The sequence below is a fragment of the Chrysemys picta genome, chromosome 11, assembly GCF_011386835.1.
Source record: "Chrysemys picta bellii isolate R12L10 chromosome 11, ASM1138683v2, whole genome shotgun sequence".
Taxonomy (NCBI): domain Eukaryota; kingdom Metazoa; phylum Chordata; order Testudines; family Emydidae; genus Chrysemys; species Chrysemys picta.
Window position 1 is genome coordinate 14,565,178 of NC_088801.1, and position 72,089 is coordinate 14,637,266.

Consider the following 72,089-nt stretch of genomic DNA (forward strand, 5'->3'; position numbering starts at 1 on the left):
ATAAATTATGAAAATTTCCTGTGTCTTGTGGTGAATGAAGCTGCTCTTTGTGCTAGTGAGATCCTGCAAACAGACATTTGAGGACTCAGATTTGCAGAGCAAACAACAATAGGGCTCCTCTATATGGTAGGGTTGTGGGGGCCGGCCTGCGGGCCACATATTGTCCATTGAGTCTGAAAACGCAATTAGCAGACACACAGATTTCCCCTTAGATACCTCAGTTCAGGAAGGCATCTCTAGTAATTATTCAGGAAAGCACATGCTTAACCTTACTCATGTGCTTAAATGTTTTCTTGATTAGGGATGGACTTAAGTATTTGCTTAAATGCTTTCCTGAATTGGGGCCTAGAAGGTCAGGCTTGTGTCTGCTGTTTTTCCTCAAATACTTGCCTATGGAAGGGTGACAGCTTCCCTCCTATGGAGTGGTCATTAGGGTCTACTCAAAAAAATCATCTCTTGTCGCTGGCATGATCATGATCATTACTAATGATCATGTTATCCCTATCCTCCTCTTTTAGGGTTCTAAAGACTGTTGCCTTGCTATAGTGCGACAGACTGTGCTAGTCCCATTGACTGATGATTTTCTGGTTCTTTTAGACTGGTCAGCAGCTTTTGATACTATTGGCCTGGGATTTTCTCAACCTGTCTATAGGTCCTGGGTGGAAAGGATTTGCACTTGAATGGTCCCATTTTTAATTCCTGGGAAGGTCCCCTGGTTTGTGCTGTGTATGAACTCATCTTGCCTGTGGGCTCTAATGTGGATTTTTGAGGACAATGTCAATAGGTCCCATTGTTTCATTCCCATGCCTCTTTCCAAATTCCCCCTGCCCCATGGTTGATCAAATTAGTGATATCATGCACAGTCCCTAATGGAAACTATCCAGTGCCTGCCTGCCTCACATGAGGGTTACTCAAATCAGGTTCACTATGTATTATACTCTCCCATAATGCAAACAACTTATCATTGAACCAAAGAAGTTAGAGATGGAAAAGGCCAATTGGGTTATCTAGACCATACCCTTCTAAATTTTAATCACAAAAAGAGGCTTTCCCTAAAGAGACTAATTTCAGCCTAAACACCCCTAGCTATCATCATTATCTACTAAAGTTATCCTTAAATTTATTTCAACGGTTAAAGCTAATCCAATATTTGATCAAATAGTTTTAATGTTCCCAAGCCTGAAATTATATTCGGTACTTTGTCATTTATTGTAGCTATAGAGCTGTGAATTCTTTCAGAACTCCCTTCATTGTGTGTAAGAAGGGCTAACAATTATGTGGAACTTAAAAATTCATACCAGTAAGGGATGACAAATGTATACAGTTCTATTATTCACTTAGGCCCAAAACCTCAACAATATTTAGGTGCTTAACTCCCATTGAAATCAAAATGAGTTCGGCACCTCAAACCTTTGAGAATCTGGGTGTTTCTTGATACATGTTGTAGAGATTTAAGGGCTTGTTTTCACTGGACTGCTAAAATCGGCACTGCTGACTGATGCAGCAGCATTGATTTAGCGGATCTGGTGAAGACATGATAAGTCGATGGGAGAGCGCTCTCCCGTCGACTTCAGTATTCCACCTCCCTGAGGTGGAAGCTAAATCGGCAGGAGAGCATCTCCTGCCAACATAGCATGGTGTAGACACTGTGTTAATGACATAGCTTACATCAACCTCACGGAGTGATTTTTTTTTCACATCCCTGAGCAATGCAACTTACATCGACTTAAGCAGCAGTATAGACCAGGCCATAAACATACATTCCTACCTTCACTTTGTTGGCCCCAAGATGCCCTAAGAGATGAGAGAAAAAAGTGCCAATGTCACTTTTGAAAATGGATCTAAAGCTCCCAAGTCAAATAGGTGCTTTTGAGAATTTTATTCAGAATATTTATTTATACGTATGTAAAGCAGGAAGGCCTTTAGTCACTTATTTTATAAGATAAGCTATTTCTAATGGCCTAAATAAAAAAGACTCGAAGTGATCAAGATGGCAACATTTATCCATAGGAATAACAAGTCTTGTTTAGAACTCTCATAGGTGTAGCTCCAACACGTGGACTATTTTAAATATCTGTAAGTGGACTTTCAAAAAAGTCAAACACACATAGGATTCATACTTTACTGGTAAAAATTAGATTGTCCATAGACTTTTAAGCAACAGACTTATTTCATATAAGCCTAAGTGCATCTCTATGATCAATATATTAATTTTCCTTTAGATATACAGTTTTAATAGCAAGCCATGCATGAAATCTGTTAAACCTTTTGAATTGTCTAACAGTTCAGGGGGGTTATAGATTTTAACCCATATGGATATCTAGTTTAACCACATAATGAAAAATCATTTTTTAAAAGTACTGAATATTAGTAATCAAATATGCATTTGTGATTCACAATGACATTTTGGATACGCCAGGAAAATTTCCAGATTCAGCCAACCAAATGAAGCTGTTATCTTACAAATCCAAGTTGTTATATTTATTCTATATTATACATCCATACCAACTCTTTGCACTTCCGCAGTGTATTATATCACATTAGGTGATCTGTAAACCCCTTGCTAGCATTAAGTTAGACCACTACTGTACAATGTTGTCTCTACCATATTCTGTAAACAAATGTATTTTCAATTGGATTTTCATCAAACTGCCACAGTAGCTGAGTATTTAAAACACATTGCTATAAAGAGGTGTTAGAACACCACCCTCCACTGATGTAAGTTGAGTTTGCACCACAACGGAGTGACACTGGTTTACACCAGCTGAGGAACTAGCCCTATGTCTGTTAATTTACTAATAGATTGCCCTTCCATTGCTTCTTTCATTAGAGCTCTCAAAGCATGTTCCAACCAGCAATTAGGCCTTGTGACACCACTTGTGAGGAATGTTATTGTACTTACTGTTTCCTTTTCATTGGCTGAAAAATGGAGGCACAGTAGGGTTAATGAGTCAGTGACAGAAGGGTGAATTGAATGATGAGTAAACATGTGTATTGCTAACACATTTTATATTTAGTTTTAATTATTACCACCACCTAGCTCTTTTCATCGGTAGATCTCAAAGTCCTTTATGAAGGATGTCGGTATCATTATCCCCATTTTACAGATAGTGAAACTGAAACACAGGGAGGGAAGTGACCTGCCCAAGGTCGGCCAGCAGGCCAGTGGCAGAATTAGGAATGGAACTCCTGAGTCTCAGTCCCAGGCTCTACCTACTAGACCACACTGCTTCCCCTCCTTGCAAAGGAACTGGAACCAGAGGAGCGCAGAACCCAAAGAGTGCAGAAGGGCAGGTGTCACATGTGCTAATAGCTTCAAATTACCAAATAGATGGCTAGATCTAGCCCCAAGGAAATTTTCTATACCCTGAAGAGGACTACTGCCAATCTATTTTATCTGGAAGGTACCCAGGTACAGTGGTGGGCAGCAGCAGAAAAATGTTCAGTAGTTTAAAACAGAGCAAATGCACAACTTAATCAGACAGCTGGTTACACCTGACAAGAAGAAAGGAAATGGATTTACCTAGTGGAGGATAGGCTAGATGGACCTGTGGTTCTGTCTTCCCACAGAACTGCTACATATCTGTGAGCTTTCTTTTAAAAATCAGCAGCCTAACTAAGTGTGCAATCAGACACGTAACTATAGGGATGGATCCTGAAAGTGCTCTGCCCATGGAACTCCCATGAGAGTCCAGGGGAGTTGCCAGTGCACTAGGCTTGCAGAACCAGGCATGTTTCACTAATCTACTGCTTGGCTGTAACCACCTTGGGAAATGAAGCAGAAAGATTTTCCACCCATGCCAATATACATGTACAATAGAGAGAGGAAAGACAGGCTTGTGGTGGAGCCTCAGGAATAGGAGTCAGGAGTTCTTGTTTTATTTTGCCCCTGCTACAGAATTCCTGTGTGACCTTGAGCGAGTTATTTAATCTCGCTGGGCTTGGTCCTGCAAGGTGCTGTGCATTCTGCCCTTGATCCAGCACATGTGTAGTCCCATTGAAGTTAAGCTGAGTCTGTGCTAAAGTGCTTTGTAGGCTCTGGGCCACAGCTTGCTGGAGGAATCTAGATTTCTTTCACTGCAAAACTGGGATAATATTGCTTACTTTACAGGTGTAACCCCTTTGGAGGGGCTGCTCCTGAAATACCACATTGAGCTTCTGGGGACTTGCCTCTGGACTACAGCATCAGTGAGCTTTGAACACAGGCTCGGGACTCAGAGAGGGGCTTAAGTGGTCCATTGAGCCTTGTTTGAGCCTACCACATGGAAACGAATTTCACTTCACTGTGTATAGAATGCCTAGATTCTCTTGAATGGAAGATGCTATTGAAAGGCAAAGTAGTAGTATTATTACTCATAATGCCTGGATCAAGTTAGTGGATCCCATACATTTGGTCCTGCTAGTGAAGGCAGGGGGCTGGACTCGATGACCTTTCGGGGTCCCTTCCAGTTCTATGAGATAGGTATAGGTAAATGTAGGACATAGCCTTGGATCCACTGGAGTCAGTGGGAGTTCTGCCATTGACTTCAGAGGAACAGGATTTGGTCCTTAGTGTCCAACCCCATAGAAAGAAGGAAGCGATGAACAAAGTGAAAGAAGGAATTACGTCCCTAAAATTCTGTAAGGGTTTCAGACAAAACAATTAAAAACCAAATTAATGTATTCCTTTTTAATCACTCGATGAGCACAATTAGCAACCAGTGAATAAGAAAAGCAAATAATTGTTCTCTTTTTCACCTTAAGTTTAATGACTATTTTCCCAAAGTCTAAAGTGACATTGTATTTACCAGTGGTACTTACTTTAATATTGACAGACAAAACACTTTTTAGGTAACAAAATTCTAAACTACAGCACATAATGGTCCTAGCGTGGAAAAGATTTTGAGCCATTTTCCTATGACTACAAAGGCTTCTCAAGAGCATTCTGTATGACAGGATCTCATTAAGAAAATTTCACGTAGGGAAATTTTGTTGTTCACTTCATCTTCCCAATATGATGGCTAATCAGTGGCCCTCATTTATTATGTGTCTTTCCTTTATGAGCCCCATTATACACATAAAAGTCCCAGAACAACAATCTTGAAAAACTTAATAATAGTGCTATATGCAAAACAAAAGTTTTAATATACAACTTCAGAATCCAGGTGGTTTATCTGGTAGCACTGAAGGATATGAACTTTTCAGTTGGGTTTCAAGGTTGTGAATCATTATCTAGTTCACTCTATATAAACACAGACATCACATGAAAACTGGAAAATAAATAGTTTTGCTGATTTCACCAAACAAGTGTCAAATCCAGCTTTTTTAAATAGTAAATAGCATGATGCAAAAGGTCTGATCGAGTGAAACAGTTTTCATTCTACATCTTCACCACTGTCACTGACTGCAATGGCACCTGTTGCTCTCTACTGCCAACCAAACAAGTTCCAACTGATTTGTAAAAGATAATAAGAACAGGAGTAAATCAAACCAAAGGCCCAGTCCTGCAAGTCCTCCATATGCTGAACTCCCATTGATGTCACCTGACTTAAAAAACATGGAGGATTGGTAATGACTTGCTCCAGATTCAATGGATATAGTGGATAGTAGTGACATTTCAATTTTCCTAGCCCATCACTTTGACCATGTCATCCCTCTCGCTGTCTGCCTCTACTGGCTTCCCTTTCTCTATCGCATCAGAGATAAGCTATTTATTCTCACTTGCAAGGCCATGTAGGGCCTATCTCCTCTTAGGGCTTGTCTACACTTACGCGCTGGTTCGGCGGCAGGCAATCGAACTTCTGGGTTCGATTTATCGCGTCTTGTCTGGACGCGATAAATCGAACTCAGAAGTGCTCCCCGTCAACTCCGGTAATCCTGCTCGCCGCGAGAAGTACGCGGAGTCGACGGGGGAGCCTGCCTGCCGGGTCTGGACCGCGGTAAGTTCGAACTAAGGTACGTCGACTTCAGCTACGTTATTCACATAGCTGAAGTTGCGTACCTTAGTTCGATTTGGGGGTTTAGTGTAGACCAAGCCTTATTCACTATTGAGATGTGGACTTCCCCCTCCAACAGGCCCACAATCTCAGACTCCGTCACCTACTTGTTAAATTTTCTAACGAGCACCTTTGTACACTTTCTCCTAGGCTACTGCCCACACTAGAGAAAAACCTCCCCATAAACATCTGCAATACTAACTTGTTATTCCCCTTTAGATCCACCTTTTAAAACTTTCTGATTCGCTGAGACTACTGCCTATCATGCTGACCAATATTAGCTCATTGTTTCCTTGTACTTCCCTGTCTGTATCCATCCGATATTGTCACCTCTCCAGGGCAAGGACTGCCTTTTGGTTCTGTGTTTGTATCGCACCTAGCACAGTGGGGTCCAGGTACGTGACCAGGGCTCCTCGGCACTACAATAATGAATCTGTGGTGGAAATTATTGCCCTCTCTTCCACCAAAGTTCTTTGTGTCTCACATTGTTGGTTGTGACTAGCCAGCTGGGAAATACAAAACCCACCAGAGTTATGTTATATAGTTATTACAATAGGACCCATCCTATCCTTACCGCTGGTCATCATGAGAGATTGGCCATTGACTTTAATAAGAGGTGCACCCTAATTGTTACTTAGACTTCTGAGTTCACTGTATGTGGATGAAATATACTCTAGATAACACAGCACATAACACCAGGTAGTAGTAATAATAATGGCAGAATACTTGATAATTTACATTTCTATAGCACCTTTTATCTCAAGTGATCCCCAAGAGCTTGACTAACTAGACACATACAGCACCACTGACATGCACCTATCTGTGGTGCAGAGTGGAGAATCCATTTGCTTATGATTGGTAGTTTACAGATGGGAGAAGTGTTGGCCAGTTGCATCAGGACATATCCTACTCTTTCAGAAATGTGCATGGGATTTTTTATGTTCAAGCAGAGCAAGGAGGACCTTAATCATGGAGGTCTCATCCCAAAGAGCACGTGATAAATTGAATACCATGTAGTTTATCTACCTCAGAAGGATAAATTAGTGGATCATGTACATTTGCATGTACATAAAAATGAGTGGTACTGAGACTATTTGAACCTGTGGCTCCAGGAAGTTCAGGTGTTTCAAATCTGAAGTATAGGCCACTTAAAGATGAAAACGAGTAGTGAGAACCAGTCAGAATCTGATTTTTTTTTTTAAAAGCTCTTTCATGAGATGTCAGGTGAGGTGAGAAATGGTGATGAGAACAGACATGAGCGACTGGCAAGTCTCTGTTATAAAGCAAGATTCTGAATGCTAGACACAAACTTTGAACAGATTAGAAGCTGATCACTTTTTGGTATGTGTGTAATGAGTATTATGGAAAGCTGGGTGAAGTTTTTCACAAAGCCTTTTTACGGACAAAAAATGCCAATTCAGGTCAACCAAAACAATTTGTGAACTCAGTTCAAATTCACTAACTAGTTTTGGTCAAAGGAAAAAAAAATAAAAAAAAAAGTTGAAAATAAAATGCAACATTTCAATATTTTGATTCAAGAGGACTTTTAATTTTGAATTTTACTCAAATTTTATGATGTTTAACAAAAAAAGTTTGATTTTTTTTTTAATTTCACTTCAGTTACCAAACTGAAAAAAATCAGTTATTTGCACAGTTCTGGTATTATTGATTTCTGATTGTTGCTATTTTCATTGGATTGAGTTGATCAAACTCTTATAATGAACAAATAATCTTGACGATCCTACTATATCTAACAAGAGATCATGAAGAAGCCAGTTTAATCTCAGAGGATAAGTAACCTCTCCATCTCAAAGGAGCACAATCCTTCAACAGCAAGGTCTTACACCCACAAATAGTCCTTCATAAGTAATGCAAACATCTCAGATTCATGATGATAAAGCTGTTATATCACATTGTACCATCAAGCATTCCTCATATATAAGAATGGGAATGTTTAAATAGGCTTTTGGACCAAAAAACCCCACCTCATTTATAGCATCTAGGCCAAATTCTTCCCTTGACTATTGAATATGCATATACATCCAACTCCCACTGAAATGTTATGCACAAACTCAATTTTTTCCTCTGAATAAATATCTCTTATGTACAAAGGGAAGGGCAATTATGAAATTATGGGGCAATGGAGGAGAATCCCAGCCATACACAAATATCTATTAATATTATAAAATGTTATATAATATGTTGGCACTTGTTCAAAACACTGAAGCATTAATATTATTTTAATCGGTTTTCCATTGAAGTAAAAATGCTGCATGTATAATTAAACACTTGTATTGTACTGTACAAATAACCATGTAATGACAGTTAGAAATTCTTGGTTTTTCATGGTAACACCACATATAATTACCATGTAATCTGCAGAAAGCAAACAAGGCTGTAATTGTTCTGTAATCCAATTTAATTACAGGGTAACAGATTTGTTGTTTGTTCCCTGTAAAATATACAGCCTGTGGAAAGAAGTTGGTAGAGAAAAGATAATTTACCTTTGGAGAAACTTATTTTAAAAAGTTGGTTCAACATTAATATGTTGAAGGACACAAATGAACCAAACGCCAAACATCCATGGGTCAGAGTGTTAATTAGCTTAGCCCATTTAAACAGGTGTAACTCCACTGAAGTCAATGGAACTGAGGATTTAGCCCTCCAAAGTAAGGCTGACATTCTTTCTGTATATTATCTACATCTGTTTGGGTTGTTTGCCTTTTACTTTTCTCGAGTGCTGGAGAAAGGTACTGAGTTAGCAGCACAGGAAAGAGTAATCTCGTAAGTATTCACAGAACAGGCACTGCCTATGTAACAGCACTGCAATCGTTCTCACACCACCTACACTTGTTCCTCAGGGAACTCTTGAAGATAAGCAGTTATGCCTATTAGTCCTTAACCTCTTCACTGAGGCTGAAAACAGGCCAGGACAGTAATTTTGCCCACTTGAAGTTGGGCGGAGACCACTAATTGCTTTTTTTTGCATAGCACCACCTTAAAGACATTGGGCGAGGATCATTTTTGTTTACCACTAACCTGGGTCAAAGTTGAACAGATGACATCTACCCAAGTAATTGGTCAAGGGCCAAGGTTCTTTCCTAAATGGAATGAGGGTTACAAAAAGTTTCACTTACACCCTCCCCCCACATTTTAGCACTAATTTCAGTCAAAACAAATCCTTCACCCAACTGTGGAGAAAGCCAAGAAAATCTGAAAGTGACTCAGTCAAGGAGAAGAGGGCACATCAGCAGCACAATGGAGAGGAGTAGAAAGTAGTGGCTCCCAACGACTCATACTTCAGGCTTCAGTAACTATCCCAAGGGGACAATTTTCAAAAGTGGCTTGTAATTTTGGGTGCCCAATTTGGATCTCCTGAAAGGGGTGTGTTTTTCAATGGCGGATCAGCCCTTTCTGAAAATCAGGCCCCTCTGAAGTGTTTCACATTGAGTATTCAAAATCACTAGTCATTTCTGAAAGTCAATGATGAAAACTGATGCAGTCTGCTGGAGAGATCCAAATCCTGCTCTTATTACTTCCATTACAAGTTCTGAAGAGCAATGACGGCTTCTTTGTTATAGTAAGTGCTATGTCTTGCACAAGTAGGCTTTGATCCCCAATTGTAGCCTGTAGGCCTTATCACAATACAAAGAGTAAATAATAATTACACCCCATAGGAACAATGTTTAATGAATGTTACAATTGCAAAATCAAGCACTCAAAAATTAAGAAATGTCAGAGTTAAGGCAGCCCGTATGCAGACTTTATGATAATGTATTTAATTATATGATCACATTATTTTTTCATGCGACCCCACCTTATTCAGATTCAGTTTGTCTTTTTGTCCTCCTTATTCAATATGTGGCTATAATATGTTGGCCACCACCTGTGCACCTCTCATGACCAAAGGTCACTGTGCACATCCTGCCTCTTTTCCTCTTCTTCACCGGGCACTAGAGATCCACTCACTCTCCTCTTGCCTCGGGGGCCGAGCGAAGTGCCCACATTCTCCATCATATGTTAAGCTTCTCTCCCGTTTAACAAGTGCTCGCTGCCGTGCCCAGTCTCCTTCACGTAGGTTTATTTGTTTAGACAAATAAGCACATAGACAAAACCTCTAGGACAAAGGGTGAGCTGAGCAAGAGTATCATGGCCTCCCCACCCAGGGGTCTCTAGCAATCCTGCTGCTTACAGCTTCCCAATCGCAACCAGATTCTCTTCTCACAGCCAGCTCTCTTTCTCCTTCTCGCACATGTGACCCAGGGCTACTTCCCAGAGCACTTGGCCCCTTATTCTAGGGACCCACCAATGGAGTTAGTGCCACTTCTCTGTGGTTCCTTTCCCCAGGAACAACCTGCCTTGATCATTCCTCCTCATTTCCCCCCTCTGACAAGCCTTTATGGCTCCAGGGGTATCTCTGCCCCCTTTAATTAGCTCAACTGGGCCCACCTGCTCTGACACAGGGGCATTGGGCCTGGTCTACTCACCGGACCAGCTAACTTTGGACAGTGGCCCCACCCATCCGAACCCTGCATTGAATACACAATTATTAATTTCTTCCTGGGAGTTTCTATAGTGCAGTCACTATAGTATCTGAGTGTGTCACAAATGTCAATTAACTGATCTTCACAACACTCCAGAAAACAGAGGTAATATTATCCCCATTTTACAGTTCAGGAACGGAGGCACAGAGATATTAAGGTCAAAATTTAAATAGGTGTCCACTAATTTGGGGAGCCTAGCTTGATTCACCATGGGCCTGATTTTTCATAATACTTAGCATTTTTATAGTATTTTACATGGTCAAAGTACAACTTCAACTGATTTCAGATGTAGTTGGGAATGTTCAGCATTTCTGCAAATCTGCCCCAGCTGTCTCATCTTGGGCCTTGTAAACATGCATCCTTACTTCTAGGGTGCCCCTTCATGCCCAGATGTGGCATTGCCTGGGACTTTGCCTCACACTCCATCCAGTGGCCACTTTCTCAGCTGCAATGCCCAGTCTCAGCTGGTTTCTTCTCCAGACTCTTTCACTGGGTCTTCTGTGAATCAGCCCTCTGGCCAAATCACACAACAATTCAACCCCCTTCCAGGGCTGACCTGAAAACTAAAAGGTCCTTTGTCCAACGTGGGGCTCAGCTTTGACACTTCCCCCTTGTCAGGTTTCCACCCATCATGAGCTTCAACTTTATTCCCTGATTCTCACAGCTCCTAGCTCAAGGCTTCTCTCCCCTGTAAGGCCCCATCCAGAGGGGAAGTGTCTTGCCCTGTATTATCTTATTCCTGTAGCTCTGCTTCCTAGCATCACCCAGACCCAAACTATTAGTCCTTCCTCCCTAGCTCCTCTCCCAAGTCTTTCTCCTCAACTGATCACTCTCCATCCCTTATAAGGCCTAGCACTACCTCCTCTGGCCAGCAGGCAATCCGTTAATTGTCTCCCAGGTGTGGAGCATACTTAATTAGATTCTCTTCTCCTGCCTTACAGATGATGGGGATTAAACCCCATCACATGCACTCATGAGGAACACACAGTTAGTGACTAACTGAACAGTTTGGTTTAAAGTCTAGCATCACATAGGAACTACATTACAGAAGCACTTACAGAATCCAACTTCCTTAAACACAAGTCTATAACTTCTCTGCTTGCAGCCCCCTGCCTCATTCATCGTACACATTCCGAGTTCATTTACAAATGAGGCAGGAATCCATGTAGACAATAGCCTCATTCACTACACAGCCCCATTTCACCACCAGAGGACTATCCATCCTATTCACAGAATGAAGGAGGGGTCCTGTGGAAAATAGTATGTGATCATGTCATTAAAGACTGTATCATAATGCATACACACAAGGGGTCGGAATTAAGGTTGCACAGACAATCTTGAACCTAGCATTTCCTAACTTCTGAGTCCTTGACTTTGCAACCTTAATGTTCTTTTAAAATAGTGTGTTGGATGGAATTTCCCAATTAAAAAAACCCTGTAAAAACAGAAATTCCATCATATTTGTGACGCAAACCCACAGCCAGACCAGGGCTGCTCACTCAGCTTCAATGACTCAACCCTCCAGCAGAGTCTGCAGTGGCTCATCTCTCCAGCATGACGCAGCAGCCTATCCCTGAGCAGGGCCTGGGTCAGATGACCCCAAGGTACAAGTGTTTCACTTTCACTGCCAGAGCAGCAAGCTAGTCCAGGCAACAGCGCCACCTGGCTAGGAACTCTTCCGCTGCCTCGCAGTGTTACAGACTCCCTAGACTTCCAGTCTGCTCTTGCTCCTGCCCCAGCCTTGTTCTAGCCTGCTTCAGTCTTGTCTGTTTCCTATTCTGACCCTGCTCTAGCCATGCACCCACTTCTTGACCCCCAGATGCTTTGATTGACTCCAACCTGGCTTTGACCTTTGGCCTGTTACCAGACCCTGACTATGATTCTGATTTGGCTTACTTACAGACTCTGACCTTGTTCTGACCCACAGTCTTACCCCAGACCCTAATTTCAGCGCTGCTTTCAACTCAGTCAGGCTTTGACCGCTGCTCCAACCACCAGGCTTGTCTGCCTAGAATCATAGAATATTAGGGTTGGAAGAGACCTCAGGAACCATTCAAGTGCAATACTGACCCCAGCTTGGGTCATCAACAGGGTTCAGACTTTCAGTAATTTGTTGTCCCTCTTAAGTTGTTGACAACTGGAGACTTTAAAAATTCCCTAAAACCTATCCAACTTGGACAACCAAGGCATCTTACATCACTATATAACAGACCAAACACTGATCTCTGTGGAAAGAGTCAGACATGAAGGGTTAGATGTTCATTCTCTTACTAATGGTGAATAGTGCCTTTCTCTGGACACAGTTCAAAACCTATGATTAACGCCCATTGAAATCAACATAGAGTGACCAGATGTCCCGATTTTATAGGGACAGTCCCAATATTTGGGGCTTTGTTTTATATAGGCTCCTATTACCTCCCACCCCCGTCCCGATTTTTCACACTTGCTGTCTGGTCACCCTAAATCAACAGGACGAAGCATGTGTTTCAATGCTTTGATGAATGGGAGCCTCTGCAAGTAGCATTCAGGGGTACTATTCATCATGAGTAAGAGTCAGAATCTGGCCCAAAGGTTTGACTTTTTCTGAACCTCTTGTCTCCTAGGTGTAGCCATTTGTTTCCTTAATAAAAACCAACAGATTGTTGAGGGCCTGACTGGAGCCCTCAAGACCAATAATATTTTGAGTGAAGGTGTTAACTCCACCAGTTGTGTGTAGAGATCACGGGGGTCTGAAATCCGTGTGCATTCTCTTATGTATGCTACACTTTTTGAAGCACAGGCATGGGAGTGTGTACACATGCACACTGGTGTGGGAGAAAAGTGGAGAAATGGATTCAATTATCTTGAATTTCTGATTGTTCCAATTAATATTTTTAAAAATTGGAATTATTTGTATGTAGCATTTGCTGCAGGTCCTTACAGGAGGGGTGAGAAAAGAAAGAATCAGAAGTCAATGGAAGGCTGTAAACCAACTCTTAAAACTTGTGAATCATTGCTGTGATGGGCTGTAACTGTCTCCTTCAGAGCCGTTCTAATCTATTGTGCCAATGCATACTATTAAAGAGCCTTAATTGATGGATTGTTGGTATCATAGGCTGTATTGGCTCATTTGGATTGTTACAGTCAGTGGCGTTAGTGCCCAGGGCTCCCCAGAGGATTCAGGGGGCCTGGGGCAAAGCAATTTCGGGGGCCCCTTCCATAAAAAAAAGTTGCAATACTATAGAATACAATATTCTTGGGGGGCCCCTAAGGAGCCTGGGGCAAATTGCCCCACTTGCCCCCTCCCCCCAGGTGGCCCTGTTAGTGCCTGTTTAGGGAGCTTTAATCTGCCGATTATTGACATGACAGAATGTAATGGCTCCTTGCAAGCCATTATGGTGCATTGTGTCAATGCAGGGCAGTGTGCATGTATGCACAAACTAATACGCTGTACAAGTCACGTACTTTAATGCTGAATAAAAGTGCTGCAGATCATAGAGAAGAACTGTAGTATTGTAGCAAAGTTATTGCTGTTTAAAAATCAATACTGCACCAGGTACATTTTAAAATGTACAGAAGGAACTGGTCTACACTATTCACAAATGGACTGCAATAATTCATGTTCCACATACAGGTCTGTCTTTGTAATGGTACCAAAATATTAAAACTAAGGGAAAGTTCGGAGTGCTTTTGGCTCATACCAAGTGTAATATCGGTTATAAAATCACTGTCTAATATCTGCTGTGTCTGAGATCTGTAGGTTTAATCATGACAGGTGCTGAGCAACCACAATTCTCGTTGACTTCAGTGGAAGTTGCAGGTTCTCTAAACTGGTCTTATCCAGACAAGCCAAATTCACCTTTGTTGAAAATGGGCACAGGTGCCTTTGAAACTACTGGGAGCTTTTCCAGTGCATGCCTAAGGTGAATTGACCCAGCGTCAGCCTTGGCCTACGGTTAAAATTTAGATTGACACTTACATTGCTCTGGAGTATGACAAATCCACACCATTAGGCATCATATGTACGCAGCCTTAACCTCCAACAGCCTTGATGAAGCTATATCAATGGAAGAATGCGTCCATTAACCTAGCTACTGTTGCTCAGAGAGGTGGTCTTCCCACAGTGACAAAAAAACCCTCAACTATAGGGTTATGCTAGCATAGCGATAGTGCTGTAGCAGTGCCGTTGTAGTACCCATACTGTAGACATGGCCTCAGGAAATCAGTTGGCAATCTTTCTGCATGAAAGTTGTTACATCATTATAGTGACACTTAGATACCATGGTGATGGGCTCAGTATGAAGACAGAAACAGAAGGGCTGATCCTGACGTTGCTTACACTGGTTTTAGACTGGTGCAATTTGACTTTAATAGAACGAGAAGAGAAAAAGGCTCAGAAACCTTGCTCCCATTGAACTCCATGAGAATCTTGCCATTAGATACAATGGAAACCAGATTAATCTCGATAAACCAGATTTTTAAGAGTCTGGCTCCCATTCAGGCACCAAAAATCATAGAATCATAGACTATCAGGGTTGGAAGGGACCTCAGGAGGTCATCTAGTCCAACCCCCTGCTCAAAGCAGGACCAATTCTCAACTAAACCAAATATGTGGACCAATCCCCAATTAAATCAAAATATGTGGCCAGATTTCCAAAAAAGCTCAGCATGTTGGGTTCTCAGCTCTTCTGAAAATCCGGCCATAAGATTCACAAAGGGAGTTACTGGGTGCTGAACACCTTTGAAGATCTGGTCCTTAGTTAGGTGCTTCAATAGAAGCTGGGCTCTTTTGAAAAGCTGGCCAATTTATACATGCTGAGCACTTGGCAATCCAGCCCTGTAAATACACTGAATATTGGTTTCTTTGTCCTTTTAAATCTGGTTCAGAAGCAGGGCAAAACTTGCAGTGCTAAGTAGCTGAGATGGATGCAAAAGCACATAGTGAAATAGAAACTATTTTCCATCTCTAATTCCCAATAATTGTTCAAAGGGGGTTTCATTCCCTCCACCTTCTTTACATTTATAAAGTACGTTCAGACTATTAGCATTTTACTATTAGAAAATATTTTCATAGCATATATTTAAAGTGTGTCACAAGAACAATTCAAATTAAAAAATATTCAGGGCAGGAATGTTGGCTGAATTTAATAGCTGAATGGTATCTGAACTACTACAGAAGTAGTAAATGGTAACGTTTGCAGGGTTTCAAAGTACTGGCATTTCATTTCTTCAAATGGGGGAAAGTAAGCATAATTGTGATATACAAATTCCTTTTTTGATACAATTATCTAGTGGCAAAGCTATCACTTTGTACAGAATAAGGTGGCTGTAATGAATCTATTCCATCTAATCTTCATAATCATGGTATCTCCAAGGTAGAAAATTAATTGGATGAAGTTAAATATCCCCTTTTCATGTCAACAAAATTGGTTTTTCTGGGGATTAAAGGATTAACGTGGTGTTAAATCCCTAAAGAGGTTAAAACACTTTATTATTCATTACAAAACACAAAGATTGGGCTGTTATTTTGTTCTGATGTCACCGGTCTTCATTTCATTACAACAAGGAAAGAAGGAGCAAAAAAATTTTTAATGAACATTTTTTAAAAGCTATATTTTTTTAATGTTTTGATATTTGTCAACTCCTTGTAGACTATAAACCCTCTATCTTTTTATACAAAAGTATTGGAATATTGGTTTTTTAAATCTACATCTATAGATCAAAAATGGTTTGATATGGAGTAGAGAGGTGGGTATTGCAATGGGATGTTTAAGCTTTCAGATAACTCCATAAATATTGCAAAATTAATAATTTTGTAATTATTCCCCCCAGGATAAAAAATTAATCAGATGGTGCACTAGATCGGTGACCAGAAAGTATGCCTGCTTGGAGGTTGACTCTTTAAATGGAAGAATTATGCTGTGTCTATACTGGCACTTTCCTTGTGAAAACTTTTGTTGCTCAGAGGTGTAAAAAAACATACCCCTGAATGACAAACGTTTTAATGATGAAAAGCATTGGTGTGGACAGTACTTGGGCAGCGGGAGTCATGCTCCCGGTGACGAAGATACTGCCCCTCGTTGGAGGTAGTTTTATTTTGTCGCTGGGAGAGCTCTCTCCCGGCGATAAAGAGCGGCCACACAGTGCACCTTACAATGGCGTGGCTGCAGTGGCAAAGTCATGCTGTTGTAAGGTGCGCAGTGTAGACATTGCCTTACTCAATATTCACAAAACACTTCTGGGCCTGATTCAATGCCCACAAAAGTTAATGGCAGCCTTTCCATCGCCTTCAATGGGTACTGGACCAAGTCCTAAGACCCATGCATGGTCAATGTTATTAAAATCTTGATCTTTTACCAATTACAGAAGCTACCCTTTGCCCTGAGAGGTTGTTTTGATTGCCCCCTTTCATCAAATTTAAATAAAGCTACTGCACTATGTATGGTAATCCCCCACATCTACATTCCTTACAGGGAATGCCACAGACACTCTGGGTAAAGAAAATGCCCCAGTGCAGTAAATGTTTTCATTTCAATGGTGCCCACCATGCAGTGCTTCCCTGCATCTGTCCATGAAACTCCCATTGTCAGCAAAAATAGTTTTGAAAGTATATTGAGGTCTGTGATACCAATAGTGTAAATACATAGATTCCAAAATATATAAGGCCTGATTTTCACAGTTCCAGTAGAAGACAGTGGGACTTGTACTCAGCACCTCTAAAAATCAGACCTAAAGTTTTCTAATGTTGCTAGTGTCGTCCTGCTCTACTCAGCGCTGGTAAGGCCTGAGCTGGAGTATTGTGTCCAGTTCTGGGCACACGTTTTAGGAGAGATGTGGACAAATTGGAGGGAGTCCAGAGGAGAGCAACAAAAATGATAAAAGGTTTAGAAAACCTGACCGATGAGGAAAGGTCAAAAAAATGGGCATGTTTAATCTTGAGAAAAGACAACTAAGGGGGAACCTGATAATCTTCAAATGTGTTAAGGGCTGCTATAAAGAGGATGGGATCACTTGTTCTCCATGTCCACTGAAGGTAGGAGAAGTAGTAATGGGCTTAATCTGCAGCAAGGCAGATTTAGGTTAGACATTAGGAAAAAATTCCTAACTCTAAGGCTAGGTCTACACTACCCGCCTGAATCGGCGGGTAGAAATCGACCTCTCGGGGATCGATTTATCGCGTCCCGTCGGGACGCGACAATCGATCCCCTAATCGACGCTCTTACTCCACCAGCGGAGGTGGGAGTAAGCGCCGTCGACAGGAAGCCGCGGAGGTCGATTTTGCCGCGGTCCTCACAGCGGGGTAAGTCGGCTGCGATATGTCGAATTCAGCTACGCTATTCACGTAGCTGAATTTGCGTATCTTAAATCGACTCCCCCCTGTAGTGTAGATGTAGCCTCAGGGTAGTTAAGTGCTGGAACAGGCTTCCAGAGGAGGTTGTGGGATCCCTGTCACTGGGGGTTTTTTAAAATGGGTTAGACAAACACCTGTCAGGGATGGTCTATGTTTACTTGGTCCTGCCTCAGCACAGGGAGCTGGACATGGGAGCTCGAGGTCCCTTCCAGCCTGGCATTTCTATAATTCTATGATAGAAGCTGCACCCCAAAATGCTTTACTGAGTTAAACACAAAAAAGCAAACACTGTATAAATCAGATAAATCAATGCTATAAAAGCCATTTTTAGGCTAAGTTAAAATAACAGGTAACGTTAATAACAGAGAAGAAAGAGGACTTAAGTGGTACAGGCAGAATGGGAAAAGAGATGTTTTCAGATGAGATTTGAAAAGCGATGGAGAATCAGTGAGGTGGACAGATACAGGAAGGTTGTTCCAGATGGCAGGAGCTGCAGAGGAGAATGCTAATGAGTATCATTACAAAACAGTGGGGAGGCAAATACATGGCTATTTGAAAGGGTACTTAACAGGCACCATGTGTTCTTCTGAAATGGAATTGTGTCAGGCAGTCAGACCACAGAAACACTCTACTCAGTTGCCAGCAGAGAAATGCTCAGTTACTAACTGTCGTGGGGCAGGTGTACCCCGTCAACCCTGGGGGGAGGGGGATGTTGTAGCCCCACGGCTGAGTCCAAATAACCACCCTTTTCCTCAGGGCGGTATGGCCTAGTGGTCAGAGTCAATAGAACTGCCCTTCAATACAGCACAGTAGGACCCAGTGGCCGACATCCGTAGGCCTGTCCCTAGATTCAGGGCAGCATGACCTAACGGCCAGAGTCAATAGGACTTCCCTTCAGTGTGGGGCAGTATGTCAGTAGGACTGCCCTTAGCTTCAGGGCAGTATTGCCTAGTGATCAGAATCAACAGGCTGCCCTTATATGCAGGGCCCTTATATGCAGGGCAGTGTGGCTTAGCGGCCAGAGTCAGTGGGGTGGCCCTGATGTGCTGGGCCATGTGGCCTAATGCTGCAAGGGATCCCAGTCCAGAACCCTATCAGCAGCGAGTGTAGTTGCCACTGGGTCAGCGGGGATCCATTCGAAACACACTGACTCAGCATACCCTGTCACACTAACCCATGTGTCTTACCCACTGTACAGGAGGTAAATCCCTGAACTTTGGCTACTCTGACCAACTCAGTTTTCCTGCTGACCTTGCGTCTATTGGACCATCTCAGTAGTTCTTCATAAACCACACACTACCAATAACTTCCTCTAGCCTCTTCCCCCAATCCCCTAGCTGAGTCTATCCTCATTCCCCTCTGCTAGAATCAGGGCCAGTAGTGCCAAAATATCACAAGAAGGCTGATCTTGGGGCATTTCCAGGCTGAGCAGAAGCAGGAAGTACTAAAAAGCTCACAATAAAGACTATTCTCTTGCAAGATTCCGTACCATCTCTTGGCAGCCCGGTAGATCAGGATAAGCATAAAAACGTTTGAGTGCTTATCCACTGAATCCATCCTTTACCCATGTTAGTTATACCCATCCCCAGTCAAGACTCAGCTTCATAAATCCCTTGGGGCTTGTTCCAATACTGCTCCTTTGAATTCTATATAAGGGAGACTTCTATTTCAGGCTTCGGTTCAGTTTCTTCCATAGCTTCTTTTGCAGCATCCAAAACCAGCATCTTTATTTCCTTCAATTATCAGCTCAGTAACTACAATAGTGAAGGAACCCTCCATGCTGCTACCGAGTCCACTGAAGAGAAGAACCCGTCAGTATTCTCTTCAGTGCCTTTTCCCTATTTATCATCTTGTTTATGAGACCATTAGCTAGGTAAAAAGGACAATGATATGTGCCAATTTCTCCTATATTGGCCATTGTCTTCAGTGTACATGAGAACAGAATCCCAGATGACAAGAATCCCATAGCTACTAAGTAGCAATTATATTGCATTGTACTGTATCACCCTGCATCATGTTAAGACAGATTATCAGAGGCACATGCCATACATTTTAAACAAATAGATATTTCAAATGCTGTTATTTAAAGAAGAATGGCGTTGCGGGGGAAAGACTGACTGGGAACCCTGAAATGAACTGGGGTGATGCAGCGACATGTTCCTTAGCTCTTTATTGTGCCCTGCGGGTGGCAATCAGCCACTTGATAAGTTTAGTGAGACCGTTAACATTTTCAGAAAAGAGTGGAGGAACCATGAAAAGTCTCATAATCATTCATGATTCAATCAGTATTTCAGCTCACTCAATGCAACAACAGACCTGTCATTTTTTTTTGTTTAAATCATCTCTGAAGATGCATTACAAGTCTATCTATTTGCTGAAAATAGTTAACCACCAAAAAAAATTTCAATGAGATTTTTTTTCTTTTTGGCTAACAGGTAGATACTGCTGTTAAATAATCTGACATTGCTCGCAGTGGAAAAATAATATCCAATTGCAAACAATTCAGAGCAACCCTTCAAGGATATTTCTTAGTAACCTGGAATAGATACAATTTTCATTTCTTTTGAAGAAATTGTGCAGTTTATTTAAAGATGTTGATTTCATTACAAAGAATAAAGAAAATCTAGGTTTGGGGGGGTTATTGCAATATTATAAAAATATAGTATTCTAGAGTAGTGGTTATAAATACTACTATATTCTTATAATTGCAGGGTTTTTGGAAGATTACTGTAGAATTCTGTATTATATTTTGTGTGTGTATCTGAAGGTCAAGAAAGCTTTGGGTTTTATATATTGTATGTAAAGATGAGCCAAGGATCTAGATCAGGATTAAGTTTGGTCTAGAGTATCTTTTCCAAACTGTAGTATGGCTAGTGACCTGGGGAGAGCAGGTTGGTTATATGGTGCAGGCTCTCTCACTTTGTCCACTTGCTATGTCACAATCAGATAAGCTAAAAATACATTAAATGTTCACCTAATATTACTTTTCCATGTCAAGAGTTACCTTCATTGTCATACGGATGATCTATGACTATGAATGGAAGGCATGCGTTTTTCACAACTGGGGAGGGGAACTGTTCATGAGTTTTAACTACTGTGTGGTCCACACAGGGCCGGCTCCAGGCACCAGCAGAGGAAGCATGTGCCTGGGGCAGCACATGCTAAGGGGCGGCATTCCATCCATTCTTGGGGCAGCACTGTCCGAGCGGCAGTTTGGGTGGCCTTTTTTATTTTTTTTGCTTGGAGCAGCAAAAATGGTAGAGCCGGCCCTGGGTCCAGACCTGGAAAAATCTGGAGAACCAATCATCTGGAGTAAAGTTAAGTTTTGTATTTAAAGTTTCCAAACTCTTAAAAGTTTCCAGTAAAAGATTCAGGAATGCCGAAAATGGAAGAACATTCACAAAGATCAATTGATCACTGATTTTGTGAGGATTTCTGCCTTGACTGGTGGAAATTTCATGAGATTAGCTGTTCTCACAAGATTTCCACCATCTTGGTCCAAAAAAAGTGGTAGTCACAAGATACCTGCTATCTTGAGCCACATGCCAATGCCATTTCTGTTCTAGGATATGACCTGGACTCAAAACTATAGGACAGGTTCTGATATCAGGGTTCAGATTTGAAGTTCCAGTTTGAGCCCATCTCCAACTGTGTATGTTGCACCAAACTACTAAGTCTGTAAAATTAAAGGGCCAGCGCCTCAGTGGGTATAAATCAACAATTCCATTGAAGTCAGCAGAGCTACACTGATTTTCACCTACAAAGGATCTGGCTCAAAGAGATGAGTGTTTGCTCGGCTAATATGGTATCTTGCTAATTTACTCCATTCTACATGCGAAAAGGGGAGTATCCAGCCTTCAATACTTTTCTGCAATAGTTCTAAGAACCTTCATATACACATTTACAAGAGTCACATTTAATATATACCATTTCCTTTTTACATTCGCTTTGTATGCAGTGCAGAAAGATTACATTAATTGTTGTGTAATGTGGCCGGCATCCATTGTTTCTAGGATGGAAATCCACTGCACTCTGTTTTAGCCAAGTTCTCACTGAGGTTTTTATTTCTTACATGTAAAGTTCATCTTGGAATGTGGGAAAACTAGCCGGGCATTGAACACTACACAGGGAGACACAGGAATAAGTTTTATGACGGTTGAAAGTTTCTTGTTTTGTTTGTTTTTGTGTGAGTGCTTTGCAAAAGATATAGTACTGCAAAAATACAGGTGGATACAGCTTTAGACTAATTAGATTTATGGCCTAGAAGTCTGTACAATTTAGAGGGAAAAAAAGAAAAATATCTTCTAACTAATGTATACAGAAGCAGTGTCCAGCCACCTGGAGTTTAAGCAACGGCTAGAGTTGCATCTCTGGTATGCGACAGGGTATTTGAAGAAGAAGGAATGTGGGTGAAACCCCAATATAGGGAAGAAAATGCAGAAAAACCTAGAAGATTGGGATTGAATTATTAAGTGGCATGAATTCAAAAACTAAACATTTAGGAAGTTTAGGAACATAGAAGATTTGGGGCCCTATGCAGTTTTAAATTGCATTATTGGCATTTTCCACAACCTCACTCGCTTCGCCAACATTCTGGGATGACCTTTACAGGGAAGCCAACCACTCTTGCACAATTATGGGAACAAATAGTTATCTTCAGAATTCAGCAGCTTCACTTATTTCTTCTTTCTGAAATAGTTACAGAGGAGCATCATTGGTCTTTGGTTGCACATGAGCTGCCCCATTCAAGGTAATGATGTTTCACAAGTGAATTTAGGTACAAAGCTGGACCTGGTCTGCTCCTGCCTTCTCCCACCACACAAACCTGCTCAGACTCCACTGCTTGGAAAGCCACACAGTGCTGTTTATTTCAGATCCCTCCACCAACACCTTTACAGTTTTGGGGGACAATACAAAGTCCCTTATAGTCTCAGCAGTTTTCCTAGGGTACAAGAGGAGACAAGGTCTCTCTTCTTGGAGAAATCCCAGCCAGCCCTGCTCCTCTGCCTTGCACTTTCTTCCCAGTCCTCAACTGATGGGCTAATTAATCCTTTTACTCATCCATCCTCTTACCATGATTTGCTAATTACATTTCATTCCCCAATCAGGCCTCTCTGGGGGAACTAATTAGTATAAAAGTGATCAGAGTGCAGGCTCACCTGTTAACACCATGCACTCTGTCACACCTGTTGATGAACACTCCAGGAAATCTAAATCCTTACAAATATGGGCAAGCCCCATAGCAAAATTTTGACTAAAAAGGAAAGATATAAAAATTCTCCACCCCCCTCAAAGTGTATGTTTGCACATGTGTAATAGTAAAACTACAATTTCCTACATAATCCTGAGGAGATGGATAGAACCAACTCCAACCAACAAAGCCTTACTGCTATATCTCTTGGCTTCCTTACCTGGTGAGCCCCAGTGTTTGTCAAGATCCCTCGTACCCCCTTATGAGACAGGTGTGCAGTGTTGGTGGAGCCTCTCCAACCTGCATGTCCTGCACAAGAACCTGTTACAATGTAGCCCCTCAAATACCCACAAAGAGGGTAGAGAGAGGCAGGGTATGATCCTGCCGTTTCTCTTCACTGGTCTACACAGCAGGTCTGACATGCTGGACAGAGTATGTTCACACATCTGAAGAGGAGTAGCAGTAGACCCGCTTCCCATTTCATGCTGGGGCCCCAAGAAAAACACCTCCTGGAGGTCCTGCTGAGAAGGTATGGCTCCACACTGCCTCCACTGTGGGCTAGTGCAGACTGGGTTTGATCCTACAAGGGTGCTGAGCACTCTGGCTTCAATCCAGCAAAACACTTTAGCACACACTTAGCTTTAAGCACAGTAGAAGTTTCATTGAAACCAATGCAACTATTTACATACAGGATCAGAGCCAAAGTTCTAAGCACCTTGTAGTATCAACCCCTTAGGGCCTGATCCAAAGCCTGCTGATACCAGTGGGAATCTGAAGTCAATGCAATTGTGATTGGATCAGGTCAATAATGCACAGCTGAGCCCTTCGCCTGTAAGATCCTCAGATATACAGGATACAGGTATATTTTATTGGTCTGGAAAGCACACACCCCCTCCACACACACACACCTATGACACTATGGAAATAACTCCTAATAAGAACAACACATTGTAGTATTCTGACATCCAGGGCTAGGAAGTTGGTCCTAAGCTCAATTTGATTGAGTAGCTCATCTCAGGAAGCACTTGGCCATATTGTTTGGATTTTGCATAGCACTCCAGGTTCTGGAACGATACCTTCCACTGAAAAATATTGCTTGTAGGACCAGTAAACATGGGAGAAGCTAGTGGGCAGTAGCTAACGAGCTCTCGGTGCTCTACAAAAAGCCAACCAAGATGATCAGATTTATGGCATTATCCTTTGCCTTGCTACGGAGAAGGCAGTTAAGGAGAGCTACCCATTGTGCCCAGCACATGTGGCCAAGAGCGGGAGATGGGATCAAATAGAGGTGTTCAGTGTAAAGGGCAGAAGCACTGCAGAAATCTGCTGGAGGTGCAATGGTGGGCTACACAAGGGTGATCAGATGTCCCGATTTTATAGGGACAGTTCTGATATTCAGGACTATCACTACCCCGCCACACCACATCTCCTGATTTTTCACGCTTTCTATCTGGTCACCCTAGGCTGCACAGATGGGAGAGGTGGCCACATGGTAGGTCTTTCCAGCTTCCCACAAAGCTGCCTGCTTCCCCATCGCAAGTTAGCTCTGTGGCCCCATCTGCCATGTTGGAAAAGGAGATATTTGAAGAACACAAAATGAGGAGCTAGGGAGCAGCCATCCCGTGCAGCATGTTCTTCTCCTACATGACATCAAGGCCATAGTAATAAGGGGGATTTGTTAGTGCTGCTCCTGGGAGCATTAACTATCCCATCTCTCTCTTTAACCCCTGTATCACAAGGGATAACAGAGCTCATGTTGGTTGCATGGAGACCAAAGGCAGCACAAACAGCTCAGTCATGCTGGAAATTGGGACTCAAATGTTCAGAGGGTGAGCCCCCCTCTCTAACTGCTTGAAAGCCTGCAGCCTATGCTACAAAAGCAGACTTCAGCCCCTTGGCTGTGTAACCCACTGGTCAATGTGTGTTGTGCATCCCTCTCTGTGCCCAGTCTACAAAGGATCAGAGTCTTCTACAGACCCAGCTATAGCGCCTTTAGCTCAGGCTGCAAAAGGCCCCAGCTTCTTGGCTCATGACCGCCACGTAAGTAAGGGCTTGTCTGATGTGCCTCAGACACTTGGGATGAGTTTCCTATGTACAGAGGAAGTGTGTAACCCACTGATCAGTGTGTGTTACATGCTCCCTCTTTGCAGAGCATGTGTGTCTTTTTTAGCTCTCAACTTGAGAGTCTGGCTCTTTAGAGATTCATGCTCTTAACTCTGGAGGTTCACTGTTCAATCCACACTATTAGCTAAGATGGTGGTATCACATCTGCACCATCTCTCTGCTGGCCTTCACTGAAGGTGGGGGAAACACTTTTGATACACTATTTTAAGAGTAGAAACCTTGGGGGAGGGGGGGTGGAAATCAGATAAATCTTAAAGAAGCTCATGTGATAAACACAGCACTGATAATCATCCATAGATCAGAATCAGTAAAACATTCTATCGGCCAAGGAGAAATTATTATTCCAGCCAAACTATAATAAATTTCTGTGTTGTAATTCCCAAAATATTTTGCTGGAATTTATGGCGTCACTGGAACTTATTCCTCAGATGTTTAAGGTTATTGCTTTGCCAGCAATTTTATGTATTGTATTAAATCACTGGGCTTATGAACGCTCCCATTATTTTTAGACTCTGTATTAATTGTAAATCACATTAATGGCAATTTAGAAAAATATAAAAGTGATGGGACATTTTTATAACTTTGTTGACTATCTTAGATAAAAAAAAGTGTGGAGTGTGTGGGTGGAGGAAGAGAAATGCAATTAAAGAAAATATCTTGATTTATTAAATTCTATTTTGAATCACTATATCCATGAAACAGAATAAAAAATGACAATTTTTACCATCTGCTTTAGCCTCTCTTCAGTTTTATTGTCCATCAGCAAAAACACAAACCTCTCCTGTCTCCTAACCAACCAACTCCGTTTCCTCTGTTACCTTAGAGATTCACAGCCTATCCAGATTTTTCCTTCCCTTGCTCTGAGACTTATCTGCACCATTAAGACAACATAGACCAGTGTGTAGAGTACAACACAGAGTGAAGAGTTCTGCATTCTGTCAAAAAACTTGCTGTTTGGCCTTGGGCAAGGCTTCTTTAGCATCCCCAACTATACAAAGGGAAGAATGTCACCTCCTCAGTAGCTGAGGAGAGGAAAGGATTAACTAATATATGTTTGAAGCAGCCATTGATATCCTCATAACAGAGAAGTATAGAGGATTATGGGTATAATTCACCCTTGATCAGAGGCCCAGCAGAAGACAATTGCAACAGTAAAATCTCACATAGGCCTTTTTTTGAAGACTTAAGTGCTGCGTAGAATTTATGTTGGCCCTCAGTTCTGGAACGAATTTTATTCTCAGTTACCTCTCGGTGGTTATGCTTTCCTGTACACATAGATCAGCCAGATATTTCCCAAATGAACAACAAGACAGACACAAGTAGAGTATCTCATTTTTAACATGCTGCATCAGCTCTCCCTCCCAAAATGGCAGACAGACTCACTACTTAGATGCAGTACACAAAAAACAAAGTCAAAAGAGTTAGAAACTACCTACCCTTCATTCAGTCTGTCTTGTCCTCTGCAACTTCCCAGCACAGACTATTCTAAGTCCTTCCAAACTTTACATAGACTGATAAAATGTGCTTGTGAGCCCTGCATATCTAGTGCTATTGACTGTTTTTAAGTGGCAACTGGCTTTGCCAGGGTGCTTTTCACAGATCTGCTTTTAACCTTAGTAACAATTATAGTCCAGAGTGAATATTTATGACAAGGTTATAAACCCTGAAAAGTGAGTTTTCTAATAGATATCCTGACAGAGTCTTAACTACAGAGGCACAAATTATGTTGCTATAATAATTTTTCCATATGATCAAGGAGCACTTAAGGAAGACAAGGCCATTGTGGAGAAGCTAAATGAATTCTTTGCATCAGTCTTCACTGCAGAGAGCATGAGGGAGATTCCCACACCTGAGCCATTCTTTTTAGGTGACAAATCTGAGGAACTTTCCCAGATGGAGGTGTCAATATAGGAGGTTTTGGAACAAATTGATAAATTAAATAATAATAAGTACCCAGCACCAGATGGTATTCACCCAAGAGTTCTGAAGGAACTCAAATGTGAAATTGCAGAACTACTAACTGTGGCATGTTTCAGAGTGGTAGCCGTGTAGTCTGTATCAGCAAAAAGAACGAGTACTTGTGGCACCTTAGAGACTAAAATTTATTTGAGCATAAGCATTGGATCCAGTTTTAGCCCACGAAAGAAGTGGGTTTTAGCCCACGAAAGCTTATGCTCAAATAAATTTGTTAGTCTCTAAGGTGCCACAAGTACTCCTCGTTCTTTTAACTGTGGCATGTAATCTATCACTTAAATCAGCCTCTGTAACAGATGACAGGAGGATAGGTAATGTAACACTGATTTTTAAAAAGAGAGGTGATCCTGGAAGTTACAGGCTGGAAAGCCTAACCTCAGTACAAGGCAAACTGGTTGAAACTATAGTAAAGAACAGAATTATCAGACACAAAGATGAACATGACATGTTGGGGAAGAGTCAACATGGTTTTTCTAAAGGGAAATCATGCCTCACCAATCTATTAGAATTCTTTGAAGGTGTCAACAAACGTGAACAAGGGCGAACCAATGGATATTGTGTACTTGGACTTTCAGAAAGTCTTTGACAAGGTCTCTCACCAAAGGCTCTTAAGCAAAGTTAGCAGTCATGGGATAAGAGGGAAGGACTGCTCAGGGATCAGTAATTCGTTAAAAGATAGGAAACAATGGGTAAGAATAAATGGTCAGTTTTCAAAATGGAGAGAGATGAGTGACGTTCAACATATTCATGAATGAGCTGGAAAAAGTAATGAACAGTGAGGTAGCAAATTTGTAAACAATATGAAATTACTCAAGAATGCAGTCAGCTTTGAACTTAATTAAGAGTTGCAAAGAGATCTCACAAAACTGTGTGACTGGGCAACAAAACAAGACGAAATTCAATGTTGATAAATGCAAAGTAATGTACATTAGAAAATATTCCCAACTATTCATAAAACAATGGGGTTTAAATGAGCTGTTATCACTCAAGAAAATCTCGGGCTCTTCGTGGATAGTTCTCTGAAAACATCTCTTTAATGTGCCACAGTAGTCAAAAAAGCAGTCAAATAACAGAATGTCATTGGGAAAGGGATAGATAATTAGACAGAAAATATATTGCCACTATATAAAGTCATACTGCATGCTGTTCTGGTTGCCCAGTCTCAAGAAAAGATATAGTAGAATGGGAAAGAGTACAGAAAAGGGCAACAAAAGTGATTAAGGGTACGTAACACCTTCCATAAGAGGAGAGCTTAAAGAGACTGGGACTGTTCAACTTAGGAAAGAAACTAAAGGGGGAATATGATAGAGGTCTGTAAAATCATGAATGGTGTGGAGAAAATAAGGAAGGAAGTATAATTTACACTTTCACATAACACAAAAAGTAGAGTTATTGGGTGACCCCTAACAGGCAGCAAGTTTAAAACATACATAAGTACTTCTTCACACAATGTTCCGTCAACCTGTGGAAGCCATTGCCAGGGGATGTCTGATGGTCAAAATATAACTGGCTTAAAAAAAGAATTAGATAAATTCATGGAGGATAGGTCCATCAATGGCTGTTAGCCAAGATAGTCAGGATCACAACCCTATGGTGTGGGTGCCCTTAAGCCCTGATTGCCAGAAGCTGAAACTGGACAACAAGGGATAGATCACTTGATAATTGCTCTGTTCTGTTCATTCCCTCTGAAGCACCTGCCATTGGCCACTGTCAGAAGACAGAATAATGGGCTAGATAGACCATTGATCTGACCCCATATGGCCATTCTTATAGTATGTTCTAAATCTGACATGGTAAAGCTATTTTAAAAAATGAAATGAATGTTAAGTCACATAATCAACTAGGTATTATATTCAGCAGATTTTAGAAAGGTGTTTGTAAACTGAACACTGGAAACTTTATAATTTCTTCCTCAGATCCCCATAAAAAGAGCTATTAGTTGTTATTAAGATTGTTATATATAAGAATGTGATATCCTGTAGTTTATTTTATTTTACATTTTTTTGGGGCCAAATTGATCCATTGGCATCCATGAGCTACACCAAAGACAAATTTGGCCCATTGCTTTAATTTTTAAAAACAGACAATGATTCATTTTCCGATCTTAGGGATATTCAAATGGTTGCAGGATTGGTTCCTTGACTTTTATGACTAACATGGGGCCTGGTCATGGAAATAGTTTCTGTCAGGCGTACTGTTTATACCATGAGGCCCAACTGCACCTCCCTTATTCACGGTGAGTAGTTCCTGAGTGCATGAATAGTCCCATTGACGTCAAATGGGACTGTGTGTGTAATGAGGTACTATTCTGTCTGAGTAAGGGCAGCACAACTGGTGCCCTGGATAGCCTTATTTACTTCAGTGCCACTGCTCCAGGTAGAGAGAACTACACCTGATAGTACGTATTTGCAGAACAAGAGCCATAAAGAGTGTACGTTTTGGTTAAACACGACTGTGCCACCCTATTGCTGAAAAAAAGGAACACGTGATCACTATTTTATCACTTCTGTTCTATCATAAGCTTCTCCCAATGTAAGGCTTCATATGCACAGTCCTATTTTTCATAGCAGATGTTCTTAGTGGAGATTCCAGATGTGAAGTCAGAGATCAGTCCCTACTTTCAAAATCATCCTTCTGCCATTATTTTCCTGCCTCACATGATGGTTACCACCTCATCCTCATTCGAAGACTATACCTTCTAGTCAAGGCTATGTGTAAAACATCACAGTATCACACTGAGCTAATCATAAATAAATTGGGAATGGAACAATGTATGAAGTTCCAAGACAGAGATTAGTGCAAAAGGAAAGAATTTGTATTGAAACTGAGAAATAATGCAACACCACTTCCTAAAGCTAGCTAGTTGTCCTCAGATATCTGGGCACGGCATTGCTTATGATCTAATCCAAGGAGAGGCTGAAATCTACCATCATGCGCAAGATGTGATTGCATATAGTGGTTGTGTATAATATGCCATTAGACCAAGATTTTCAAAGCAATTTATGGGAGTAAAGTGCCCAAAAAGCTCCTTTGAAAATGTCAGATTTAGCCATTAGTAAGGGTCAAATATAAGGAAAAGTCGGTTGTCCCTTTTGAATTTGGATAGCAATGTAAATGTAAACTGTACTTGAATCTAAAACCTTCTGAGAGGGAAATACCTAGGATGTGCATTTTAACAACCTTTTTATAGGATGCCTCCTGGAGAGATCCACAAATGGGAAAATCCATGATACAGTATGTGTATGTAAAATTCAAAGGGAAGGATTGGTTTCCTTCACATTGCAGATGCTAAAGATCTTTATGCAGGTGCTACTTACAGACAGCGTTACAAGCCGGGAGTAAACAACCTAGCTGAAATACTGTTACATCAATAATTTTGAAACATCTGAAGCATCAATGTGAGCCAACTTGTGAATCACGCCGCCTTCTAGCTAAACTGTGCTATGCAACACATGCCGATGGAGGCTGACTGGCTATTACTAACTATTATGAATAGTGCACAAATGAAACTAAACCAAGATTAGTTTAGCTGTACCATATACAAGGCTTGCTCCGCTGCAATAATTCAACTAGACTGCTCATCCTATACAAGTGTGCAAAATGATTCCATTTTAAATGTCTGTCCAGAAACCTTCTGTAATTGCATGAACAATAAATATTTAGGGATGACCCTGACTATATATCAGTAGGTGGAACAGGAATTTGCCTGTGGGAACAATATTTAGTGACTATTTATTGTGTGAGCAACACTCAGTCTACTTAAGGCATCAGAACTCTCAAGCTTGTGCTAAATGATTTCCTTCTGTAATTCAAACTGAGGGACTCCCCGTGTCTACATACAGGGAAATACATTGCTCTGCCAAAACCCACCTAGAACTAGCATGTGGTTGGGTGCTTTGGGTAGATTCCTTACTGAATTCCATAGCCTAGTCATTCTTCATGTTGCAGGGAAAATCCAGGAGATAAAGGACAATGTGCACGCTAGGGCAAAAACTAATTCAGAGCATTGTGTGCAAAGCCGAAAGGATTCCTCACATGAGAAAAGTGTCACGCGTGTATAGCTGTTTGCAGGATTTGGACCTTGGCAAAGAACTAACCCCTCAGATACACATGGTGAATCTGCCTGCCCTTATTCTGTTCCTCTGCAAAAGGAGTACTCTCAGGGTTGTCAACAAGAGTTCCATACACAGGTGATGAAATTCCCCTTGTGCAGAGGGCCCATGAACCACTAAAATTCGCATGCACCAGCTCTCTACACAGGGGTGAATTTCACCCATAGACATGGCACCTTCAGTGTGACTCTGACGGGAGGATTTTGCCTTAATCCTTCCGTTTAGCCATTACTGAGAGTCATCAAACTTGTATCATTCCCTATAAATCAAGTTACCAGTCACCACCTAAATCCAGGTATGTCTGGCAAAAACAAAAAGAGGTGCCAAGCCACAATGATTTGCCAAGTTTCCTGGGGCCTTGTACTGACTTAGCTCTACAGAAGCAGCCAGATGGATTTTATGCTGAATCTGGCCCTGATATACAATGTATTGTACCTTGAAAATGGCTATTAAAACAGTAAAGTTACAGCTGACTCAGATTTCCTATATAGAGAAACAGCTGCTTTTTAATTTACGAAATCTAAATTAAATCGTAACTTAAAAGCTACGTGCAGCCGACAAAACATGCCAAATCATATGCCTGAAATATAAAACTGCTGCTGAAATTCTGATAATATTTAACATGTTCTTTATGAAGAAAAACATTCATCCTGAGCATGGAAACGGCCTGAACAAAGGCAGCATTAGGACCTCCAAAGCTGAGGGTGTACAAAGGTTATGAGAATGTGTCTGTTCAGAACTACAAATCAAAAAACACCATCACCACATGTTACAGAACATGAAGTATCCCTTACAAACACTATAAAACCCTGACAAATCCTCACCTAAAGATTTCCATTGGCTAGTGGAAGGCTGGGTTTTTTTTCCATTTTTAGTGGCACGCCGAAAGCCCAGTGGTACCATTGAAGTGACCTTTGGGGGATTAAGGTTGAGAAGCAATGACAGAGGATTGTCTCTGGTCTAATACTGTCTCCTATTTACATATTTAAAATATGGGTGCTTGATGTCCAAGTGATTTCGGGTAGAGTGGTTCCAACTGGCTAAACTGTAACCAAGGCATGAGAGATTGTCTTTTTTTATTTAATTCAGGATAGTTTTAAGGCTTTTGTCTAATCAACAATTGCATATTTGTTGTTGCAAGGTATGTGCATCACCTTCTCCATAATTACTAGCGCATGCTATGTTCTAAGGTGTTATAAGAGCACAGCAATAAAATAAATAGGCCCAGATTGTGGCAAAGGATGGGCATCCGTGCAGGAGTGGAAGGGGGAATTAGACAGCTCACTTGTGCTACCACGCAGACTCCCCAGATGTTGAGTCTAGACACATAGGTATAAGATCATGTCCACGTTGCATTCTGAATTAAAGAGAGAAAACTGTGGTGTAGAGGCATTTCTGTGGCACTCACCACTGTAGTAACTGAGAACCTCACAAACAATGAACTAAATTTCACAATACCCCTTTGGTGTGGGAAAGTATAATCCCCATGCTATAAATTGAGAAACTGAGGCACAAGGAAGGCAAAATTTGAGTTTGAACAAGTGTCTTAACTGGAATATTGGGGTAAATTCTATACATGCATATACTCCACTTCCTGCAGTTCTGCTTCACTCTTTGCTGAAGCAGAGGTCAGAATTCTGTCTTTTCAGAAAGTATTATGCAAAATTCATTCCCAGGATCACTGTATTTTAAACCCTGAATATACATTTTATCAATAGGGCCCAAACATTTTAAACAGTACTCGGAATAGCTTTATAAAATGAAGCTATTGAATAGTAAGACGACCCCAGTGTCTCCTTTCTATCTAGACTTTTGCAGAGGCTTTTCTTACACTACCTATGTCACTATTTCAAGTTCTCATCTTAATATTCACCCTCCTTTATTCTAGCACACACATTCTTGCTCATCAGATGTTGTTCACAGACAATCTCTTAGTCTAAATTGTGGCCTAACATCCACTGTGTCCCTTGAATTCATCAGTACTGGAATGATAATGGCAGTGTCCCTCAGTCCATATCTAAACACTTCTGCCTTGCACTCAAACCCTGCTTGCTCTGCTTAGCTGGGCTGATCGAACACGAAACTTGCTAAACTAAAGCTCTAACATCAATACATAGAATAAACCTCTGGATTCCTACAGGGCCCTCACTAATACACGGCTCCTTTCTTCCCAGTAAAAGCAGCTGAGTTAGATAAGGGATCTATAGACACTCATCTTCCCCAGTCCTGCCTCTGTATTATTGCTCACTAATGAAGAGAGAATCCCAATTTAAAGCAATTGGCTAACAGCTAAATGTGGCTTCAATAAGTTCTGTGGCCTTGAAAGGTGAAAATTTTTGAGTGCCCATCCTGAGACACCCAGAGCCTAATACTCTGTAAAGCAGGCCATAGACATCTCAAGGTGGGCACCTAAAAATGGCAGCCACTCTTGGCCTATGAGATTTATCCAGTGCCAGACAGGAAACCTATGCAAAGCTGGGAGCCAAACAGCTCTCGATTTCCAGGCCTGTGACTTAACTGCAAGTATTTATCCTGGTGTCAGGAGAGCAGACCTGACTCTGGGCAGGGTGTAGGTGAGAGAATACCAGGTAATCTTTTCACATTAGAAGTTAGATGAATCTTCACACATTTAATTGAATACTAGATAAATCACTAGGCAATATTTTTACCATATACCTTATTTCTACAACAGGTGGAATACACTTTATCATGTATGCTAAGGGAGCTGCCATTTTCCTAGTTTAAAAGCTTTGATTGTCTTCTCCATTACCAACTAAGAACATAGAAACTTACATACTGGGTCAGACCAATGGTCCATCTAGTCCAGTATCCTGTTTCCAACAGTGGCAAGTATCAGACCTTCAGGGAAGTGTACAGAACAGGGCAATTTTGGAGAGATCCCCCTCCCAGTCTTCCGTTCCTGGTTTATGCAAGCCAAGCATGGGGTTACATCCCTGACAATCTTGGCTAATAGTCATTGAGGGACCTATCCTCCATGAACTTATCTAGTCCTTTTTTTAACCCAGTTATACCTTTGGTCATTACCACATACCATCGCAATGAGTTTCACTGGTTATCTCTGTGTTGCGTGAAAGAGTATTTCCTCTTGTTTTTATTAAACCTGCTGCCTATTAGTTTCATCAGGTGACCCCTGTTTTTTGTATTGCAGAATAACACTTCTCTATTCACTTTTCCTACATCTTTTATGGTTTTATAGACTTCTTCATATCCCCTTTCAAACATCTCTTATCTAAGTTGAACAGCCCTAATCTTTTTAGTCTCTCCTCCTATGGAAGCCGTTCCATACCCTGATCTTCTACGCCCTTCTATGAATCTTTTCCATTTCCATTATATCCTTTCTGAGGATTTCCATTATATCCTGGTCTGACCCAGTATGGAAGTTTTTATGTTCTTAGTTTGTAACGGAGAAGACAATCAGGGTCTAAAGCTTTTAAACCAGAACTGGATACAGCATTCGAAGTGTTGGTGCCTCATTGTGAAAGCCACTAGATAAATCCATATTTCTGACTTATTTTCTATCCCTTTTCTAATTGTCCTAATGTTCTGTTAGCCTTTTTGGCCACTTCTGCACACTGAGCTGAAGTTTTTATTTTGGGAATATTAGGGAATTATCCACAATGATGCTAAGATCTCTTACTTGCGTGGTAACAACTAATTTTGAACCCATCATTATATATGTGCAGTTGGGATTATGTTTTCCATTGTGCATTTCTTTGTAGTTATCAATGCTGAATTTCATTGCCATTTTGTTGCCCAGTCACCCAGTTTTGTGAGATCCCTTTGTAACTCTTTGCAGTCAGCTTTGGACTTAACTATCTTATCCTATCATCTGCAAACTTTGCCACCTCACTATTCACTCCCTTTCCCAGATCATTTATGAATATATTGAACAGCACAGGTCCCAGTACAGAACCTTGGGGGATCCTTCTGTTTACCTCTCTCCATTTTGAAATGGAGAGGAGAACTAAGTTCTCATTTTCTGATCTTTCTCTTTCCACCCAACCCCATCTGCTGCTTACCCTTCCTTTTTCCTTCACATACTTGAAGAGGACACAAATCTGGCAAACTTGGGGCTTGATTCTGCTATTCCTATTAAAGCATAACTTCCATTGAAGATATTGGTTATATACTGGTTGTTTGCTACACTTCACCCCAGATGTGGGTGCACCAATTTACATGGGTCCATAGGAGAGCTGATCAGAAAAAACTTAGACAGAACATGTTGATTTCACCAACATATTATTTTGGAGGGGGAAAAAGTGGGGAAAGAGTTCTAACAATGTTAAAGCAGCCCATTTTGACATTTTCATTTCAAAATGTTTTGATTTTATAATATATAAAATTAGAAAGTCAAAATCAAAACAAAAAGGTTGAAATGTTTTGTTTGGAAAAAATTTAAAATCAACCCAAAATGATTTTTTTCCCCCAGAATTTTCTTGCATGGAAAATTTTGGAGTTTTCATTCTGAATCAGAATGAAAATAAAATGTCAAAATCTGCCATGAAATGAAATTTCCATTCTCCACACGGCTCTAGTCCAGAGTTTCTAACTAACACCGGGATCTTTAGGGGTTAAAGGCAATATGCATGTAACTATATTAATAATAGTTAGTAAAGGAGAAGCCTGCTCTTAACATAACAATTCCTTTACTTTGAAATCTTTTCTTGCAGATTACCCATGAAAAAAAATGGAGATAGCACCCCTTAGTCATGAAGGGAAGGGAATGCCATATGTGGGAGGATACCTGGAAGCTACAATACACATAAAGGACATAAACATTCCATGTCCATATCCTCAAAGGGCAGCAGTTCAGTCCAGTGAGGGACAGGCTGAGGGCCACCAACCCTAGAAAATATGCCTAGAAGGAAAAGAATAACACCAAGAACAGGCTGCAGTGTGAGAGGCAGAATGACCTTGCAGCTAAGACACTAGACGGAGATCTGGACGCCTGAGTTCAATTCCCAGCTGTATCACAGGCTGCCTCTGTGACCTGATACAAGTCACTCTCTGAGTCTCAGTTGCTTATCTGTAAGATGGGGATAATAATACTCCCTCCTTGCCTTGTCTACATAGATTGTGAAGTCTATGAGATGGGGACCTGTCTCTTACTGTGTGTTTATTCAGTGCTTTGTGCCTCTGTTGGGGCAGCAGGGTGCTAGTGTAATACAAGCAATACAATGCAAGTGAAGCAGAGGCTTACAGCAATATTGTGCATGATGAATGCTTAGCAAGAACACAAAGGTCTAGTGATAACAGTTCCAAATGGGTGTGCTGGGGCAGGCGTCTGGGGACTGCACCAGTGCAGGTAGGCTGTTTGGGTTGATGCCTTTAAAGCGGCTATAAAAGTTGGATGGCTACACAGTTACTGTTTGTTACTCAGCTGAGGGCTGTGGGGTGGGCAGAGTGGTCTCGGAGGTGCTCGGCACCCACTTGCCACCCCAAGGAGTGATGATGATGGAGCAGGTGGTTTTCTAGCAGGCACAGACTGTAGCATATGTGCAGTCCTATATGCCAACTTGCACATATGCGCTTTGGATGGAAAGTGCGCTACTGCTCAGCGATACATGCTTCAAACTAAAGAGTTGTTTATTTTAATGGCTATTTTTTAACTGGCATATTCCAGGTGCACACACCCCTCTGATTCTCCATCTTACCCACCCACCACAGGCGCCGTCTGTATGAGTTGCTGGTAGGTGCTTGACAGTCCCACCTCTTCCCACTCCATTCTGCCCACTCCCCTGAGCGTGCCCCACCCTTGCTCCTCCTGCACGCCGCTAAACAGCTGATCTACAGCGAGCGGGAGGCGCTGGGAGGCGAGAGGCTGATCAGGGGGGCTGCCAGTGGGTGCTGAGCACCCGCTATATTTTTTCCCCATGGGTGTGCCAGGCTATGCCACCCATCCTTTTAGAAGGACTGGCGCATACCATATTTTTCCTTTGAGGAAGATCTTAGAAATAAAGCATAAATCCTGTTCTCTCAAACCTTAACTCCAGCAGCTTCTTATTTTCCTGACCTTTCCAGCTTTATTTCAAATGTGCCTAATTCGCTGGACATCAACACACCCCTCTTGAGTCTGACTCTTTGGCTTGTCAACCTCTCCTGTTTAATGGGGATGAAAAAAGCCCAGGTATCATGAGGACAAAGTGCAGACTGACAATAAAAGGACAAACTTCACTTTCTTTAACATAAAGCCTTCAAGCCAGACCCTCTAGCCAGGAAGTTCTCAGGAATCCATCATGCAAGGGGATAGCTCAGCTCTATGCCATTCATAAGCAGACAAATCCTTGGGAAGTATCTACTTGTGCACAAGGAGAAGGGGCTTGTAGCACAAATCAGGTAGTCGGTTAGGAAAATTTCTTCCCCTCATTTCAGGTGAACAAAATGCATGGGAAAATCATCTACCTGGTGAGTATATTTATCACCAATAGCGCCCATATCCACTCTGTATTTAGATTTAGTCATAGGTTCTTTTCATGTAGACTGTAGATTACTGTAGTGTGATGCTATCATGTAGCAACCCCAATAAAGCCTTGTGCTCGGCACTCTCCAGACAGGTAACAAAGAAGAGAGCCCTTGCCTCAGAGAGCTTACAGTCCAGATCATCAGATGCAGGTGAGAGACTGCACTTGGTGTTGGTATTAAATGAAATGTCTATTTTTCAAACAAAAATCATCATTTGTAATGAGGTTTTCAAACACGAACCAGCTGCTTAGGGCCAAAATTCAGATGCCCCTCAACGTGAGAAGAGGTACCTTTACTGTGCTACGTTTCTTTAAGGTCGCCTTCATTGACATGACTGTTACATTCCACTGAGACAATGAAGCTTTTGACCAATATGCAGGAGGCTGAGGAATTGGAGGCAGAACCGTCACAGGGTCTGGATCTATTCTACAGAGCTCACTGCTGCAAGAGGCAATAGCAGCCATCTCACCACGTCTAAAATGAAATGCAAAATTCATTCCTTTAACTCAGCGTTTGCTCAATGAATTCACACACGACACATGCTCCCTCCCTCTTTTACACCAAACATAAATACATCTTAAAAGCCTGATAAACTAATCAAGTGAATTCTCCCACACACTAGAAAGGAAGAAACAGAGATACTATTGGACATTTTAAGGGTCTCAGGGAAAAATTTAAATTCCTAAGGCTAGACCAGTTATATATCTCGTAGTAGGTAGGAAGGCTCCAAACAACATTCCTATGCTACATAAAGCCAAAGTTATTCCCTCACGCAGGCCACCCACAAGTTCTCACTGTCAGGGGGAAGCCGATAGTTTGATTCTTTAAAGAAATAGGGTTTCATCACATTACACTTACATCTCTTTTTTGTGGCCTGAAAGTTAGCAAAAAAGGATTCGGGCTAGAGTGGTGTTTTATTCAAAACTGTAATTTATCAGGTGGTCATACACCTTTACGGCTTCACCATGGGCAGTGGCCAGTGAGCAAATCCACATACATTACAACGTAACACGGAAACAATAAGATCTAAACTTTAAAACAAAAGGAAACACCAACCCACCCCACACATTTCAACCAATGGGATGTCCTGGTGACAAGAAGAAGCACTTCAGAATGTGATGAAGGGGTTAACCTGAGGTAGATGCCTTCTGGGAGAGCAAGAATCCACATTTAATCCCATTCCCCTGCCTCTTCAAGAGTTCCACAGTTACTCCAATGCCTAGCTAATTAATTAGATCTGGTTGGGGGGAAGGAAGGAGGAAATATTTCAGGCAATGTTTATTTGTGGAAATTTTGAACTTTGAAGAATTTTGATGGATTATTTGAAGTTTAAAATTTTGATGAAATGCTAAATTTCAACAACCTCCACCACAACAAAACTATATCGTCATCTTCTTGCTAGAGCATAGCAAGTTCTGTCCTCCTCCCCATTTTTCTTCAAATATTCAAAATCTTGATGAAATTCTTCATCGAAATTTTGAAAACTTTGGACCCGCTCTGTAAAGAATGGTGTTTTTGTGCTCCAAGAGGGAGATCTTTCCAGCCCCAGTTTTCTGGAAGGACAGTCAGCATAACACAGGGATCCTTAAAAGTTTGGATAAAGGAAAATCAGAAGAGCTTTAGACCCTCATCAAGTATGCTGAAAATCCCCATAGCAAGAAAAGTGGAGATCTACATAGAACATGCAGGTACCTTCAAACCTGGTCCAAATCCTAAAGTCCTTTTTACACGGAATTCAATGGTAGTTTTGCCTGAGAAAGAACTGCAAGATTTAGCCCACAAAGATCATTTCTTTACCTGGGCGGCTGTTTACTTGCATCAAGATTTAGTAGAGCGTGGAGGGGAAAGTGGAGAGATTTGAGTGTTGTGCTAGTTTTAGTTGTTAAACTATCTCAAAGTCCCTTACTGAGTTTTCAATATACCTGGCCCTAGGTGTGTTGATACACCAAATAACAGCTTTATCTGGGGTATCTTACATTATACTCTTCCTCCCACTGAGCTGTACAGCTCAACAACATACCTGGGGCCTGAACCAGTCAATGGAAACCTTCCTATTAATATAATTGGTTAATGGCTCAGACCCCTAGTCCCTTCTCTGTGTAATCTTTTCTTCCAGAATGGCACCACTATTCTAATTATTTGCACGCTTTTGAGTCTGCAAAGAACGCAAAATCTTTTGCAACAACTTGCACTAGCAAAAGTACAAGAATCATGCATGGTAGGTTCAAGAGTATACTTACCTAGATACAATCCTTTCATTAATAATTGATCCATGCATGAACTTTGCATTCTTGCTGGTATGGAAACCATGATATATCAGTGAGTGGTGAAGGTGGCCTCCGTGATATCCACTACAATTGGTATTAATTAGCACCTTTGGTGGAAATCTCACCTAAAAAGCCAAGAAATGGGCCCAGAGACTGGAGGACATGCTGAATCCTAAAGTGGTGTCTCTCGGACAGATCCTCAGCCAGTGTAAACCAGCATAGCTCCACTGAAGCGAATGGAATTGTACCAATTTAAACTGGCTGAAGATCTTCCTCTGCTTCAGGTTAAAGCTCATTGGCCGGGCAGCACTAAGAAGCTTAGACTACCACTGCTCGTATTGCATTTGTCTGGGGCTGACTCCTGCACACAAGACTACTTGTGGTCATAAGGTGAGCAGGATTTGTCCCTCTATGGATCATCAGGGAAATTCAAAGTACACTGTTTGTCAGGGCACCTTTCATGAACACCCCAAGTGCAATCCTGCACAAGCAAAAAGAAGCTGTGGTTTTCAAAAACAACAAGCAGCAAGCAGCATTTTAATCTATTTTGAAATGCAAGTTATTAATTCTAAAGGGCAGATCCTGATACTCTTCCTCATAGGCTCACAGTATCTTACTCCACAAGAAGTCCCACTCTTCATGACACAACGTGATGCTCATAGTAAAAAAGGATATCAGAATCCGGTCATAAAAACATATAAAATATTTCCTAGTAAATTTCCTATTTGGCACAAACAACCTTTCACAGGACTAGGCAGGCACCCGTATCTACATGTGTTTTACTACCATCCATCAACAAAAGTTGATTCTGTGTATTTCCTAACAGAAGCCAAAAGAAAAGGCAGCTGTGATGAAAGCGGTTGGTGATAGTGCGATTATTTAATTTCAAGGATGGCAGGGCTTTTTGTTTCTTTCTCTCTTTGTTTTGTTTTTCCCTCCTTCCTTTTCATGTTTTCTCCCTTTTAGCAGCTCATTTAGAGCGGTTTTCATTGTGGATTTACCCAAACCCCTCTGCAATCTAAACCAGAACCAAAACAACTCTAGATTTCCCCAAATCTGTAAAACAACCCCCACCTCCAATTCATTTCATGTTAAAATGTGGTTTGTATTGAAATTATTTACCCGTCGTGCATGAGTTGTTTGGCTGCAATCTAGGCAGTGCGCAGTCATTGCCAGATTTCAGAAAGATGAGTAAACTTCTGAATCTGATAGCGACTTCCACGGAATACCAAAAAGGGGCTTCTTTGTTCTCCATAAACGGACTATTTACTTTGATCTGGTAAAATGAATTAATGAAAGGAAATGACACTTTCCAATTGTGTGTGTGTGTGTGTGTGTAGGCATGAGTAGGAAATGGGGTTAATTTTTTTTTTCCAGAGGAAGGGTAGCAAGGGGGGAACCTTTCTAAAGTGTGGCTACCTAAGAAACAGACAGGTCTTTTCTCTGGTTAAAAGTCGCCTCATAACACCGTAAGGTCCATGTATATGCAAGCAGTTCAGAGATATTACAAATCTAAAATAGGAAACTATTCACTTGATCTTTTGGTTCAATCCTATTAGGACCCCCCTGGAGTTCTAAATGGATACCAGCCTGTCACAGCCCTGTTGCTGTGACTACCCAGCCTTTATAGAACAAGAAAAAGAAATGATAGTGATTGGCAGACCTTTCTTGCCCTTGTATGTAACACAAAGGGAGACAAAATGAAGAGGAAGTCAGGCTCTTATTTTAGGTTTGATGCTTCTTAACCTTACAGCACCTTACACCTGGTAAATGTCAGCCTGTAAACCCTCAAATGGCTAATGTAACATTTCAGTATCAAATGAGAAGATCCAAGCCAGGCATTAATTATCTATCATTGTCTGTTAATTGATTGAAATGCACACTGTGTTCTAGCAAAACTATGTCTCTGAAAGAAAAAAAGAAATCGGGCCAAATCCTGTTTGCCTTACACCCACAAGTAGTCTTGCTGATGTAGAAGTACTAAGGTGAGCAGAATTTAGCCTATGGTGTAAATGAATAAGTGGCTAGCAAAAAAATAACAAGGGGTAACTATACACAGCTCCTATTTACCCTGCATGAGGAAGGAAGGAATTTGATAAATCCTACCATATGGTGCCATACTGTATCTTGCTGGCTATAAATAATAGCCTCTCTGTTTCTGGTTTTCTTTAGCTTTTCTTGGTAGCTATGACAGATTTCCAGCAATGCTTACGAACAGTACAAAATTCAGTTTGTTCTTTTTTCCTCCACTTTTTTTGTGAACAACTAAACAAGAGAAGAAAGAAAGATCAGAGGAACAGGAACAATAGGAAACTCCCCATTAGCTTAACAACAGGAAAATCCAGATAGTTAGTTTATCATTCATATCTTTTGCCTTCAATTGTTGTTATCAAGAACTGTCAAATAAAATGATTGTTTAAAGATGATGTATATACACCTGCCTGAACAATACACATATAGTATATAAGTTTCATCAAACAATTATAACGCTGTTACTAGCATGTTAGACTTTGTTTTCAAAATTCTCAGGAATCAAATGGCTTTCACACTGAGTCACACAGAAAGTGAATTTGAGCTTCTGTTCCATTTTGATTCCTTTTGTATTGCAAGATAGGTTAACACAAAAAGTTTTCGCTCAAAAAACTTTCCAACTACATTTTTGACCTTCGCTGTTTTGTGACACTTTTAAAATATCAGATTCCAAAAATGATCAAATATTCAAATGAAATCCAATATTCAAAGATATTTAGCAAAGGGATAAATGGTCTTAATGTTTATACATTCTAAAACGACAGTAGCAACAGTCACCCCGATAGAAATAACTACTAAATTCTAAAATATCCCATCCTAATACATACTTATGACACAATTTACCTTTTAAAATAGGGAGGAAAAGGACACTTCCTAAAAGCTAGAGCTGTTTAAAGAATTTTACAGCAGTGCGTCACTGCTTCGGCTCTTGCATGGCTTCAAATAAAAGTCCAAACAATGGGCCAGATCCTCAGCTGGCATAAATCAATGCAGCTCCATTGACTTCAATTTACAGTGTAAATCTGCTCCCTTGTTTTAAGAGATTTTGGATCTGAAAAACTGTATAACATGACCGTGAGCTTTTAAGGTGACAGTTAGAATTTTTGCATTTAACCCATCTGCCATTATTTCTTCCACTTTCCAAAGCAGAATTTGAATTAAAAGCCTTTTTTATATTGTAACAGAGAAAAAATTATCCAGAAGAACTTAATCAAAATTTTAAAAAGCAAAGAAATTGACAACATGCTAATACTACCTATGTTTTCTACCCTAACCTACTTATTTTCCCACAAACCCAATAGCATTTTGATCTGCAAAAAGTGTGTGGAAACATGTTTATTTTTTATAGTGTAACGTCCGTCGTCTCACCCCAGAAGGCAAACTATTGTAACTGAAATGTTTAGAAACTAAACAGAAAAAAGGAGAAATAGATATGGGCCAGCATAAATAAATAAGTTTAACCTTTTTGTGTACCATATAGAATGAGTGACATTTATTATAAAATAGTGGTTTTGGACTGATCAATGGCATGGTGACAGATGTTTCTAACCTATCCCATGGTAGCGATCATTACTAATTTAGAACCCACAAACTCCTAAACAGATAAACATTCATCAATGTTTCATTTATACACCTTTCTCCTCCTCATTTATAAACTTTTTTCCACTGAGCTTTTAAATGTGAGCTATTAAATATTTTACCAGTGTAACTTGAACTCAGGCCCAATTTTTGACCCAATTTAAAACAAAATTCTGGGTAGCACTTTTGTGGGGTTATAAAAAGTTTAAAAAACAAAACAAACTAGTTCACTTAAATTGTTTTTGTTGCTGCTGAGACAACTCAACATTAGTGCTGTATACTGTTTTTTGGAAAACAAATTAATTTCTTTTGCAAATTTGAATAATTATAAAACTAATTGCTGCCAATGTTCTCCCATTTATTTATTTTTAAATACAAAGGAATATTCAGCATTCTAATCTATTGCCTCCTTTGCCTTAGAGGTATCTGACAATATTTTTTCATAAAATAGCTGTTTCCATTTCATATACCACATGGGAATAATATATTGGCTATGAAAATCTTTTAAACATAGTTAAAACAAAAAATAAGCATTCATACAAAGAGGAGGAAACAAGCACATAGAGGTAAATTATAGTGTATCCCCAGAGTTTTGTATGCATTCAATGAAACAAAGACTTTTTTGTCCTGTAAACATAATCACATTTGAAATCCCTTTTGTAATTATTATTATTATTGCATTAAAATATAATTTAGAATTATCCAGATTCTCTTCAATTCTCTTACCACTCATTATTTATTCCCAGGCATAAATACATACCATACTGCCTAGGATTATAAGAAAAAGCTATTAAGGTTGAACCTCATATTTTTCCCAGTTGGCACTATACTTGGATAGTTGTAGAGTAGCCTTTGAAAAACCGAGTATGAGTTTTGTCTTCATTGGTGGGATGAGCAGTGATTTTGCACCACCTTCTGGCACACTGAAGAACAACAATAGACCAAGTCTGAATGAAAAGAGTTATTCCCTCTCCCCCAACCCCTTTAAAATGTTAGTGTAATGTTACTATCTAATTAGGCCCTAATTCATGGAGTTCCACTAATTTCAGTGGGACTCTGCATAGGAGTCAAGGTCCAGCTATATTAATCCCTTTGTAGAATCTGGCCTACAATACCACACTGGTGAATTAAAATAGACCCAAGACTGAGCATTGCCTCAAATTAAGGGCTGCATTCAAGGGAAACTCTTGTGGAGCTGGGGAGTCCTAACCCCACTAGAGGGATCCCCAAGAACCTGCAGTGCTGGCTGCTGCAGAGAAGAATATAAGGCCTTCTCTTCCTGTCCTGCACTGAAAGGAGGCCACACAGATCCACGTCACATGCAGAACCATTGGCCATGCCCTGTTTCTGCTCTCGATAGAGAACTGCTGAGATCCACGCCAATGTTCATGGTAGGCAGAGTCAACCTGTACTGGACCTCTGCTACTGCCCCCCTCCCCGGGGCTTTTCTTAAGCTTTTATGAACCTATCCAAGGAGTGTCTGGACTGGACACTTATGGCTTGATCAGAAGCTCAAAGTCAATGGAAACCCCTATATTCCCTACATGCCACTGGACTGCAATAGGGTCTGGATCAGGGCCACAATTAGCAAGTCATAGTGAACAGGCCATTTCATTTAGGGTCTCATTCTGCCACCCTTATTCACATGGAGTAGCATGCTAGCCTGCTGTCAGTCACATTGATTTTCTATGGAAGATGACCACAGAACCTATTTTCCTTAATTTTTCTATGTCAGCCAGCTGTTTTAATCTTTTCTAAAAGGAAAAATAGAAAATTACAGTACTTTGAGTCAAATCCTTCCTTGCTCGTACAAACAGAGCTACTGAGGCCAACGGGTCTACTCGTCTGAGTGGAATCTGCCCCCGCACCTCTAATAGTAGCTGTTCCACAGATAAACAAAAGAGCTAAGAGAGGGGTTTCATCATCTATTTGGCTTTGCATACCTAAAGCTTTAAAACAAAACAGGAGTCTACAACTACAGTACCACAGAAACAAATGTGTTTCTTTCTTAGGTTCATAAAACACTCATTACCCACAATTAATCATAATGACACGTCGTATTCAGGGCTTTAGCTAGGATCTGGCTAGGAGTGTAAAGACTTGGCTCTTTCTAGATTTCAATTCTTCATGCAGTATGTATTTAAGGATGCAAAACTGATTAGGCAAAACACAAACCTCTTAGTTTCTCTCTCTTTTGTGTTGAAAAGCCTGTTAGTTTAATTGCTGAGGGTTTTTCATTTCATGCTTTTTCCAACCCAAACAATCCAAAAGCTATAGAAGTCCACTCAAACGTCCATGGATTCCAAGTAACAAGAGAACAGGGACAGTTCAAAAGTTGTGAATTCCCACAAGAGGAGTGTGATATTAAATGCTAGTGCATATGCTTTGTTCACTGCCATGTCACCTGTTTGAACTCTAGTAACAGGAGAGAAGGGCTTGATGCAAAGCTCATGGCAGTCAATGGGAATCTTTCTATTAATTTCAGTGGGGCTTTGGATCAAGCCTCAGGACAGAATGTGCTTGTTGGCATTTGCTGTCCCCCCTGGAAACACAAAGCAAGAGGAATAGACTTATCAAGAAGTGCAGTTTTCATTTATACAACGAGCTTACGATCTATTGAAAACCTCTGTCCTAAGACATCCTCCTCATCAGCCAACCATAATCTTGCAGTCACGGTGAAGTACATACGGTACAGCACATGCAGAGGATGGATTTTTTACAAAATAAAATCAAGTTGTTTGGGCATTTCTGCAATATAACATTTGCATTATTAAAGCAGACCATCACAGTCCACACTGCAAATCAATGAGGTGAACATGGGATTGTTTTTAGTGCTTAAAGCTTTTACTTGGCTTGCTAGTCCCCAATGAAACGTATGCCACCATGACTATACTACTCTGATGAGATGTACTGGCTAGATTAAAGCTAAAATGGGTTTTCCTATCCATGCTAAAGTCATATCTTCACTTACAAAGTAGACGTGGACATAGGAGTGGGTAGAAATTTAACCAGAGAAAAATTTATTCTTTTATTTACATTCACGTTGTCAACATTTGCCCTTGAGGGAAAAACCTTGCTGGCTGCAGTTATGTTTGTTTTTCTGACGACTCATTCCACCAAAAGCGTCTAATGCCTAAGACTGTGTGTATACTACAAAGCTTTGCAGGCATATCTATAGCCATATAGCTATATTAGCAGCTATACCAGTGTAGATGCAGCATATGCCAACAGAGAGAATTTTTCTGCCAGCATAGTGACATCACCTCCCCAAATGACATTAGCTATATCAACAGAAACACTCTTCTGTCAGCATAGCAGGGCCTACATTGCTATGTAGAGTGAGTGTGTGGTTCCCCTCCCCCATCTCTAACTAAATAGCTACACAGACAAAACTTTGTAGTGTAGACCTAGCCTAAGGTAGGACCTAACCTAAGGTAGGTTATGACTTTCTTTGCCGCTACTATGAGCAAAACTGCAGTCTGGGAGGACTACTAGGCCAGGAGGACTAGATTTTCAGTGTGAGATTTGTTGCAGTGATGGGGCATGTGAGGTACAGGGGACAGGTTTGCTTGGAAATCCAGGGTGTTCCTATGAAAGGATTTTGGCAGGTGAGAGTGACAAATGTGTGTCCACTCCTCCTTCTCTCCCCCCCCCCCCCATTTCAGGATAAAAAGCGGGGACTTAAGCGTAAAAAAAGAGCCAGTGGGAGAAAACACTTATCTGCCTGCATTCCCTAAGCTGTTTGCTCACGAGTCCCAAGGGTTTTCCTCAGTGCTTAATTTGTAATGAAAGGGGTGCCGAGGCTCATGCAATTTTTTTTACTTTCATAACTGACTGAAGACCACCTACGGAGATGGGGATTCACAGGTGGCTTTTTTGCAGTGATGGAGAGAGGGGCTGGGTTTGTAACATGTGAGAGACCCAGCAGAAGGAGTCCTTAAGATGCACAAGCTCTCAAGCAACCCCCAGTCAATTTCACCACTTCAGCTAGGCAGCAGCTCCTTCAGGTAATCAGGGTTTGTAAGAGAACTGGATAAAACAGCAGGGTTGCTGGGACAGGCTCCAAAAACAGGACTTCTGTGCACTGATTATATATAATCACTACTCAGTCGCCAAATCTGCATCTTAAAATTGGTCAAGAATTAACTAACTCTCCAACAACTGTATGGTGTCAAGCATAAAAACTGAACCCCAAAATTGTGATTGGAGGGGGGAAAAGACTTTTTACTCTGACTCAGTTAAAGTTTAATCTTTCTCCCAAATTGTGTGTATCAAAAAAGGCTGTTCAACGTTTTGCTGCCAAGTTCCAGAATGTTAAGAGGAAGCTATAAACATCTGTCTGTAGAGCAGGAGCTGCCCCTTTCTGGGCATGGCTGAGTGAATGCATGACTGGTGAAGTTACTATTATTTCAGTTCCCACTCTTTGCTAGCTTTGAATTTTCAAAATTATTTTTGAGTCAGGACTTTTAGAATGGTTGAGATAATGCCTGTGGATTGACCCATAATCTCGAACGTCTCAAGATACCCAGTTGGTCAATCAGCAGGGCTGTAGGTATGTTTTTAGATCTGTGGACTTTCTGAACTCCAAGTTATGGGAATGGGGAGGTTCCTTGTTTCCTAAAGGTGACCTAACTGGACCTGGTTAGGTGCTACTAGACCTCAAAAAAGGACTTCCCATTCAGTTTCACCAAGAAGCTCCTGCAAGGAGTTCCACAGGGGAGGAACCACTCAGGCCATCAACTGAAGAAAAGGAAGATGCTTGCTCACTTCTGGCTCATTTGCCTGCAACAGCTGCTGGCCTCTGGCTATACATTGCCACTGAGTCTGACAAAGAAGCTTGCGGTTCAACTGGCAACCAAAGCGGTAGGAGTCAACAACATCTACGATGGCAAGTAACCTCTAACCAGCCGGCAAGTCTATCAACATTGAACATCGGGCAAACAAAACCAGCTAATCTTTTCAACTCTGTGTCACCTTCACAAAACTAAAGGAAACCACAAGAGTCACAACCACCTCCTTAGTTTCATTTCATTTTTCAATCTACCTCAGCATTCTTGCAATTGTTTTTAACTCCAGCAGATGGCTGGTAGTGAGCGTGTGTGTGTCGAGAACTCACAGAATTTATCTGAGAATGCTTCTATAGAAGCATTCCTCAAATGTCTTAAACACCATTAGGTAAAACCTTGCTGTCTAAAAGATCACACATGCCTATATTTCATGTGTTAGGAGTGTTATGCTTAATCCTAAGAAATCATGTTATTTTCACCTAAATTTATCATTTGACTATTAAATTTAGCAAGTGGTGTCATAAATTGTATTAGACTTTTTCATTGTAATCCTATGTTTGGGGGGTGGATGTAGGAAGGGGGGAAAGAAGCAAATGGCTGTCACCTAACTATTGGTCAGGCTACCTTAATTGCTAAACATTAGCTTTAACTTGGGAAGGATATGACCCTCTCTAGATCAGATATTTGGCTGGAACCTAAGTACTGTATATTGATTGGTATTGAGACATACTTTTGTGGAATAACAGGACGGTTGCCTTCCCAAATTATTACTTAAAGCTTATAAGGAGTTGGTGGTTTACGTGATATGAATTAATCAACCGGCTGGTTAGATTTGACAATTAGATACTAACTTTCTCTTTTCATGTGATATGCACTGTTTTTGCTTAGTTATTTTTGTGTAGTTAACTATAGATACAGATCATTGGAAACCTGTCTGGTTTGGATCTTTCCTCTACCAATGTCAGGGTTCCAAAGCTGAGGAGTTCCCAGGTTAATTAAGAGGCCACTCTGTGACCCGCCTCGTGGTGGTCCATCAAATTGCTCCTATAGTTCTATAACTGGTGCCTGACCTGGTACACTCAGGGTTTTTGAGGGAAATATTGACTTATATAGTGATCATTTCTTTTGATTAAACAAAGCATGGGTTTCAGAAACTTTGAGGGCCTACTGAGGTGAATATGAGCCAGTCCATCTAAAGGCTGGCCCATTCCCCTCAATAAATCTATACTTCTTGCAATGGGGGGAGGCTAATAAATGCGTTAGAACCTCACTATTCTACACTTTGTTAATCCAGATCCTTTTGGGGTTTACAAAAAATGGCTGTCTCTTCCTACCTCTCAGCAAATAATTAATAGCAGAGGCTCTGGGAAGTATCCATATTACTGAAATTGAATTGTTTTTACAAAACACAATTTGGAACATTTACCAATCCATTAAAAAGTATAGTATAAATAATGATTAAATTACACAGATGCATCTGTAAACACCAGTATAGGAGTGCACAGTATGTGTGGTATTTTGCACTGTCAGCAAGAGGAATGGCATAGGATGGGGAAAGGAGGTTGGATAAGCACACATTAGTGCTGATCTTATATATGGGACAGGGATAATATCCAGTTTCTGAACTAGCATGGAAAATGGTATAAATATGCATGAGCAATTTAACCAAGTCTTTATTCTACCTCTTTAAATAGGTACCACATGTATCTTTTATAACTTATGTTTGCAGTATTTAGGCAATAGCCACTATTGAAGACTGTGTCAGCCATGCTTCAATGCGTCATAAAAGCACCTTCCATTTAAAGAAAGAGGATTTCATAGTAATAGGGGAAATTGTAAGTGCTGTCAATGGTTACATTTCACTTCATTGATTTACACTGTATAGCAGGATAACCTGAGCTGAATCATGTATGCAGGAGATATACACTGTATTCAGTGCAAGACAGTTGGGTTTCACAATATAAATGAACTAGCAAAGTCCACTAATTCTTGGCATGGGGACTGTGTACATAAAAGGCTCATGGGGTTATGATTAGGTGATGCTGAGCACATATCCGTCAGTGGAATTTAGAATGTACGCAGGTCTCAGGATGTTAGCAAAAATCACATCTGTCCAGGATCAGAGCATACATACTTCGTTGTTTGCTAATTTTTTAATGGAGAACAAGTTGCCTCTTGCGCAGACACATATCTAAGAGTAACCACGGAGGTGGAGTGGGAGGGGAGGGTGCATTTGCTGCATCTTATTCTGGGACATCTGCCAACTGCAGATGGGAAGAAGGCATTCTAGGAGTGTTTGGTCAGCACAACTAGCATGGATGCTGCCAAAACCTGCTGCCCACATTTCCTGGGGATTAATTTAGCCCGGGCAGAACCAATCTCACAGTTTTGGGGTGATTAGAGAGGGCCTGAATTTGGCCCAGTGCAGCAGGTGTCAGCACTCACTTTGGCAGATCCACCTCACTACTTCTTGCCATGGCTTATTTTCTCCACACATTGACACCACCAGACTTAACTGGTAAATACCTTTTTAGGATATAAGTAACAGAGGACTGGGTTCTACGTGAGCTATGTTTTATATAACCCCTTGTGTAGTACCACCCTCCTTGTAAATTCTAGCTGAGGCATTAGGACCCTCACCTGGGATGAGGAGACCTAAGTGTCGCTTCATTCCCCTCCAACTGAGTGTGCTAACCTCTGAGCAGAAATTAAGGATGGTGGGACCACCTGCTCCTCCGGGGTTGGCTAAGGATCCCTTTTTAAATGCTTGAAAACAAGACATTTTGGGGCAGATGACATCTTCCATTTGACTCCAAATAAATTTTTTTAATTCACTGAAATTTTCTGATTCAGTGCAGATCAAACTAGCATCCTTCCTCCACTCCACCCTCCTCCCCCAAGTTTTCCACAACTTCCAGTGAACTAAAAAAGTCAGTTATTTGTCTAACGCTAACTCTGACAGAGGTAATTCAATCAATTGCCACCACTTCTCTAGAGTTAATTTGCATTCAACAATTCTACTGGTTGTAATGCTTCACTGGTGTAAGGGAGACTGGACAAGTGTAAAGAGTTCATTGGTGGATTACTTAGTCCCATTCTCATTACTCTTCAGAAGTAGGATGACCATACGTCCCGTTCTGGCCGGGACAGTCCCTTTTTTAAGCCTTATCCTGGCCGTACCAACTCTCTCCCCCTCCCCCCTTCAAAAGGAGGCATTTGTCCCGTTTGCTTTTGCTGACTTGCTCAGTTGGCAAGAGCAAAGGGGACAAATGCCCACTTTTATCAAAAAAGGTGGGGTGCAGTGTGGAGGAATGTGTGGGGGCAAGCATAGATGCCAGCCCCCCTGCAAGGGAGGAGGCAGAGCTGGGGCAGGAGAGAGCATTCCAGCACAGGGGGCGAGGGGGCCGGGTTCGAGCCACTGGGCAACAGCCTCCTGAGGGGGCCCCCCGCAGGGTTCCAGGGACCGGGCAACAGCCTCACATGGGGTGGGGAGCCGCTGAGGGTGTCCCATTTTCTCTTTGGGAAATATAGTTATCCTATTCAGAAGCTCCATGCCCACTTGGGCATCAGTACTTAAAAGGCTTCCGATGACACCGTTGCCTCTGCACATTGCTGTAGAATCCTTGGCAGAGCTCAGGAGAGTGCAGGGAGAACCCTTTAAGCACAGACACATTGCAACTCAGGTACTGGGATCTTCCTCTTCTCCCCTTACATAGGGCTGGTCTCACTAACACCTCTAGTTGAGGATTGGTCCTGCTTTGAGCAGGGGGTTGGACTAGATGACCTCCTGAGGTCCCTTCCAGCCCTGATGGTTTAGAGAGAATCATAGACTAACAAGTCATTGTTTGCAAATTTGCATTATTTGAATTTGCAAATTCACTAGTACACTCTCCTGCTTTGTCCTGCTGTGGTGATGCAAAACAGTAATCACATTTTAACTTGCAGGTGCTCTATGGCTACTTTGTGCTGCTATGATTAACCAGTGAGATCTTCCCTGGAGTTGGTTTGCTTTTTAAGTGATTTTAGGTTGATACTACATACCATCAAATCATTAGAAATATGATATGGTAGCATTCACTTTGGGTTTTTCCTTTAGTGTTAGTATATGAGATTTAGTTTAAAAAATACTACAGAACAGAGGAAAAAGTTACATTAAGGCTGAGGGACACATCAGTAATGTAATGGTTAAACACATTAGAGATTTGTAGTTCTCTCAAAGCCAAGCATTTTAAACCCAGGGAACTCAGAGTTAAGGCTACTCTATAGAGAAATCTAAACATGCTAAAGTAAAAAATGCAGTGATGGCACTCTGTAGCAGGATGCATCTGATCCAGCATTCAGCCCACCCACTGCCTCAGTTTACCTTCCACCTCACATCAAGCAAGCAACCACACCTGTTGTTTTCACAATACTGCTCCCCTTCTATGTCCAGCTTATTGCAATGAAAATAACATCCAGAACAAACCTTCCAGATTTCCTCCCCCGGCTTAATTGGACCTTTTTGTTTATAATATACTTTAGCCAGCATTTAGCTCAAAAGTCTTCACCTTCCTTATAGCCTGCCCTTTAGGGCTTTGCAGTCCTTTGCCCCTTCCAGTTGGAACTAGTTCCCCAACAGGCCCCTGTGCCCTGAAATTACTTCAGGAAACTCCTGCCATCTGCCTGAGAACTCTAAAGAGTCATCTCTACCCTCTCTCAGTCTTCTGATTGATGTAAGTTATAGGTTTGCCTTATATAGTGTGACTGGTCATGTGACCACCACCTGATGCCCCCAGAACTACAATTCCCCAGATCCTGCAGGCAACCATGTATCTGACTGGGCCTTGAAACAGGCTTAGCTGGCCCACAAATCCTTTACCACTCAAAGTGAACAGACCATCCTGTTACACACCCAAACCAGCTTAACTCTGCCCTGTAGTGAGGCCCCAAGGGAAAAAAATATAAAATCTGGAAAACAAAGCAAGGCTAATGCACATAACATCCTGGACTGTGTAGAAATCTCTCTGAAACAGCTGAGAGTACTGCTGCCACACATATGAAGGTGTAGAAGCAAGTGCTGCTGTGACATTACCCAGGGCACAATCTGGACCAATGAGTCCCTTCAGTTCTCCAACCTGAGGTGCATTTTACACTGCTTCGCTGTGAGAGCCACCACTCCTGGTCTGCTCTCACACAGCCTCCAGCATGTAAGTTACCCCCAAGTGTACTGCATGACTGTTATAGCCAGCCACATAAGAATTATACTGCAGAGCAACACCAGCAAATTCCCGTACCCAGACTGTCCCCAGAAATGTATGTATTGTATTGCCCAGCTCGCTCCTGGACAATACAAGCTCATATGAAGTCTGTCACTTCATTAATAGAAATTGATATGCACAAATCCTGTTCTCAACTACAGTTTCCCAAACAAACACACAGGTTTAGATAAAACAAATGCATTAATTACAAAAGATAGATTTTAAGTGACTACAAGTAATGAGGCATAAAAGAAAGAATTGGTTACAAAAAATAAAAGTAAAAAAATAAAACAAAACACAACTAAGCCTAACTTAACAACCTAAGTGAATTCAAAGCAAAGGTTTCTCTCACCACATGTTCTAGCAATCTTATTGTCTGAATTCTTTCACTCAGGATCCCGCCATAGTCTAATGCTGCTTCCTTTGTTCTTCAAGAGTTGTTGATGCTGTGGTTAGAGAGAAAGGGAGAAATAATATGGGGTGTCTGCTCCCCCGTTCTTATTCTTTCTCCTCTGATAATCATCTACAGCTCAGGTTCAGGAGACAGTCTGTGTGAATGGGAATGGCCATTTAACCAAAACCAAGTGGTCCATTTGATTCTGTTGACACCCGGCTGAGGTGTTGGCTATCCTTTTGTCTCTGGGGAACTGGTTTGTGACTGCTCTCCAGACTTGGAGCATGTCTTAGTAATATCATACAATAGAATTTTATAACTTTACATACACTGTTGCCACACATTTTACCAGGACAATAATGATCAGCAAATTATGAGTTTTCAAATGATACCTCACAAGGTATACTTTGTACAAAATTTATCATAGTCTTGTCTTATAAAGGGATGAACTTAGGGGTACCGACTGTCACAGCTGCAAAATGAGCTCATTGAGTAAGTAGGTGTATCCTAGTTCCAGTCCCTCCACCATTCATCTGAGCCTGCCCCACACCTAAGAGCTATTTTCCCTGTCAGCTAAAACAGGTACCACCAGCAATGTTGTACATGGTGAGAAGGGGCATGGAACGAAGACTACTTGTAGTTGAAGGTGCTTTGATTGGGCTTCCAACTGAGCTGTCTAGGCACCTTCTCCCTCTGGCAAACCTCCTGTGGTCACCAGAGGAGAGTCCCAGTCTGAGTTATAGCAATGCTGCACAACTACATGGTACAATGAGGCAGTACCAAAACAAGGTATCACTGAATTCATTTACCTGCATTTCTATCACATACATAGGTGTGCACATATCACCCTGTGTTCAGTCAGCAAATTTCCTGTGCAAATGCCTTTTTAAATCCAAATCAGAGTTAAAGAATTAATTAAATCCACTCTGCAACTGGATTTACCTTGAGAATCAGCATTACGAACATGTAGTCTCAAAGGGGACCATAAAATAGGCACAATTCTGTACATTCGGAAATATTAAACCACAAAGAGTCTCTTGTTCACCTCAGAGCCCAGCCTGATACTATTGATCAAAGCAGGCAACTATTCGGTCATGTAGAGGGATGGGGACAGTGTAGTGAAACTCAGGCACACTCCCTGCATTTGGTAGCTTTTCTGAAGGTAAGTACACACTTCCCTAACTATATGTGGAAGGAGGTTGCTGGAGATCCAGTTGCTGGTGGGAGTGGCCAATTTGCCCTGCATAACATCCATAAACATCTAGGGGCACTCTCTTGTTGCTGGAGTCCCTCTAACACAAGCAGAGCAATGCTAACAGTGGGATATGCATAAGCAGGTAGGGGACCATAGAGCAGGTTAAGGCTGTATTTTACATCCATTGCATTGCATCTAGACAGGATGTGATCCATATACCTGTACAGGATTCTTAATTTGTATGGTGGTAGCAGCTAGAACCCCTAGTTATAGGCCAGGGTGCTAGGCACCATACAGATACATTCCAAAAGTCTCTTCCCCACTGAACTATCTACCTAGTTCTGACATAAACAATGAATAAAACCTCTGCACATCTGTCAGAATGTAGGTGCCTGGATCACATCCTGCCTGAGTACAATGCAATATGCTTTTACTTCTGGGCTGTCACAATTTGCCTTGGCTCATTACATGTTGGAAGTAGAGTATCAGAGCCCAGTGATCCTCCAACAGATCTTGAGATTGTCAAATTCAGGCTGTGATTTGGTCTATCTCTTTAATTTCTCACATGTTCTTCAGTTATCTCAGTTGTAGAGTTTTCTTTGGTAAGGTATTTTCTGGCAGCTGCAGTTAGTATTTTTAACAAGTGCCTGTTGGTTATTAGGAGTGTTTCAGACTGTTTTCCAGTCTTTTTCTTCCCTATCTTGGCACTTATCTATTAAAACCCAACAGCTTTGGCCTGACTCGGAAGAGCTAGTTCAACATTTCTGAACATTTTGATCCCTCCTCCTCTTTTAAGGCGAGCCATAATCCATGGGATCATGGATCAACATTATCAGTCTTTTCTTCAGCCCCCATATTGATACAGCAAGAACAGCTTATCCCAATCCACTCTGTATGGAGCAGACAGAACCTATTCTTTTAGGCCGGAAGAATGATACTCCTAAATCCTTGAGGACAGGTCCCTGTGGAGCATGTCAGTAGGAGAATCTCATTCACTTGCTGCTAAGAGGTGAATTTTACATCATTATTTGAAGTGAACTGGGTGATCTGCTGTTTTAAATAGATAGATATTTTTATGACAGTAGCACCTAGAGGTCTCAACCAAGGTCAGGGCTCCATTGTGCTAGGTGCTGTACACACATATAATAACAGAACGCCTGCCCAGAACAGCATACAGTCTAAACAGGTCAGATAGAGGGGAATGGGGAGGGGGAACAGAGGCACAGAAATGTGAAGTGACTTGTCTTAGGTCACACAGCAAGTCAGCAGCAAAGCTATTAAAAAAAAAATCAAGCTCTCCTGACACCCCATGCACAGGATATTGCACCCCACCACTGTTTTTGCTTGAGGGCTCTGTAGTTATTGGCAACTGGCCTATACCAGTAGCAAATTACATCATCCTCCCCCATACCAGCTCGGTGACACTGGCCAGCAGATTGGAGTGGGGGGACTGGAATCAAAGCTCCCCTGCCCACCAACTCTGCAGGGACTAAGAGGATGCAGAGTGCCTGCTTCTTACCTGCCCCGAAGTAAGGCTCAGGTTGCCCACACACATGTGCAAGAGAGGTTGGCACTCTTCCTTACTGCCTGAACAGGCATCTACTCTGCACCAAATCCCTTGTCCATCACTGTCCTCCCCCAGCCCAGCCTGAGCGTCCCCTGCTCTTGTGCAAGCAAAATGGGACTGGTGGAGTCACCTGTGTACTTGGCAGAGGGAACCTCTAGCACCATAGGTGCTGCAGCACCCCCTGGCTTGAAGTGGTTTCCATCAGATACAGGTTTTACAGTTTGTTTAATGACTCTCAGCACCCCCACTATACAAATTCTTCCAGCGCCCCATCTAGCATCATAGGATTTCCTCAGAGGGCTATACATCTACCCTACGGTCCCTTTGCACCAGCCTCGCTAGTAGGGCAATGATGAATTGGGGCCTTGTTTGTGCCAGTTTGTCCCCCTATCACTCACACTATTATAGCCCTTTTGTTTCTCTGTTAAGATGGCAAATTAAGACACCTTTAAAATAAATACAGGTTTTCTGCCATCTACCGTGGCGCAATATAATTATCTAGAGCGCACAAACATCAGTTATTTCAGTTAGCGTGGCTATAGAGCCACAAAAATTAACTCAAACTCTCTTCAGGTAGCAACAGGTCAGCCTTCGTAGGATTGTGCCTCAGCAACGTCGCAATAGATTGAGGGACCTGTGTGGAAAAGACTTTGGAAGCAAATAATGCTGTGGTTGAAGCCTGAAGCCACACCACCTACCCAGTTTGGTGTCAGGCTAGCTACTTACAGCCTCAGTTTCCCCTCACTCCAGTTGGAACTTCCCCCTTCCAACCTGGCTTGGTTACTGCAGTGACTTAGCACTGCAACAAAATCATAAAAAAAAAAAAAGTCCACTTCCAGGATAACTAAGTTCAATACAAACACAAACCATCCCCAATCTCAAGCAACATACACTCCCTTTTACCTAGGATCTCTCTTCTCAACCCCTCCCCAGTTCCTTTAGAGTTCATCCTGGCCTTATCAAGCAGTAGTGGCTTCCTACCTAGAGTCCCCCTAGATCTGTACAAGCTTCTGGCTTCTCTCTCCCCCACGGAAAGCTAGAGTCAGCCACATGACTTGCCCTTCAGGTGATTTCAGTTATTTCCTCCAACTGGAGATGTGAGCTCAGTATGTCACAGGTGGGGCTGGACCCATCTCCCCTTAATGGGCCAATCATCTGTAATGGCAAGACCATAATGAACAAAAAAGGCATGAGGTTAACAGGCGTAGACCCTGTTTATTAGCTCAACCTATTGAAGGACTTCGGCTCACTTTGTTATTCCAAACCTGTGGTATGGGCTGATCTTGCACTATTGAACTTAATAGAAGATTTGCCATTGCCTTAGGGCTTGATCAAAATGCCCACTGAAGTTAATAGAAATCCTTCTATCCTTAAATAAGAGCAGGATCCTTCTGGGGATGGTCTGAACATGAGTGTCCTACCATGTGAGCATGCTCAGATGGCTACAGCTGTTTTTTTTTAAGGAGGTGGGCTAAGGGTCCCTTAAAATCTGTGAGTCAATGCATTTTTAAAATGTTGACAATGTTTTTTCAGACATTGCTTACCATTTTCCAACCAGCTTTAGATCAGAGATTTGGGTTTGGTTAAATATCTTAGTCCCAAACCATCAATTTCAGGTCTGGATCTGATCATTCCCATAAGTTTGTGCAAGGGAGGGGATTAGATTCTGTAATATTTTGTATTCTTATTGTTAATGTAAGCCACCTGCTAATGCAAAGCAAAGTATCGAGCGGCAAGGTAAGGTCTCTAGACAGTTAGGAGATGTAAAGCATAGTGGAGGAGATGAGATATAACCACACTGCAAATTCATGAATGAGATCATGGGGGAAGTATACAACTCAGAATACTTTGTCTTACTGGTATGAGAATGTAGACAAGGAACAGGAAAGTAAGAAAAATTAGTTCTACTTCTATAAAGCAGTGACTGTGGGGCTCAGAAATTCATACATATTCACAGAAGGTTTCAGCTTAGGCACCGGCCCGAGCAAGGAGTGGTGTGTAAGATGCATCACCCCAGCAGGCCCTGTGCATATTTCTCAGGTACCATTCTTCCCTTGCTCTGGTATTGGATTGGAGAATAGGAAGTTACTGTGGCTCTTGTAAGGATGTAGCATACTTCCCCCTTCTCACTTAGACACTCACTTTAGCCAGTGAAGGGAACAGAGCCAAGGATCTGCCCTGCCTTCTTCTCCTACATTTGTTCACAGCACAGTTTTCCTTTGCATTAGACCAATGACCTGGGTAGATTTCACTCACCTGTGTAGGTTGGTTGTGGGGCCTTACACCCCTGCTCAGGACAAGGGCAGAACATAGCTTCTAGTTATCTAGCCAAATACGGCTGCTTGAGTAAGCAGCAGTTTGAGAGAGAAAATTTACAAGAGTGTGATGTTGCTAAAAATATCTGCCTATTGGTACATGTTTCAAGTGAGGGGTAGTGCGGAAAGACAGAAAAAGTGTATGTACGAGAAAAGAAGGGCGGTCCACTGGCTAGGAATTCAGGGACCAAGGTCCAATACTTCCTCCGCCACATATGTTCTGTGTGACCTTTAGCAAGTCACTTAGGGCTAAATTTTCAAAAGTATTTAGGTGCCTCACTCCCACTCCAGTCCTTAGTCTCTCTGTGCCTCAGGTCCCCATCTGTAAAATGGGGGTAATCAGATTTCCCTACCTCACAGGGGTGTTGTGAGAATAAATACATTAAAGAATGTGAGGCACTCAGCTACTGTGGTAATGGGCCCCATACAAATACCAGACAGATCAAAGTGTGAGACAGAGAGGAGAAAAATGTTGGGAGAATAAAACTGTGATAAGAGAGGACATTTTGTGCATGAGGGAAAGCCGGTGGGAATTATTCTCCCCTGCCCCATATCCTTAGTACAGACACATCCTAATGTCCCAATCATGAAAATGATCGTGCAGCAGCACTGCAGTTTGCCCCTCTTCATTCCTCTTCACTCAAGACTGAGGCCTAACAAAGATAAAATGAAAGTGTGTGTGTGTCTGTGAGAGAGGGAGAGAAACCAGAGGATAGGCTGAAAGAGAAACTGTGTCTGCCTGTGTCTGAGTCTGATGGTGTATGTAAACATGTGTGCATGTAAGACACACACGCAGAGAGCCAGATGATGAAACTGACAAAGGCAAGGGTGAAGATGAACACCCAGTAGTGACAATGATGTTCTAGCCAATCAATGATGCTTGATGCATGGGGGAAAGAATAGATGTAGTTATTCTACAAAACCATATCCAAGCAAAAACCAAGCCATCTTTTTTTAAATAAAAATGAAACAGAAATGACAGGGAAAAGCAAAATATTTGTGAAATGATTTAAACATAGAGAAGTGAATCCAAGGAATTTCCCCCCCTCCCAGTGAATATGATGTACTGTATAGTTTACGAGGGGAGGAAGAAAAAATCAATCCATGGCAATATCTGACATGCCTCTGTGTAATAAAATGCTCCACAATTACATGAACACGGTGGTGGTGGTGACGAGAGCTAGGGGATTTTGTGTCACCAAATACACTAGATTTGTATCATCCTGTCACCAGTTGTTCAATATTGTGATACTGGACAATCTCCCAGTTGTTTCTCCCTGTAGAGCAGTAAACTTATTTTCTTATCGAGCCCTAAGGCAGGTGCAGACATGAAGAAGGCATTTGCCTTTGTTTTTCTCCTTCAGCCCAGCCTAGCATCTCCTTAGTATGCGGGGCCAGTGATTCAGCCACACAAGTTTCCTCCTCACAGTATTTTCTTTACAAGGATTGCCGTGAACTGCACAATGGGGAGAAGTTTCAACTCCCCCCGTTAATGCAAATGAGAGAAAATGTCCAATACCTGTTATAAAAGATGGCATTTTAATTACTGCCACACACCACAACAGGCACACGTGCACACATACTGTGAATCTTTGGCTCCCTCGCCCCGGCTTCCTATGGAGAAGGTCTCCCTCCTCCAATCCTTTCTTGGCGTTTATGCAACCCAGAGTAACACAGGTTGATTGGAAAGGTCTCTCTCCTTGATAACAACAATTCAATGTGCCTTGACATTTTAATAGCCTGCCATCCTAGTGAACACAATCGAGCTGAGCAGTGAAGCAAAAATCATTAGGTAAGCAAGATAATCTAAACAAAAAATCAGCCTCAACCAGCTTCCCACATCTGGGAGCACTGCAGGCTGCATGACTGGAGCAGGCTGCACATCTGGGCAGACGTTCCCCACCCCCAACAAGAATGTTCCTTGTGGGGTGAATGACATTGGAGTCAGTGGATTTATTATGGGGGGAAACCCACATCCCCCAGTCCCCCACACACAGTGTATATCAATTTCTCTCTCCCCCCTATCATCCCCCCCCCCCCCCACATACACATCCATTTCCATAGGAGTGAGACGCTGACTTTGCAAGCCATTCTCTGTATGAATATGACCCTCGGCGGGAAGAAACCCTCTCAGGAGCCCAGAACTATGTTATCATCGTTATTAAGGAGCTAAAAAAGGAGCTGGGAAGAGGAGACACTGCTGGAATTGCAGCTTGATTGTGATTGATGTGTTCCTATTAGCTCCTCACTGTTATCTCTCAGGATGGCAAGAACAGCCAGTGGCTTGTAACACAACAGATTACCTGAGTTTTCAGCCCTAGACGGATGTTTAAATAAAATATAGTCCCTTTTAGCGAGAAGCTCATTTTCTCGCTGAGGCTCCCAGACTATTTCATGTCAGCTGTGATTCGCTGTGACTCTTCTCAGTAAACATGTCTTATCATTAATAATTCTTTACAAGCACAATTTCATGGAGTCTTTTTGTGTATGTGCGTGCGTGCACGCTGGCCTCAGCCTCATCTTGATACAATTTGGGAATCCAAGGTGCTTCTCTTCAGAATTTCACCTGCCTTGCCAAAAATGATTGATTACCCCTAGCAGACTGGGTGTCCAGCTATACCCAACAAATGACTTTGGCCCCTAACAGCAGGCCTTGGCCAGATAGAAATCAATATTTCACCATTAAAATCTATCAAAGAAGAGTTAAGGCACCATCTGTCCCTGCCGCCTTTCCATGGTGTGTGAACATTAAATCCGACACTTGTAGTACATGAGTAATCAATATATAGTAGTTCACAGATCATTTGTGGTCCCCTTTTAGCAGTGATGGATGCTTGGAATAGTTGTGATTCATTTTGTCACACCATTAAACAAGATTCTGCTCAGTTCCTTCCTGATTTCATTTAGAGGATCATTCTTCACAGTTCATAAGAGAGAAACGGTTTTACCAATCTGCTTCTATTTCAATAAGTCACTTTATAGAGATTTTGTGTCCTGCAGACTGTAAAAATTCTGGCTAGATAGTACAAACATACCTCTAAAACTATTCACTGCATGACATATGCATGAAGTGTGAAAAACTGAATGTAAATATGTTTACCTCTTTATCTACAAATATTGGTTTTAACCCTCTCCTTGCTAGGGTAGACCAAAGGCAAAGGACTCGTAAGCAGAGACTAGGACAAGAGGAATATTTTGGAGTTAGAAAATGTAGTGTGATCAAAATGACGATTAAAATAACCACAAACCCAGTTAAAGGATTTATTGCTGTATCGCTGTTTTATTTTTAGGAGCAAGAAAAACTGTTCTTAATTACTTCTGTTAATAGTCACTTTTTTGGCTACATATCACACGTATAATTACAATAAATATACAATTACTAAACAGTTTAAAATGAGTAACCTACAAGGAATAGGCAATATTTTTATTACTTTTGTTATACTTACCATTATTATGCATACTTGTAATTTGGGGATAGGAGAAAGAATATTACACATTAATGTTTGAGAGATTGTTGATCTCATAAAATGACCAATTCTTCAATCTCACTCTGACAAAACTCACAATGGAATCAATCAGTTGGCTCCTTGGAGGGCAATGTAAATCGGATCAATGGCCTTATGTTGATTTGCACCAGCTGCGGATCTGGCCTAGTATGGGTTTTGCCTGACTGCAAGGAGAGACCTGAGTACTTTAAGCAGCATGCATGGGTATTGAAATACAATTAGAGATAGCAATATAGATCTATCACTGCGTGTCCTCCAAAATCCACATCGTACAGTGGAATATTGCCCAAAGAAAAGGACATAAATAGCAGCGATTCATGGAACCAGCTGTGCTGACCCTACTATAGGGCATTTTATCATGTACTTTTATCATGTATGTAGAACATTTAAAATTGATACATGTTTAGGACTCCGCTTTGGTTGTTAGCGCATTAAAATCATTAAGTGATAGCACAGGCTCACAGCCAACTGCAATCTGGCTAAAGCTAGCTTTGTCTCGCACAGCTACAAAACCCTCCTTGACAAAAGGACCCGGTCTTGCAAACACTTGAGTGCAAAAGTCACATTTGATATGGGAGCGCATGTGTGCAGGATTAGGCCCCCTGGTGCCCAGTCACGTCCCCCAGATATAAATGTGAAGCATCCCCTCCACATGTAGCTGTCCCCCTTCTCGTGTGGGCTTGGTGGGGACTGAGAGGGCTGGCGTAGGAAGTAGCCCCACATTATGTGGATGTGAGGCCAGGGACACACATGTTTTCCCCCTCATCAGCCTCGGGTTAATTACTGGGGACTAGCAGCACAGCTTCCTCTGTGGCAATCTCATCCCCCTTTTAACCAGGGTTCCGGGGGAAGCCGCAGCCTAAGAGCAGGCATCAGAAGGGGTACGCTGCCGCTGGCACAGAGCCAGTGCATGGGAGCCCAAAGCCTCTCCACAGCTAGCCTCCTGCGGATATCCTGAGAACTGCAGGGTTTGGAAGGGGCAGCATCTGTGCCTCATTCCACAGAGAGGTGGAGCCAAACTTGTGCCTAATTCTGGTGCCCACAGTTCAAGAAGGATGTTGAAAAATTGGACAGGGTTCAGAGAAGTGCCACAATAATTATTATTCTTTATTATTTGTAATAGGCAGGGGCGGCTCTATGTACTTTGCTGCGCCAAGCACGGCAGGCAGGCGGCTTTCGGCGGCGCGCCTGCGGGAGGTCCGCCAGTCCCGCAGCTTCGGCGTACCGCCGCCGAATTGCCGCCGAATCCGCGGGACCGGTGGACCTCCCGCAGGCATGCTGCCGAAGGCTCCCTGACTGCTGCCCCCACAGCGACCAGCAGGCCGCCCCCCTGGCTTGCCGCCCCAGGCACGCGCTTGGTGCACTGGTGCCGGGGGCCGTCCCTGGTAACAGGAGCCCTATTAATGGACCAGGACCCCATTGTGCAAGGCGCTGCACAAACACAAAACAAAAAGACAGTCCCTGCCCCAAGGGGCTTTTAAAGGGTTTGAAAATATGCCTTATAGTGAAAGACTCAAGTGACTTAATCGATTTAAGAACAGGAGTACTTGTGGCACCTTAGAGACTAACAAATTTATTAGAGCATAAGCTTTCGTGGGCTACAGCCCACGGCTGCTACTCTGAAATTAATCGATTTAGCATATCAAAGTGAAGGTTAGGGGGTGACTTGATCACAGTCTATAAATACCTACATGGGGGACAGAAATGTGATAACACTTCAGACTAGTGAACAAAGGTATAACAAGATCCAAAAGCAAAAAGTTGAAGCTAGTCAAATTTAGACTAGAAATAGGCGTACATTTTTAACAGTGAGGGTAATTAACCATTGGAACAATTTACCAAGGGCTGTGGTGGATTCTCCATTACTGGACATTTTTTTAATCAAGATTGGATTTTTTTAAAAAACACACACTAGTTCAAAGAGGAATTAATTTGGGGAAATCCAATGGTCTGTGTTATACAGATCAGACTAGATAGTCACAGTGGTCCCCTCCAGGTTTGTAATCTATGAAAGCTCCTCCTTCAGCTGCAATGATTGGGGACAAACTCTCCTGGCATTTGCAACTCCTTTAATTACTGTCCACAGATTTTACAACAGGAGGGAACAAGCCATGCAAAAGTAAAGGCCAAATCAAGACTTGACTAAACTGAAGATACGTCTATGCTTACAGTGATGTGTAGAGCATGTGGAAGCAGAGAAAAGGATAAAGGGAATTTGAACTCAGATATCTTAACTTTTAGGAATAAAGTAAGAGTCAGGCTAACACTAGCTCTAATAATGCGAGATTTCAGGCAGGGCCTGGGCAAGTGGAAAGCGAGTGGAACAAAAAAACTGTAAGAAATACTGTTTTTCGACCTTGTGTTAGATAAGAATGGAATACAGACTGTAGCAGGAACTGCTGAGAAAAGTAAGGTTTCAGAGTAGCAGCCGTGTTAGTCTGTATCCGCAAAAAGAAGAACAGGAGGACTTGTGGCACCTTAGAGACTAACAAATTTATTAGAGCATAAGCTTTCGTGGACTATAGCCCACTATGCATCCGAAGAAGTGGGCTATAGTCCACGAAAGCTTATGCTCTAATAAATTTGTTAGTCTCTAAGGTGCCACAAGTCCTCCTGTTCTTCTTTTTTTGAGAAAAGTAAGATATCAGAAGGAAGATGTATAAACAAGATGCAGTTGTTGATCATTATTGTCTGTAACCAAAGGTATAAATGATTACCCTAATTGTTTATCTGGCAGAGTCCTGCCTGGGACGGGGGGGGGGGGGGGGGGAGGGGAGTAACCCCCTGTCCGGGTGTACCCTCCCCTTGCAAGTGTCAGGAAAATAAACTGTCTCTGACTTGTTGCAACCAACCTTAGAGTGAAGACTCTGTTTTCTTCCACATGCACAAACACTGCATGCCCAGCTAGCATGGGTATAAATAGCAGTGTAGATGGTGTGGCATGAATTAAACAAGTAGAGTGCCCCCATGCCTGAACCCTATGGTATTGAGCCTACCTGGCTCTCTACATACCCAAGCTGTGCCTCCCACATATATACTATTTTTAGCAGAATAGTGCCCCACCGCTGGAGCCTTTCCCCACTGCCTCCTTGCTGCCAGAGCCTTTCACTGCCAGGTGTAGCTGCATACCTCGGTGTCAAGCCTGGATGCAGTATGCTTTTCACTGTGGGATGTAGCTACACGTGTAGTGCCCATATTCTACATGCCACCATAAGTGCAGACATAGCCTGAACATCCAGGAGTGCATAGAATAGCACCACTTACCCCAAATCTTAATTTGTTAACCCCAAAGTCTATTTATTGCTACCAGTAACCCTATGGCATGGTAAAAAGAACAGGAGTACTTGTGGCACCTTAGAGACTAACAAATTTATTAGAGCATAAGCTTTCGTGGACTACAGCCCACTTCTTCGGATGCATATAGTTATTCCTTAATCACCAAAGAGGAAGGCATCAGGCCAGCGTATTAATAATATGACAGTACAGATGATTTGTGTTAGCGTGGGAAAGTTGCTAGAGCAGCAAACTGTAATGGAAGAATCCTGGGATTCAAGCCTAATTATTTAAAAGTGTGCACAAATGTTCTAGGCACACAATGCCCAATGCACACATACAAGCTGCAGTTGTACATTTGCCCTGAGTGTTTTGCATGTGCAATTCAAGCATGAAAATAACACGCATGCAAATTTTTACACACACATACACATCTAAAAATGGCTGACATTTTCAAACTTGGGGGCTTAAAGTTAGGTTCCTGAATCTATACTTAGGCAATAAAATAATTTGCCTGATTTTCTGAGCTGCTGACCTCCTGTATCTGTTACTGCCTTCAGGAGCTCAGCACCACTGACAATTTCTTAGTTCTGTAGGTATCTATAGAAGCCACTTGATTAGATGACCTGTATTTAGGCACCTAAATTTGAAAGGCTTGGCCTTAGACATTAGCTTCTATGTGACTTTACCCAGTAATTAACATTTGTAAAAAAATATTATTATAAAAACAAAAACAAAAACCTGGGGCTAAATCCTCAGCTGATGTAAATCAGAATAGTGCCACAGATGTCAATGACGCTACATTGGCTAATACCAGAACAGATTCTGGCCCTTAGTGCCTAGGATTACAGTATGTCAAAGAAAAAAAAAAGACTGAATCTTTTCCAAAAAAAAAAAATATATATATGGAACCAGCCAATAAAAGAGATTGTTCACTTCAGTCTTGCATCTTACAGCTTGGCACCAGTAAACTCTCAGTGTACAGTGTTATGTTACCACTGAGTAATCCTGAGGTTCCTATCCCGTACAGAAGCCAAAGGAAGAAAACAAAGATGTAAAAGGAAATCCAGCAAAAACTGTGAATTGTTCCTTGTGAAAGTTCTATATGGGGGAAGGAGGATGGGGAATAAAGCAATGGAAACATGTCCCACATCTTTCCTTTTAACACTATGCAGAGTCACTATGTTTTGTAGAACCTTTTATATGTGTAGGAGGAAAGGATACATGTATTGATTTTTTGCTAATAAACTGCATAGCTGTGACTCTCTTCTTGTAAATCTTTCCCTAAGCACAAAAGTGGGCTAAGGGAGGGGGACAGGGACTGTAGGGTAACGAGACTAATCAGGACTTTACCATCAAAGCGAATACATCCAATTAACAGCTATTAAAGAAGAATTTTATGGCACTGTGCACAGTGAGAGCCATTATATCTAGTGGAAATTAATCTTCATTATTTGTACCTGTGTACATACATGCAAAGGGAAGCAACTCACATTAATCTACATTAAACATAATACACAGTTGGTGTATTATCTACTCTCAGTCAAAATTGACTGCTAGTCCCTGCATATGTATCTTCGGTGCTAACTCAAGTCATTATAGTACAGCATGTTTCAAAGACACAATTTGTTCCATACATAATAAATCAATAGTTAGAATCTTTTATATAATAAAATAAAAAAATAGAACTGTATAGGCAAATATCACCTTCTCAGAAAGCTGTGTAAAAAAAAATAGAAGCAGCTATACAGATTTATTATCCATTTTAAAGGAAACTGAACAAATATAAATCTGTGGGTTTCAGAGATTTAATTAAAAGCAATTACCAACTCCACAATGTTGTATTTCATATGCTTTGGACAACAATGTTAAAGCTACCCACGATATTTTGGATTTGGGGATTTTCTGGTTCCAAATACGTTGTTTGTTTGCTTGGTTTGCAGTAGATGTAAGGGTAATTTTTAAAGGCCTGCACTGTGCTAAAAATAGTGACTAGTGTATTCGTTGCTTTAAATTCCCATCTAGTGATCAGACACATTCACAAACAGATGTTTAGAATCCTAAAAAGGTGAAAAAATAAGCAGCAACAGGCTCCAGCTGGTTTTCTCTGCTGTTCAATTGTTCAAGGACATTTCTCGTTTCAGGAGGTAGCCTTGGGGTCCTGAGGAACAAATGAAGAAATTGATGTTTATCCTTTTTTTTTTTTTTGTAGCAAAGGTACTTCTGATTTAATGGAGATCATATATACACGATTGCCTAAGGTAGTCTTATATATGATCACATTTTATAGTACAGTGTTTTTACTGTGTGATGACACAAACTGCAATCAAACAAAATATCACTGCAGAAGAGGCTTCGGTTGGAGCTCGGGCTCTGAAGCCCACCCCCATCCCTAGGCTTCGGAGCATGAGCTCCAGCCCGAGCCGCAACTTCCAAGTGTGGTCTATGCAGCTGTTTTTAGAGTGCTAGTGCAAGCCCTGCTAATCAAATCTGTTGACCCAGACTCCAAAATGCTGTGTAGACATACTCATTGAGACTCCAGTTCAGGAAAGTGCTTAAAATTAAGCATATCCTTACATGCTTTGTTGAACTGGAGTCAGAGGAGAGAACTCCTTGCTCCTATTTTGGAAGCTTTCAGAGTGGCAGCACAACAGAGGCCTGTCACTGAGGTATATTTAGCTGACATTGTTCTGATTGTCCGTCTGTCTAAACCTAAGGCATTTCTGTTGTGTCTATCACCCTAGTATCTACAGACTGGATCTACAAAGGTACGTAGGTTCCTAATCCCCAGATTTAGGCACCATTGAAGTTCATAACCATGGCCAGGAATAATAACTCTCATTAATGAGATAACCCCCATAAATTGCATGGGTGGATCAAGGAAAAGTCCCCAGACGTATATTTCTATATATTTGCTCAGGTATTTTAAGAAAGAAAGAAAGAAAGAAAGAAAAGGGTTAAATTCTGGTCCCACTGAAGTCAGTAGGGTCAGTTTTAAGTCTAGTATCTCAAAGCTTAAACCGCAGAGCAGCTGTTACCCAGACCCAGTCTACAGGACAGGGTTAGGTCAATATAAGCTGCCTTGTGTCGACCTAGCTGTGGAAATGTCTTCTCTTGAATTTGGCTCCCGCCAACATAAATCCCTCTCTATGCCAATTTAGGCTACTCTAGCACTTTTGTCAGTAAAACTTTTGTCAGTCAGGGGTGTGAAAAAAAACACATCCTGACTGACATGTTTCACCGACAAAAGCGCCGGTGTGGACAGCTCTCCTGCAGACATGGCTACCACCATTCGTTATGAGTGGATTAATTATGTCAACAGGAGAGCTCTCCCGTTGGCATAGAGCTGCTACACATGAGACCTTACTGCAGTGCAGCTGCGACAGTACAGCCGTGCCACTGTAAGGTCCGTAGTGCAGGCATAGTAACATCACCTCCCCAGGCAGCGCAAAGTCACGATCAATGTAATTAGGTCGATGCAATGTCAGTATAGACACTGTGTTGCTTATGTTGACAGTTACTGGCTTTCAGGAGCTGTCTCGCAATGCTCCACACTGACAATACAATTGACACAAGTGCTCCTGGTGAGGATGTGCACCGCTGACACAAGGATCCAAGTGTGCACACACACACACTAGCAATTTAATAACTGCAGTGGCTATAACCCAATGTAAATTAGGTCAATGTAATTTTGTAGTGTAGACATGGCCTAAGTTTAGTGGATATGTGATGGTAACCCACACTGGGATAAAGTCTAAATATGTATTTTAGTCATATTTTAACATGTTAATTAACATGTCAGCTAATGTGATTTTAAATTCTAGTGTAGACACTACACAGATGTTTGTTCTAGGGATTAATGACAATTAGCTGCAAATGTTCAGGGCCTGTCAACACTAGAATTTACAATCACGTTAGCATGTGTGTAACAATGAAACCAGCTCAAGCCCCTACCCAGTGACCTGGGTCAATTACACACCACCTCCTGGGCGCCTCTAAAGGGCAATACTTCCTCTCTCACAAGCACAGAGTCTGAGTGTAGCAAAGAAACTTTCAATAAAAGGAGGGAAGTAACCTGGCATTAAATTTGGAGAACACCACAAACATGATTCATAACATAAACCATGAGCAAAAGACCCACCCCCAAGTAAGTTGGGCAGTGTCCTTTTCCCTCGGGTTCTTAAATCCAGCAACCAAAAGTCCCTTTAACATGCCTGTCCCTTCTCTGCACCCCACTCACAGTTGTTGTCCTTGGTCAGGGCAGACTCACAGTTCAGAGGTGCATCTGCAGAGTTCACCTCCCACCCTGGGTGTGGAGGGGAGAGTAAGAAGGCACCTTACTCGTTCCGCTGCCTGGGCACTCACTCACCATTCCTCTTCACTGGCCGATTGGCACTCCGCTCCTCTCCGCTAGCCACCCTGCCGGCCGATTGGCACTCCACTCCTCTCCGCCAGCTGCCCTGCCAGCTGATCGCCACGCCTCTCCACCAGCCACTCTGCCAGCCAATCACCGATCCACTGGGATGTCTTCAGGTCTCACAGCTCTCAGTAATTGTAGCTGTTAGTGGGGGAACCTCACTGCTGGTGCACACTAGACAGTGTCTTACATCAGAGATACTGCCCAAAAACACATCTAATGCTTAGACCTAGGTATCAGTGATTTCAGGTCTGAAGTGTGTAACAAGACTCTCAGTTAAGTCTAAATTGGCTCTTCTTACACAGTGAAGAGAGCCCACACAACCAGGCACATATACCTATCCCCACCCTCTCTCAATTCACTGGGCTTTGGAACCCATGTCCCCCGCCTAGCAAGTGTCATTTAGTTGAGGGTGAGTCCTTCAATCAGGGTATGCCAAGTACAGTTCTGCTGCCCTTGATTCACACAACAAGGATAACAACCCTTTATTACTCCTGCCCCAATAACAAGAGGACTGGGGATCCAGCACCAGCCAAAAGTGATCATTTGGGCAAGCTATCCCATCATGCTGAGCACCTAGGCAGGGTGGGTGTGCCTATACAAACGAGATCAGCCAGTGGGAGCCGCAATCGGCCGAACCTGCGGACGTGGCAGGTAAACAAATCGGCCCAGCCCGCCAGGGGCTTTCCCTGAACAAGCGGCAGACCAGCTTTGAGAACCACTACTATAGAAGAGTGTGAATCTTTGTCCCCCGATAGTGGCTGGTTCACATAAGGTTCATGATTTTAGCTCTGTGGTTGATGTATGGGGCCTGATATCAGGAAAATATATGTGTTTTATATTTAGGAATGATCATTATTACAAAAATAACAAGGATACATGTTATTCCAATTCATTTAACTAGGATGATGGCAGCAATGGTAAGAATTTGTTGAAATTTGAAATTTCAATGACATTTTGAATTTCAAAATTCAGAAACAAAATGGCAAGACATTTTCATTAGAGTTTTTCATAATTCATTCTATTGTATGGACAAGGTGCGTGAGTGGAACAATATTTCAGTTTTTAAATGATGTAGAACTGTGAGAGTGACCCAAAACTCTATAGGGTGAAATCCTGGCAAAACTCCTATTGACTTCAATAGCACCATGATTTCCCTCTAAAAGGTCTTCACTAGAGTAAGCAATGTTAAGATCAGTGAATAATGAACACTGCAAAGACCTATTCTATTTTGCCTAGGTTCCTATACTGCCCTCCTCACGTGGTATGTAAACACCTTCCAGGAATGAATTAAGCCACATGACTAATATCTGTCATGTGTGGTTCATTCTTTCTCTCACTCTCTCCCCGGGGAAAGAATTGTGGATTTGAAATTTGGATTCTTTTAAAAAACGTACATGCTGCTCTGTGTTTATGCTAGAAAAGGCAGGTTGAAATCGTGTGCCTTGCACTTGGAATCGAAGATAGTGAGTTTGTGATGGTTTGTTCCTATGGCAGCTCATGCCACAGACCGGACCCTGAGAAAGCTTTGTCTCCTTCTGCATAGAAAGCTTTAGTCTTATGGTATAAAGTTCCATTGTGCCTGTTGATCACAGCCCTCACCCCAGAGCTTTAGATGGTCTTTTAATTACCCTGCGTCCAGGGCATTAAGTACCTTGAAATCAAGGACCTGTATATAAAAACATCAGTGAATTGAGTGAAATCTTTTTTGCAATCCTGTAGAAAAATTAAACGCCCATTTTTGTTGCTGGCCTTACCAATATGACAATAATGGATATTGTGTGCGCAG

General features: G+C 41.7%; 1 long non-coding RNA gene across 2 annotated transcripts; it reads right to left on the bottom strand.

The window, feature by feature from the left end:
• Positions 1–21,836: 21,836 nt before the first annotated feature.
• On the bottom strand, positions 21,837–57,867 carry LOC135974236 (uncharacterized). Of its 2 annotated transcripts, none has more exons than XR_010591458.1 (3): positions 57,771–57,867; positions 53,986–54,079; positions 21,837–22,538 (listed from the first exon to the last, which is right to left on the bottom strand). It is a non-coding gene; the product is annotated as an uncharacterized LOC135974236 (long non-coding RNA). The 2 variants fall into 2 exon arrangements; XR_010591459.1 differs by lacking the exon at positions 21,837–22,538 and adding an exon at positions 42,087–42,265.
• Between the last annotated feature and the right edge of the window lie 14,222 nt (positions 57,868–72,089).